The sequence below is a fragment of the Orbicella faveolata genome, unplaced genomic scaffold, assembly GCF_042242905.1.
Source record: "Orbicella faveolata isolate gen_17 unplaced genomic scaffold, um_ofav_v1 contig_13, whole genome shotgun sequence".
In the NCBI taxonomy this organism is placed as follows: Eukaryota; Metazoa; Cnidaria; class Anthozoa; order Scleractinia; family Merulinidae; genus Orbicella; species Orbicella faveolata.
Window position 1 is genome coordinate 11485400 of NW_028301540.1, and position 71918 is coordinate 11557317.

Below are 71918 nucleotides of genomic sequence, written 5' to 3' on the forward strand. Positions count from 1 at the left end.
TGAACTCTTTGTTTTGGCAATAAGTCATTTTGGTTTAACAAGTTTCTCCTGGATAAGTTAACCCTTACTGCCAATGGCTTAGCATAGGAAGTGTCCCTGTTCATATTTTCTTTCCTCTTTAATTCTCTTGCTGCTTGGAACCAGATTCTGTATTTTTTAGTTCTTTCCATATGACATCCTACACAGTTTTCCTCTACAGTCTATACAAGTTTAAGTGAACTTACTGAGATATATATATAAAAAATTAGAGCCCAAAGCACCAGTTTAGGATACCAGTTTAGAAATATCTCTGCACTGCATGCGGACGCCCGAGGAAACTGATCCTGCTCCGATCTCATATTTCACGAACATTTTTACACGAAATTAAGCACCTTTCTGCTAAGAGGTCTCGTCCATGTTGTTCTGAATATCATCTGTTTCATTTAGGTCTCCCGTACAGTGATTTTATATCTTACCATCTATAAAAATATCCACACGTCTGCTCGGCTTGCGTCAGTTGGTTGGCCTCGCAGAAGAAAATGTTATCGTTGACAGTTTTGCGGATAATTTAGCGCGGAAAAATAATTCTTTGGTGCATTATTTACTTTCTAACCCAGCATATGACTTTATAGCTCAAATGTCTTTGTAAGGGAACATTTTCCATCTAATACTTTCTCATATTTCGAGGGTTTCCTGTATTGATCAGTAGGTCCTCCATGCTATCGTCTACAAAATAATGGGTTTAAACCCACTGATCATTTTTATGCATAAGTTTAATGATTCGTTTTCATCACCATTCAAACGTTTTAAACCATATCAAGATCATATTTTTGTGTTCGTGTTGTTAATCGTTGGGTTCTCCAGATATCGCCCAAGAAACAGGCGCAAAGCTTCATTTTTCAATCGCGTTTTCAATTGAGCGATCTCGAAATGTTGCGTGTTTTTGTGCCTTCTCACGACTAATTTTTGAAATTCAAAGTATTTTTGGACATAATACTAACAGGTTATCTTATTCCTATGGGCTGTTGATCGCTTTCTTTCAAATTCTTTGAGCAATCATCAGATGAAAAACTTTTCTGGTATCATTTTTTAGCGGCCATTGAAACTTCACGGACCGGCTCACGAGTGACGTCATAATGGCCAAGATCATCGGGCGCGCAATCGCATGGCCACTGAAGCAAAGTTGACCTCTCCCTCCTGGGCTTTCCCTTCTTTCCCATATGAGTATCGGGCTCCGCTTGGCGCCCCTTCGGGCCGCCGGAGCTCCGCTAAAAACAACTGAAATGTTCAATATGTCTTATTTCTTTGATATATTTTGAAGTGGGGTGACCAATGAAACGAACATCCCTCAAGTATTTTTGAGAATTGCAAAAACTGGGACGTTTCAATAATGTATATTTATGATGTGAAGTTTATATGAAATAATTCATATATGAACTGCGGTTGTAGATGAAAGTGAAGAATGATCATCGCAGTTAATTTCCAATTTAAGCAATTGGAAAGAAGAAGCCTGAAAAAATCAGGGCTTCAACGGGATTCGAACCCGTGACCTCCGCGATACCGGTGCGATGCTCTACCAACTGAGCTATGAAGCCACACATTGGGAGCGAGGTCAATTAATTGAGTTCATATCTTCCCGTGAGGAGTGAAATGATTTGAAGTTTATATGAAATAATTCATATATGAACTGCATATATGAACTTTCATCTACAACCACAGTTCATATATGAATTATTTCATATAAACTTCCCATCATTTCACTCCTCACGGGAAGATATGAACTCAATTAATTGACCTCGCTCCCAATGTGTGGCTTCATAGCTCAGTTGGTAGAGCATCGCACCGGTATCGCGGAGGTCACGGGTTCGAATCCCGTTGAAGCCCTGATTTTTTCAGGCTTCTTCTTTCCAATTGCTTAAATTGGAAAATTAACTGCGATGATCATTCTTCACTTTAATGTATATTTATCTTTTTCAGACATCGATGAATGTGCGAAAAAAAAATGGTGGATGTTCCCACAGGTGTTTAAACACAAAAGGAAGCTTCGCTTGTTCTTGTCCAGACCCCGAGCTGAATTTGGCTCCAGATCTTCGGACATGTGTAGGTAAGATATTGCTCTGTTAGTCAAGTATCTCATCTCATCTCATTGCTCATCTTGCCTCGTAGGACAACTAAGACCATTCAGAAATGCTTTCCACCCATCCCGGTCTTTCGCAGATGCTGTTGCAGCCCCCAATGACTGCCATCCCATCTCCTTCCGCTCTCTCTCTCTGCACTCCTCCTCCAGGTCGTTCGTGGCCTGCCCGGTTTTCTTTTGCCTTCTGGTGCCCAATTCATTGCAGTTCTGGCGATGTTATTGCCGTCTTTCCGCAGGAGATCCATTTCCGAGATGTCCAATCCATTTCCATCTCCGTATCCTTATCTTCACCGACAGTTGCAGCGTATTGGTCCGTCTGTACAACTCCTCATTTGAGAGTTGGTTTGGCCAGAAAACTCTCTGTATTTTTCTCATGCATTTCCTGAGAAACGCATCCAGTGTTTTCATGTCTGCAGCCGTGATTCTCCACATCCCTGCCCCATACAGTAAGATGGCCACTACACTGGTGTTGAAAATGCGCAGCTTAGTTTTAGAGCTGTACTTTGATGATTTCCATGGGGGCTGTAGTGTGGCAAAAGCACTCCTTGTAAGGGCCGGTCTTCGTTTGATGTCTGCCTTCGTGCCGCCTTGCTTATCTAACACTGCGCCGAGGTAGGTGAATGCTTTAATGTCTTCTAACTCATTGCCGCCAACAGTGATCAGGTCGTTCTTTTTGCAGTTCAGGCACATGGTCTTGGTTTTGCTGGGGTTGATGTTAAGACCCACCGCTTTACCTATGTCATGAAGCCGGGATGTCTTCTGCTGGATGTCATTGTGTCTGCTTGCCAAGAGTGTAATATCATCCGCATAGTCCAGGTCTTCTAGGACAGTGGTAAGTGGATTAGTTAAGTTAAAGTATACATGCAAATAAATTACTGAAGGACATCTTCTTTAGTTTCGAAACATCGTAGCTTCCAGTGTCTCAGTGAAATGCCGCAAAATTAACATGTTAATAACCTTGCCCAAGAAACTCCTCCTAGGTTTGAACTGTGAACATGTCACGCTCCGAAACGTGAACTGCGTTGCTAAAGAAACGAACACCCACTACACCCTTGAGACGGCATTAACTGGCTGTGGAACGACAGCCAGGTATAGGAAAGGTGCCGTGGTCTACAGCAACACTGTCTTGGAAATTCCAGTGAAAGATGACGCCATTATAACGAGAGTACGCGAGATTAAGATTACAAGAACTCTGGTGATGCTACTGTTGTTGGAGTCAGACCTGATACCAGGAAATAAGTCTTTGATGATGGAAAGGGAAGCTTTACAGTTGTTCTGGGCATGTGTACAGATGACAAGTACGTATGAATATAGTTATATACACCGAGCAAGATCAGGAGTATGGTCTAGTCTTGCCCAATTGCGCAAGCAGCAAGGCCTGATTTTGGATCAACATGCTCTTTGCATGGGGTTTTAGTACGTGTTCTACCTAAAATCAAAGTAGTACTTTAATTTCTGACACCAAAACAACAGATTGCATTTGAAGTTCAAGAGTATCATAACTAGCTAAGTCTAAATGGACATTTTATGCAGCTAATGAACTAATAGGTACATAAAGAAAAAAGTGCGTGCTAATCCTTTTTTGTTTGTTCATACCAGGTTCATATCAGCCTACACTCAAAGTGACTTCCCCGTTCAGGCAAAACTTAGCCAGGATTTGTTCTTCCAAGCAACCGTCACGTCCTAGGACAAACTCCTTTCACTCTTAGCGGAGAACTGTTACGCCACTCCTTCACAAGATCTTCAACATGCCGACAAATATGGTCTGCACAAGAACGGGTTAGTTGTGAATTTGACGAGACGTCGACAGTTTTATTTTCTGTATTGGTAAATTAATTTAACATTAAAATAGCACAAACAATTACGATCCAATCACAATTGCGTCACAATTGTCTCTCAGGTTTGGAAGATCTTCAAAATGCAAAATCAAACTTTACTGCACGTCTTAACCATAGATGATTTTAAAAAGCGTGCTTGAAACTTCGTGGTTAAAATTTAAATTAACACGAATAATTAACAAAAGCACCCCAGCTTATCGACGAAAGTTGGTCAGAGTTCTTGGATTGTTTTCATATTTCAACTAGTAGATATGGCTGGATTTTTGAAAACTTTTTCAACACTTTACACCAAATCATCTGATATGTACTTTGATTTCACGACTCCTAAAGGCCTTGAAATCACCCCAAACGATGAAAAAAAATAGAGCGAAAACGGCAAGAAAAGGAAGACAAGAAAGCAGAGGGAAAAAAAAGACTGACGTTCCTTTAAATTTTGATATCGTCTACTTTGGAAATCCTTTAACACTGTACATATATATTTTCCAATCAAATCTTGCAGAAATTTATTTCAAAGAGGATGAAAGTTTCGTCCAACAACCATAGAAGACACTGATGTAATATGGTTTGGGAACTTGTAGATGCCCTGTGGATGCAACGATCAGTGTTATTCCTTTGAATCAAGTTGGCATCTCCCGATTCACCACTATAGATTTACATGATTTCTTTTCACCAGTTTAAACCTCAAAATTGTAAAACAATAAAAATGCAAACAAGATATAAATTTCCAACCATATTTATTCGTTGTAATAATGGGCAAAAAGTTAATGGTAATGTTTTGAGAAATAGGTGTTGGGTCATTCGAAATGTAATATTGGAATATTTTAGGTGTTTAAAAAAATGTTCCCTTTTCTTACCGTTGTTGATGTGTACGCAGGTGCTGCGTTTCCTAGGAACTACTTCTTCAGTGAAATATGTGTAAATTACTTGACCGTTGTTAAACTGGAAATGGTGCCATGTAATCTAACTATTTTGAAAATGTAGTGTCTACTTCAATAATTTGTAGCCGATTCTTGGGAGGATGCCTTGGTACATTCATGTTCTGCGAGCACCGTTGCTGCACTGCATGTTTTCGGTTTAGCTGCGTTGTCCAGCAACTCGTTTGTTTACTCGCGGGTGTCGATCGAGAAAATGAAGTAAAAATTGAAATCTGGATTTTGGAAGCGCTCTTTTTGGAATTAGTCGCGTTAGACTCCTTAACTTATTTTCAGTCTCCCGTCCAATTTTTCAGTCAAACCTTGCCCTTTTTACTGACCTTTTCAAGGAGTTTGATAACGATGTTTAAATTAATTTATTCCTAATTCACACTTCTACCCAAATAAAGAAAAGATTCCTAACAATAGCAGCGGCACCTCATTAAAGGATGTTTGTACCAAGAGCACGTCCAGTTAATGAGATGGATAGTTTTAACTGGAAATCCCGCCCACGAAGCTGGGAGTTTGCAAACCTATTTCTTGTAACACTTATGTTGTATGAAATATTTAACAACAACTTTTATCTTTTAACTTAGTGCTATCCTAAACTTTTAATCGGTAAGAACGAAGATTGTAACTTTTATATCGCTCACGTTACCTTATTTAGGTCAGCCACTTAAGAATAGTCGGTTAAAATCAAGGTAGAAAACGTTTTAGTCAACCTCGATAACCTCGAAGGAAAATATGCTAAGTAGCTTGGTGCGCAGTCGCAATAGAACCTTATTTGAACTGCGCATGACATTACGTTAGCCTAATTGACAGATTGACATTGATTTGATGGATGACGTGGTTGTCCCTTTAAGAGGAACGTGACGAGTTAGCTCCTAGTAGTTGTAGTAATTGCCATAACCAGTCAAGAGCAACAAGTAAGAGAACGTTGTGAGTATTGTACCGAAGTCATCAGTAGTGGAAATAAAAAGAGAAGCAACCAAACAAAGAGTGTTGGAGTGATCAGCTAATTTCCCCAAAGGTCGCTTTAACAAAATACTAAGAAAACTGTAGTAATTAACAACTGGATCATTGGATACTGTAATTGGAGGGTTTCATTGGCTTAGCCATCATGGGTTATGAACCATTATAACATGCTCTACAAATATGGTAAGCGTACATGTACGTGTTTATTTTCATTTTAGTTTAGTTTCCTATATTTTGGGGGCGCTTTAATTAAACAATTATTCTACTAGCGCTTGTTAGATATCAGATGAATATATCTGATATCCAACGCGCGCTCGTTTTGTAATCTCTAATTTCAGTCTCCGCGAGACGCGTCACGTACTTCTCGGAAACTTACCAAGATTGACTGAGAGAACAACAGAACAAACAACAGAAACAATGACCCTAAAAGCGTGATACCTATAATGTCCACGCCAATAGATTAGTCCAGTGTTTCAGTAACACAACTTTTAATCATCAACAACCATGATGATTCGAACAAACAACAACATGTAATTCGGAAAACTACTTTAAAAAATCTGAGTCCCGTATGTGACACCGCTGACCTACACGTGTCGACATTACAAGACCAGAGGCCAAGGATATTCGCCAAGTAGCTTGCGAGGAAGCTGTCTTTACGGCTCTTCTTAGCAGGGTGGGGAAAGGAGAACAAGGAGAACTAGCAAGAATGTGTCAAGGATTGACAAAGTTGTCAATCATTTGGCGTTTAGATCATTTGAAAATAAGGTTGGATTCGGCCTAATCAAAGATGAGAAACTGACTAAAAATACCTACCAGTGCAAAGAAAGTAATCAACCAAGTAACATACAGCCGACTTTTCTCCCTTTCTCCAACATTATTGATCACGTGTACAAGTCAGATTAATATTATGAGGACACGAGCCATACTATTGCACTGATCTATTATGTATATGGTATGATGAAAACCCCCTATTTGATTATAGCTTTTGTAAATCAAATTTCGATTTTACATTCAGTTTTTCTTACATTGGACGTAAGATTAGTCGCGCAGAAGATTTCGTCTTTTCAGAAGCTCTGACTTTTCCAATATTTTTCAACGAACCATGCGGTAATCACTGTAAACGTTTCTCCACAGGCTACCGAGTCATATCATCTGAATCATAGTTTTCTGTCTGATCAGCTGAGGCAAATGTCTGAGGTAGTTATTCGATGCGACATAAGTTTAATCCGGTTGACGCATTTTCAATTTATTTGTATTGTTTGTAGTTTAGATCTGGTTTTTGGTGGAGAATAAACTGTTCGTATTTAAATGCTTTAATTATCTACTGAAAAGAAACTGCTTAGCTCTCATGCTTGAAACCTATGTCGAGATATGAACTTAAGCATAAACAACGTGCGGCATGAAAGTCGAGAAATCAATTATAGTTCAGTTATGCATGAAATGAGGGGAACCCCCTCTCCCGATTTCATTTGTTATTTAACTTCCTGTTTCACTTTCTGTTGTGTTTCAACACGACGTAAGGTAACGTGCGAGGAGGTTCTTCTATTCAGAAACTCCAACTGTTCAAATATTTTAAATTTAATCCTTGTAAACTTTTCTCCATAGGCTACCGGCCATCTGAATCAAAGTTTTCCGTCTCATCAGCTGAGGTGAAGGTCTGAGGTAAGTATTCGATACGACATATGTTTAATCTTTGCTGACGAATTTTGAATCCATATGTACTGTCTGTATTTTAGATTTGGTCTCTCGTAAAGAATGAACCATTCACATTTTGTTTAATAGTAAAAAGTGCTGCTGTCGTATACATTTTTTTCCCACACTGCACTTGGTCATATTAATTTAATGTCCAAAAATGTCCAGAAGCAACCACTCAATATTACTGAAGTTCATTGAAGGTCATTCAACTTGCCATATCAACTCAACTTTATATCCGAATATTCAACTGCTTATTACTTTAGTTAAGTTTCAAAAGGCGACTGTCTGTATTTTAAAGGGAAAGGAGGCAAGTTAAGTGATCTTAGTAGAGCTATGTCTTGTATTCGACTTTTAGCGGCGTTTATGTGTATTTTGTTGATGACGTTACTCGCTGGTGACTGAGAATTGCTCATTGTCACGATATATCCTGAAAAGTAATCAAGTGTGAAAAAGAAAGAGCCCGAACGAAAACAGTAAACTGTGATAGACTTTCGTTGTTGTAGGGGTTTCTGTAATATTTGCGAGGAGGCCTGTATGGAAGCTGTTTTTACAGCTCTCCTGAGCAGGGTGGGGTTAGGGACAGCACGGAGAACTAGGCAGGATCTGTCAAGGATTGACATAGCTGATAGTCATTTGGTGTTTAAATACTTGCACCATAAAGTTGTATTCGTAATCAAAGATGAAAAACTGACAAGAAATACCAAGTAATCAAGTAATTAGCATACAGGCGACTTTTCGAATCCTTTCTCTTACACTACTGATCACGTGTACAAGCCAGATTAATATTATGAGGTCACGAGTCAGAGCGCTGATTTTTCATGGAATGAGGGAAAAACAACTATTTAATTATTTGTAATCCAACTTTTGGTTTCGCTTTCAGTCATTTTTCATACACGGTAAGGGTCTAGTCGATTCAGAAACTCAGACTTTTCCAATGTTTCTCAACGACTCGTGTAGTAATTGCTGTAATCTGTTCTCCATAGGTTAGCAAGTCTTCTGAGATCATCTGAATCATAGTTTTCTGTCTGATAAGCTGAGGTGAAGGTCTGAGCTGAGGTACGTTTTCGATACATCATAGATGCGTATAATCTTGGTTGACGCATTTTGAATCCATATGCATTGTCTGTATTTTAGATCTGGTTTTTCGTGGGGAATGAAGTATTCAAATTTTGCTTAATATTTAAAAGTGCTGCTGTTGTATGTGTTTTTTCTCAACTTGACTCAGTCATATGCTAAGATATCCAGAAATTGGCGACATTGATCACTTGATATCACTGAAGTTTATTGAAGGTCATTCAACTTCCCGTATCAAACGTGCTTTCCGGCCTCAACTTTATACGCGAATATGCCGGATTGTTTCGTATTCATTTTTCAAAGAGCGACTGTGTGTTTTTCAAAGGTGAAGAAGGCAAATTAGGTGATTTTATTGGAGCTAGTGGTATCCGACTTCTAGCGGTGTTAATGTGTATTTTGTTGATGACGTTACTCGCTAATGACCGAGAATTGCTCATTATTACGATACATCCTTTGAAGTAATTAAGTGTGATAAAGAAAAAGTCTGAACGAGAACAGTAAAGTGTGCTAGACTTTCGCTTTTGTTGGGGATTCTGTGATATTCGCTAAGTGACCTGCGAGGAAACTGTCTTTACAGCTCTTCTTAGCAGGGTGGGGAAAGGAGAACAAGGAGAACTAACAAGGATGTGTTACGTATTGACAAAAATAGTTGCATAATCTTTGTTGACGCATTTTGAATCCATACGCATTGTCTGTATTTTAGATCTGGTTTCTCGTGGGGAGTAAAGTTTACAAATTTTGTTTAATATTTAAAAATGCTGCTGTTGTATTTGTTTTTTTTTCCAACGTTACTCAATGTTTGATCTTGGTTGACGCATTTTGAATCCATTTGTATTGTTTGTATTTTAGATCTGGTTTTTGGTGGGGAATAAACTCTTCGTATTTAAATGTTTCATTATCCAATGAAAAGAAACTGCTTAGCTCTCATATTTGAAAACTCTGTCGAGATATAAACTTAAGCATAAACAACGTGCTGCACGAAAGTCGAGAAATCAATTATAGTCCAGGTACGCAGAAGTTTTTTTATTCAGAAACTCCAGCTGTTCAAATATTTTCAATTTAACTGCTTTAAGCTTTTCGCCATAGGCTACGGAGCCATCTGAATCATAGCATTCCGTCTGATAAGCTAAGGTAAAGGTCTGAGGTAAGTACTCGATGCGACAAATGTTTTAATCTTTGCTGACGAATTTAGAATCCATGTGTACTGTCTGTATTTTAGATTTGGTCTCTCGTACGAAATGAACAATTCATATTTTGCTTAATAGTGAAAAATGCTGCTGTTGTAATTATTTTTTCCTACACCGTACTCAGTCATAGTAATGTAATGTCCACAAATTGCAAAACAAACCACTTGATATCACTGCAGTTCATTGAAGGTCGATCATTCAACTTCCCATATCAACTCAACTTTATGCCCGAATATTCAACTGTTTATTAGTTTAGTTAAGTTTCAAAGGGTGACTGTCTGTATTTCAAAGTGGAACGAGGCAAGTTAGGTGATATTGGTGGAGCTACGTCGTGTATTCGACTTTTAGCGGTGTTTATGTGTATTTTGTTGATGACGTTACTTGCTGGTGACTGAGACTTGCTCATTGTCACGATATATCCAGAAAAGTAATCAAGTGTGAAAAGAAAGAGCCGGAACGAAAACAGTAAACTGTGCCGATAGACTTTCGTTGTTGTAAGGGTTTCTGTGATATTTGCAAAGGAAGCTGTTTTCACAGCTCTTCTGGGCAGGGTGGGGTAAGGGACAGCACGGAGAACTAGACAGAATCTGTCAAGGATTCACATAGCTAATAGTCATTTTGGTGTTTAAATACTTGCGCCGTAAAGTAGTATTCCTAATCAAACATGAAAAACTAACAAAAAATACCAAGCAATCAAGTAATTAGCACACAGGCGACTTTTCGAATCCTTTCTCTTACACTACTGATCACGTGTAAAAGCCAGATTAATATTATGAGGTCATGAGCCAGAGCGGTGATCTTTAATGGAATGAGGGAAAAACCCCTATTTGATTATTTGTAATTCAACTTTGGGTTTCGCTGTCAGTCATTTTCTATGCGCAGTGAGGGTCTAGTCGATTCCGAAACTCAGACTTTTGCAATGTGTTTCAACGACTCATGTAGTAATTGCTGTAATCTGTTCTCCATAGGCTAGCAAGGCTTCAAGACCATCTGAATCATAGTTTCTGTCTAATAAGCTGAAGTTAAGGTCTGAGCTGAGGTACGTATTTGATACACAATAGATGCGTAATCTTTGTTGACCCATTTTGAATCCATACGCATTGTCTAATTTCAGATCTGGTTTCTCGTGAGGAATAAAGTATACAAATTTCGCTTAATATTTAAAAATGCTGCTGTTGTATGTGTTTCTTCTAAACGTTACTGAATCACATGTGCAAAATATCCAGAAATTGCGACACACATCAATTGATATCACTGAAGTTTATTGAAGGTCATTCAACTTCCCGGCCGTATCAAACGTGCCTTCCGGCGTCAACTTTCTACTCGAATATTCAATTGTTTCGTATTCATTTTTCAAAGGACGACTGTGTGTTTTACAAAGGGGAAGGAGGCAAGTTAGGTAATCTTAGTGGAGCTTTGTCGTATCCGACTTTTACCAGTGTTTCAACACCGCTAAAATAAGTATTAAAATGTTTATTTTGTTGATGACGTTACTCTCTGGTGACCGAGAATTGCTCTTTGTCGCGATATATCCTGAAAAGTAATCAACTTTGAGAAAAAGAAAAACGGCTGAACGAGAACAGTAGACTGTGATAGACTTTCGCTGTGTTGGGGATTCTCTGATATTTGCTATAAATTAGCTTGGGAGGAAGCTGTCTTTACAGCTCTTCTGAGCGGGGTGGGGAAAGGAGAACAAGGAGAACTAACAAGAATGTTTCACGGATTGACAAAGTTGTCAATCATTTGGCGTTTAGATCATTTGAAAATAACGTTGGATTCGGCCTCATTAATGATGAGAACTGACTAAAAATACCTACAAGTGCCAAGAAAGTAATCAACCAAGTAACATACAGCCGACTTTTCTCTCTTTCTTCTACAATATTGATCACGCGTACATGTCGGATTAATATTATGAGGACACAAGCCATACTATTGCACTGATCTATTATGTATGATATGAGGGAGAGCCCCTATTTTATTATAACTTTGTAAATCAAATTTCGATTTCACATTCATTTGTTTTACAATGGACGTAAGGTTAGTTGTGCAGAAGTTTCGTCTTTTCAGGAGCTCTGACTTTTCCAATATTTTTCAATGAACCATGCGGTAATTGCTGTAAACTTTTCTCCACAGGCTACCGAGTCATCTGAATCATAATTTTCTGTCTGATTAGCCGAGGCGAAGGTCTGAGGTAGTTATTCGATACGACATATGTCTAATCTTGGTTGACGCATTTTGAATCCATATGTATTGTTTGGTATTTTAGATGTGGTTTTTGGTGGGGAATAAACTGTTCGTATTTAAATGCTTTAATTATCTAATGAATAGAAGCTGCTTAGCTCTCATACTTGAAACCTCTGTCGAGATATGAACTTTAGCATAAACAACGTGCGGCACGAAAGTCGAGAAATCAATTATAGTCCAGTTATGGATGAAATGAGGGGAACCCCCCTCTCCTAATTTCATTTGTTATTCAACTTCCTGTTTCACTTTCTGTTGTTGTTCAACACACGGTAAGGTAAGGTGCGAAGAAGTTCTTATATTCAGAAACTCCAACTGTTCAAATATTTTAAGTTTAATTGCTGTAAACGTTTCTCCATAGGCTACCGAGCCATCTGAATCATAGTTTTCCGCCTGATCAGTTGAGGTGAAGGTCTGAGGTAAGTATTCCGTGCGAAATGTGTTTAATCTTTGTTAATGAAATTTGAATCCAAATGTACTGTCTTTATTTTAGAGTTGGTCTTTTGTAAGGAATGAACTATTCAAATTTTGCTTCATAGTGAAAAATGCTGCTGTTGTATACGCTTTTTTCCTACACCGTACTCAGTCATATTAATTTAATGTCCAGAAATTTCAAAAGCAATCACTCGATATGACTGTAGTTCATTGAAGCTCATTCAACTTCCCATATCAACTCAACTTTGTATCCGGATATTCAACAGTTGATTAGTTTAGTTAAGTTTCAAAAGGCGGCTGTCTTTATTTCAAAGGGGAAGGAGGAAAGTCAGGTGATCTTAGTAGAGCTATCTCGTGTATTCGACTTTCAGCGGTGTTAATGTGTATTTTGTCGATGACGTTACTCGCTGGTGACTTAAGAATTGCTCATTGTCACGACATATCCTGAAAAGTAATTAAGTGTGAAAAAGAAGAGCTCGAACAAAAACAGTAAACTGAGGTAGACTTTCGCTGTTGTAGGAGTTTTTGTGACATTCGCGAAGTAGCCTGCAAGGAAGCTGTCTTTACAGCTTTTCTGAGCAGGGTGGGGTAAGTGACAGACAGGACAACTAGGCAGGATCTGTTAAGGATTGACAGAGCTGATAGTCATTTGGTGTTTAAATACTTGCGCAATAAAGTTGTATTCGTAATTAAATATGAAAAACTAACCAAAAATATCAAGTAATCAAGTAATTAACAGACAGGCGAGTTTTCGAATCCTTTGCCTTACACCATTGACCGCGTGTACAAGCCAGATTAATATTTTGAGGTCACGAGCCAGAGCGGTGATCTTTCATGGAATGAGGGAAAAACCCCTATTTGATTATTTGTAATTCAAGTTTTGGTTTCGCTTTCAGTCATTTTCCATACACTGGAAGGGCCTAGTCGATTCAGAATCGAAACTCAGACTTTTCCAATGTTCCTCGACGACTCGTGTAGTAATTGCCGTGATCTGTTCTCCATAGGCTAGCAAGTCATCTGAGACCAATCAGCTGAGGTGAAGGTCTGAGCTGAGGTACGTATTTGATCCAAAATAGATGCATAATCTTTGTTGACGTATTTGAATCCATATGCATTGTCTGTATTTTAGATCTGGTTTCTCGTGGGGAATGAAGTATTCAAATTTTGCTTAATATTAAAAAATGTTGTATGTTTTTTTTTTCTCAACGTTACTCAGTCATTTGTATAAGATATCCAGAAATTGGCGACACTCATCACTTGATATCACTGAAGTTTATTGAAGGTCATTTAACTTCCCGTATCAAACGTGGTTTCCGGCCTCAACTTTATACCCGAATATGCGATTGTTTCGTATTCATTTTTCAAAGAGCGACTGTGTGTTTTTCAAAGGGGAAGAAGGCAAGTTAGGTGATCTTAGTTGAGCTATGTCGTGTATTCGGTTTTTAGCGGTGTTTATGTGTATTTTGTTTATGACGTTACTCGCTGGTGATTAAGAATTGCTCATTCTCAAGATATATCCTGAAAAGTAATCAAACGTGAAATAGAAAGAGCCGGAACGAAAACAGTAAACTGTGATATACTTTCGTTGTCTTAGGAGTTTCTGTGATATTTGCGAGGAAGCCTGCAAGGACGCTGTTTTTACAGCTCTTCTGAGCAGGTTTGGGTAGGGGACAGCAAGGAGATCTAGACAGGATCTAGATCTGTCAAGGACTGACATAGCTGATAGTCATTTAGTGCTTAAATACTTGGGGCGTAAAGTAGTATTCGTAATCAAACATGAAAAACTAACAAAAAATACCAAGTAATCCAGTAATCAGCGTACAGGCGACTTTTCGAATCCCTTCTCTTACACTACTGATCACGTGTACAAGCCAGATTAATATTATGAGGTCACGAGCCAGAGCGCTGATCTTTCATAGAATGAGGGAAAAACCCCTTGCTGTTTATTTGTAATTCAACTTTTAGTTTCGCTTTCAATCATTTTCTATGCACGGTAAGGATCTAGTCGATTTAGAAACTCAAACTTTTCCAATGTTTCTCAACGACTCGTGTAGTAATTACTGTAATCTGTTCTCCATAGGCTAGCAAGTCATCTGCGGCCATCTGAAGCATAGTTTTCTGTCTGATCAGCTGAAATGAAGATTTGAGCTGAGGTACGTATTCGATACATAATAGACGCATAATGTTTGTCGACGCATTTTGAATCCATACTCATTGTCTGTATTTTAGATCTGGTTTCTCGTGGGAAATGAAGTATTTAAATTGTGCTTAATATTTGAAAATGCTGTTGTTGTATGTGTTTTTTCTCAACGTTACTCAGTCTTATGCATAAGATATCCAGAAATTGTGACACTGATCACTTGATATCGCTGAAGTTTATTGAAGGTCATTCAACTTCCCGTATCAAACGTGCTTTCCGGCCTCAACTTTATACCCGAATATTCATTTGTTTCGTATTCATTTTTCAAAGGGCGACTTTGTGTTTTTCAAAGTGGAAGGAGGCACGTTAGGTGATCTTAGTGGAGCTATGTCGTATCCGAGTTTTAGCGGTGTTAATGTGTATTTTGTTGATGACGTTACTTGCTGGTGACTGAGAATTGCTCGTTGTCATGATATATCCTGCGAAGTAATCAAGTGTGGAAAAGAAAATGTCTGAACGAGAACAGCAAAGTGTGATAGACTTTCGCTGTTGTAGGGGTTTTTGTGATATTCGCGAGGAAGCTGTTTTTACAGCTCTTCTGGGCAGGGTGGGGAAAGGAGAGCAAGGGAAACTAGACAGGATGTGTCACGAATTGGACGTAGCTGACAGTCATTTGGTGTTAAACGCCGCATTTTAGAGCAGAAATATTCATAAACGTCGCCCTCGAATAAACGCATCATGATGCGGCGTTCAGTCGAAAAATAGACTCAAAAGCAATGCGGTAATATCTCAGTTTTAGAAGGCCTAAAAAATGTATTTTCCTTGATCATTACATTCGAAGCTCACAGGAATATAATCAAAACACGAAGACAATATAGGGTAGTTGAAAGAATAGCTTAATTAAGGCTTGGAGATAACAATGTTTTTCAGTTCGAAGAGAGTATACTTCAATGCTCTTTCACTAAGCTCCATGATCTCTAGAATTCTCGCAATGCACAGTCTCGTTGTCAAAGCGGAGTAGTTTACTGGCTCATGAAGAGGACAGTGACATTGAAATTGAGTGAACTTTATTCACTTAATGTATTGCAATAGTTTTAACATTCAAATTGTCAAAGTGAGAACGATATAGAAAATGACTTTCCAGACAAGCACTTAAACGTGTTTCTGTTTTTTTTTTTAATTGAAATGTTGTTACCATGCTATTGTTTTCAATAAATAAATTGGATTTTAAATACACGCCGCCCTCTTATAAACGCCGCATTAGAATCACGTAGAATTTATTAAACGCCGCGTCATTTAATCGAATAAATACGCTACTTGCGCAATAAGGGTGGATTCGTGATCAAAAATGGAAAACTAACAAAAAATACCAGGTAATCAAGTAATTAACATACAGGCGACTTGTCGAATCCTTTCTCTTACACTATTGATCACGTGTACAAGCCAGATTATCATTATGAGGTCACGAGCCAGATGTGCTGATCTTTCATGGAATGAGGGAAAAACCCCTATTTGATTATTTGTACTTCAACTTTTGGTTTCACATTCAGTCGTTTTACAATGCATGGTAACGTTAGTTTTGCAGAAGTCTCGAAGATTCAGAAACTCAAGCTTTTCCAATGCAGTAATTGCTGTAAACTTTTCTCCATAGGATTCCGAGTCATCTGAATTATAGTTTTCTGTTTAGCCCAGGTGAAGGTCTGAGGTAGGTTTTCTATATGATTATTCATAATCTCTCTTGTACTCAATGTCTGTATTTTAAATTTGGTCGGACTTTTTGAATGTTAATTAGTTAATGCAAAGGAATTGCTTAGCTCTCTGATTGTTAGATAAAACATATAAACAACGGACGACAGTGAAAGTGCAGGATTGCATGCAATCTCCTTCGCCGGCATTAAGAATGGAAAACTTTTAGTCAGCCATGCTCACTGAATTTGTTTTGTCTTTATGGGCTGTGGAATAATTTGATTTTCAATGTATTGTGTCCGGGGGGTGGTGGTGCAAACTTTTTGCCTATTCGAAGAAATACGTTTTGACTTGTTTTTCTCAGTTAATCTCTCCATTTTTCGCCTTATAGTCCGTGCCGATGTGATTGTTATGAATCAAGGTAAAAGTATCTTCTGTTTCGGTTTTGTGTTTGAAAACGACCAGCTTAGTTAAGTAACTCTTACTTGCGACTTTTATGCAAGTCACACAACCGTTACATTCAAAACTTGGCCTTTCTGCCAAAGACTAAATACAATTTTTTGACAGCTCTAATGGAAACTTTCATCGTTCTCTTATAGAACTTTGTTTCACGTGTATTATGGTCATACTTTCGTATGGTCACGAGGCACATCAATGTTTTAAATAAGAAGGGGGACCCCCTATCGCCTGACCTATTTTTACTATTGTACAATTCAGCTCCCTCGAATTGTTTCCTTTGTCCATACTCTTGAGAAGTAAATTAACATCTTTGTAATTGACTGAGCCCGGGATTGGTTGACTTTAAGCAAGTTCAAGGCAGTCATGTTTATAAATAGTGTTTGGTAGTGAGGTTTAAAAAAAGAATAATATGGATAGATTTGATAATGTGAACAAAAAGAATACGACTATTTGTTTTCCTTTGTATTTTAGTCATGGCGGAAAGTGAAATTAAGTCACGTGAAGCAAGAGTAGATTCTGAGGAATATGTTTTAGCAGGTAAGAAGGCAAAACTGGAAATAACTTCACAAGCAATGAAGTATTTATCATCGGTTTCAGTTCGCGGCTGGTGTAAAAGCATCAAATCTTTCAAAGTAAACTAGCTGGTTTTAAAATGGTCGTGGAACTTGAAGCGCAATGTTGTTTTGTAGTGAGCAAGGTCTACAATGCAAGCTGTGGAAATCCAGTGTCATCCCCTGTAATTTATCAGGCTTGGATGCCCTTAATACCTGGAAACGGTGAAAAAGAAAAATTGCTTGAGATGTGATATGGCGAAACAAGACGAAAGACAGATCCGAGACTTTTTTTTATTTTGTACAAACCTATTTTGCTGTTTTGCAACGTTATCTGTTACTAATGTTAATTATGTTGTAAATTATTGCTGGTAGTTATAAAATAGAGCAGTTTTAATTGAGTATCGTTATTAAACCAAAACCAAAGTAATCACTCTAGCCAATCACAAAGGTCACAGATAATCCAGTGAACAAATCAAAACTAAGTAAAAACATGTAACTGAAGTGAAGCGCGGGAAAACGTGTGCGAGCGAAGAAGGATTGGTTTTGGTTTCTCTTCTGATTGGCTGTAAAAGTGGCACTAGTTTTTTCAACCAATCGTGTAGGGTATAGATATACAAAACTAGTTGCTTTTCAACACTCAATTGAAAATCGCTCTATAAAAGAGTTTTTGAATAAAATAGTGAAGTTTCTTTTCCCGATCTATTATCAGACATAGCCCAAGGCCCAGCTCCAGGCCCAGGCCCTCCTAATGAAAAACTTGATTTTGATGATGATACTCTAAGAGGTGAGAGAATAACTGCCAATTAGTTTATTATATAATACACTATTAATTTTACACCATATCGTACCTGTTCGGTTAGTTTTGGTGGGATTTTGAGCCATGGCCAACCAACCAGGCCCCGCGGTCAGCGGTTGGGTCACCGGGGGAAACCCTTGGTTAACAGAAAAGATTGATATTTTTTTGATTAGTTATTGACGAGATCAAACGGGCCCGCCATATCGCCGAAGCTGAAGTGTACCAAAAAAATTCGATTAAGCATTAAAGTGGTACTATGACGAAAATCGCATCCTTCCTATTTAAGCCATTTTAAAACTTAGACAAGTAGTCTGTCCGAGAATAAAAATGCTGTTTACCATTTTCAAATATCTCTTTTCGTTCTAGAGACATTCAAGTTTTTAAGATATGCAAATTGAGTTTGTGATGACGTGATTAACTCAACCATATTTTGATCAAATACGAGGATCAAATATATCTCAACCAAATTGAATCAGAAATGTTTGGTTTCTGGCAGTACGATTCTACTACAGGTGTTCCACAATATGAAGCTAGCATATTTGTTATCATGGCAACACACTGGGTTCCAGACCTCCCCGATATTGAAGGCTTTTCTGGCCACCTGTAGCGTTCTGTATTGGTATTTGCCAATGGTACCGGATCACCACAATCTAGCAAGCATATAAATATGTTAGGTCGAGTTCACGGCCTTGTTTAACGTTTTTAGAACTTAAAATCACTAAAATATTGAAATCAGGTTGGAGGGGACTGGAAAAGAGTGGGTTGCCATGGAAACGGAAATTATTACAGTCGGAGGTGTGTTGCATGTAGACCTAATAGCCTACCAAGTTTCAATGGTTTTTGCTGCAAATTGACCGAGATAGCTCTACTTTTATACTTGATTGAATATTTGGTTGAGTGTATGACGTCATAAGTCCTTTCATTTGCATAGTTAACACATTTTCAAATTTAAATATCACCGGAACCAATGTAGATATCTGCATATGGTAAACTGGGTTTTTAATCTTTCGTGGAATTCTATGATTAACTTAATAATTCAAGGGGTAAAAATTTGATCCTAGTACCACTTAATCTGTATCCTAATTCAACCTAAAAGCTGGCCACATTAAGTCGTTAATCAGTGATTTGATATCTTGTTTTTCGTTATATAAAAAAGAGTAAATCATTAACCGCTTGGTTTGTATGTAAAGCTTCTCCGAGATACAATCAACTGTTCACGTTGACCACTTTTATCTTCCACTACGTAGTAGAGTATCAAGACTGAGGTGGACTAAGGGCTGGTTTACACTAGCGCAATGCCATAAGCATAAGCTGACATACGCAGATGCAGCAAGATCATGATAATTAGCGCCTTTTCCCAAACAAAAGTCGCTAATTATCAACATCTTACTGCGTCTGCGTGTGTCGGCTTATGCTTATTCATATGCGCTTGTGTAAACAAGCCTTAAAGAGTTTTTTGATAAAACACTTACAGAATTATATTTAAAATGGTAACTACTGCAATAAAGTGACAACTCACAGACCGTTTCACAGAAAAGAACTAAAAAAGATTTAAATGTCATTTTATTCAGAGGTTTTTTTAGGGTCAATTTAGGCTGGGATACAAAATGTAGTAATAGATCATGTTAGCGGCGCATAGCTGTGTTCACTTCACGTTCACCTAACTACTTGCGCTTGAGTGTCGCAGAAGGCCTTTCTCACTCTGCAAGAAAATCGACAATCTGAGGGAAACAAATTGAACAATGCTAAGCCGTATAAAAATAAGTTACTAATCAAATCTGTTTTGTTTTTTCAGCGATAGCAGAAGTCTATCGGGAAGAAGGTGACAAAGAATTCACAAGAAAAGAAGTTTGTAACGCGATATACCTCTATACAGAAGGAATTCATGTGAACTGTAAAGATTTCCAGCTGAATGCGAAGCTGTACAGCAACAGGGCAACAGCTTATTACCATCTCGGTAAGATTTTGATCTTGTCATTTTCAAATTTATCCACCAATCAAAAGAAGTTGTTGCTTTCTTTGCGTTCAGCCTTTTAATGATTATAATAGAAACTATCATTTGAACAGACTATATTGGGAAACTAACTTGGGGAAAACTATCAATTCTTATAGTTCACTACCAAATTTTCTTCGATTCTTATTGGTTTAAATTGATCACGTGACGCGATGGTGTTCATCAGCGGAAAGACACTATCAGCCCATAGTGCCCGTTTTGGGAAAGTAAACGGATAGCTAGTACTCGTCCGTGAAAATATTTGTGTAAACAAGCGGGCTTATAGAAGAGAAAATGAACAGTTGAAATTGTATTAAGAGGTTTTGTTGGTTTTTTTTTCAAAGTTTATGTTTGGCTTTCATCCAAAAAAAGTTAAAAATAATTCAATATGATTTTTGAACTGCTGTGCGGAAGAAAATTTAGTGGTGAACAATGAGGACAATAGAGTGTTTATGTCTCGGAACTATCGGTCTGATAGTTACCCCTTGGAAATTTGATGATGTTCTTAAAACTAGCATATTTGCCCTCGAAGCTTCGCTTCTCGGGGAAATATCTTTTTAAGAACATCAAATTTCCGCGGGGCAACTATCAGCCGATAGTTCCTCGACAGAAACACTATTATTTAAATAGAAATAAATACTCAATTGTCTTTCACGTTCACCGGCAAATTTTCTGGTATTTTCTGAATTTCCGCTTTGTTTTTTTCATGCAGAGTTTCTACTTCTTTGGAAAATTAAACTTGTATGTGTAAACTAAATGCAATTCTGCATGCCAAATATCGAACTGCAAAAACGTGACAAAGTCCGGTTATATTAAAAGAGGTGTCTTCCCTTTACAATCTCAAACCTCTTTACGCTCGATTATTGTTTTACTGTATCGTAGTTCATCGCCGTTTTCAGCCTGAAAAACTACTTATTCGTGCTATTTTCATACAGAAATCTGCACAGAAGCGTATAAACTCTTTAACCTCATCTAAAAAAATGATATAAGAAGGTGCATTTCATGAGCCACTTCACTGAACGGGCACTATAGACTGATGTTCACCATGGGTATACCACAGTCTGATAGTGTCCGCTTAAGATCATATTGTGTGGTCAGTTTTGGCCAACGCCACCAGACAGTGCCCCCACCCCTCCCTGGGACTAGAAATGATCAGTTCTAGCGATCAGAATGAGAAAATTCAGCGGTGAGCCAAGAGAGATGCTTAGTGATGATGCTGCATAATGAATGTGTTAATCGTATTTGGGATGTCCCCACTATCGACCTAAGATGACCTTTGACAAAGGTTGCAATTCAGTTTGCTTCAAGCAATGTTAATCCTTATTGGTCTGCTGTTTAGCTTGCCTTGTTTTATTCCCTTCAGATCTATATTACTCTGCTGTACTGGCGAAGAATCGTTCAAGTTTTACTCTTTCTCAGTATTAAACCCGATTAAACGCAACAGTTTTATTCCCTACTGCCCGGTCGTTTGTTGTCATCACCCGATGACTCCCCATAACGTGCCATTGGAGGTTTGAGTTATCGGGAGTCATCCGTATTTCAAGGATCGGAACAGATTCGTTGCGTGCCACTAAATTGAGAGGGGACTAAGCATTGAAAGAAGACACGCACATTGCATATCTCTACAACCTCGTGAGCTCTCATCGCTTTTACGTTTTCGCTACTTCTTCTCTACTAGGCATGAAATGTTTTTTTCAATTCTATTACTCAGGGAATTTTTACGAGGCCCTGAATGATGCAACGGCCGCCGTCAATTTGGAACCAACTTCGATTAAGGCCATAAAAACAGGTAAAATCCTTGACTCAACTGATTTATAACATGAATGTTGCAATAACTGAAGAAATTATCGCGCGCTCGTTGGCTAATTTTCATTGTCAATAAGCGAACAAACGCCTGAATTTATAACTTATGTGATGTTGACGCGACGAGAAAAAGCGGCTGAGCGGAAAATTTGACAATTTATCATTGTAAAAAAGACAAATTGACGCCAGTTTTTCATGCGTCTGTTCTGTCATTGACAATAAGTTTCGTCATTACGTTGTCAAAGTAGCTAGTTTGTGGATCCACTAGGCTATCACCTTGTGGATTCACAGCTATTTTGACAATGTTATGACGAAATTCATGATCACTAACAGGACAGACGCATGAAAAACGGGCTTCAATTTGTTAAGTCGACAGCTATCGTATCGAGCTCTTCAAATGCAAATGACATTAATATCTTTTCAACGATATTCCCTCGCATGAGCCTCCATTGCAAGCTATTTCGAGTCCAATACCAAATTACGAATATGGCATTTTACAAGAATAAATCAGGTTTTGGATGTTTTCACCTGTGCATTGTAGATAGTACTTTTTGACCTGATATTAAATTATCTATTGTAGGTGCAAGTGCTTGTGAGCACCTACAGTGTTGTGGAGACGCCATATCCTGGTGTGAGAAGGGATTGGCAGTATCCTTTATAACATCAATTATTCATGTTTTTTGCCAGCTGTAAAAAGGAACGATCATGTTACCTTTAGGGATTCTAGCGAAAGTTGTTAAGGGATAAATTACAAAAAGTTGTGTTCTCTCTGCCTTATATATATGCCGCTAAAATCCCGCAAAGCATAATGGGGCGTCAAGAAGCCTTATAGCTGTGGTTATGGTAGCTTCAGGCTATTTACAAAAGTCACAATGCTTTCAAAGTAAATTGTAATTGCAAAAACGTAAGGAGGCTTCTATCAAACCCCTTCTCCATCGTACAGTCTTGGGAGTATGAGTTGTTACTTAAAGGGACCACTTGATTGAAATTCTCGTCGAGAGAAACGAGTAGTCATTTCTGACTTAAAGGAAGAATCGTTTTAGGAAAGAATATAGAGTTTGAAATCCACTTTTTATACGCTCAGTTGCTTGGCAAGCCACAAAACAACTTAGAGATTAAATTGTGTAACTGTAACAAAAGTGAAATGTTGCTCTCTTCAATATTATTTATCTACATACTATTTCTGGGAGCCGCCATTTTCCTAAAGGTTAACCAAAATGACTTTAGGTGATTTTTTTTTTCTCACACTGACTTTCACGTGAGGTCAAATCCCTTTGTACTGCAAGGTGCCAAATTCTCATTCAAATTCCCTACAAAACAATAGCCTTTGATTCTTACAGTCACGAAATAAGTCGCTCATTGGATAACTAGGCCGTGTACAGCATTCTTCGCCTGTTAGGTGTGCTAGTTGACATTAATTTCTGCCCGCCCACGTTACTTACCAATTTTTAGTTTATTACATGGCAATAGATACATAGTGTTTCGTAAAGATATATTTGTTGTTTTCTGGCTGGTAGGTCCTTATAGTGAATCAAAGGCCCTATGCCTTGGGCTGTCTCGTGTCACTTGTGTGAAGAAATCCACTGCCAAACCAAACAAGTGTAATGCAAGCGTAACGCTAGACCAACTAGACAGGATACATTTTCACCTCCGTTAATTTTACGAATAAAATTCGACAAGGGCCGATTCGACCCTAGCCTGCGAATGCAGACGTATTTGCGGCTGTCGCTTGTCTCCGCCAAAAAATAACGTCTGCGAACCCGAGCCAGGAAACGATTTATGTGACGTAATGACTTTTGTTTTCTCTTTGGCCAATCGGATTCCACGAGTGCTCCTCGCAGCGAATACCTCGCGCAGTAGTTCTGGGGCTATTTGAACTAAACTGTGATTGGCTTAGAATTCCTACGTCACAGAAATCGTTTCCTGGCTCGGGTTCGCAAACGTTATTTTTCGACGGTGACAACCGACCGCCGGAAATATGTCTGCGTTCGTAGGCTAATTCGACCCTTATTATTAATTAATATTTCTTATTTATACCTGGTTGCTTACTCTGGGAAAGTATGCGTTACACGATAGTTTTAAATCGGCTCATTGCGATCCCTAGATTTTCCATTTCTTCCATTTCAGAAATGTTTACGCGGCTCTGTACTTAAGACAATTTAAGCTTAAATCTGTTGTTTGTTGCTATATTTCATGGATTAAAATGATTGTGATATTAGAGGAATCAAAAACCAGTCAGCGAGAATAAGTTTTAGGTAATTCGCGAATTGCTTTAAAGTTTAGACTGTGTACATCCGAATGTACACAGGCTACTCCCATGCTAAGTCTGAAATGAAAAGTAACTGATATGCAAACGTTACACTTCCGGAAGCATTACGAATACAATTCAATCTGGCCTGAGATATTGATCACAGGCCTAACAATTAATTTTTGTGCGTTAAACCGGTCTGCTTATTCGCAGAAAATGTGCCTTAGCAGTTAGTTTTTCAATCCACTCATTATCATCTTTAGATTATTTTGCGTGACTGAAATCCGTCACTTCAACATTTTCAGCCTGTTTTTTTGTTGTCAAATTTGATTTAAGCGCATGCTAGTTGCGTGAAGCGAGGGCTCCGATACTAACGAAATAAAAAGCTAAAAATGGCCTGTCATAAATAGCTACAAATGTTTGAGTAGTCTCCACGGTCTTCATCCCAGTCCCCCGCGGAAAAATAAATAAATTAAATGTCTTGAATCTGTACAGCGTGGTTGAAACTCATATTTCCAAAATCAATAGCACCAAACGTCGTCAATTCTTCGTCGGTTTTATACCTGTCTTTCGTAGCCAAAATGTATTAATCCCTTAAGTTGCCTGAACATTATCTATCTACCTATCTATCTAACGCCCTTCACAGGAATCTTACTTTAGGAACGCACAGAATGGTTACACACGAATGCCTTTCACAGGACTGCACCGAAGTCACTCCATATCCTCTTCTCCATGTGACGTTGGTCACGTGGACACGAGGATATGGAGGTGAGCGAGGTCTTGAAAATGCTGAAATGTTGTGCAAAGTTTGAAGTCGTCGTACAAAAACCATTTCTGTCAGTCGTGGCGAATCACTTGAAATCAGGCTTTTACACCGTAAATTAAATAGTAGAAAGCGAGGAAATTCATTAAGTGTATACAACAGAAACTCTCTCAAATACACCAACGATCAGAGAGGTAGCCTCGACTAAAATTGACTCGTTTTTAGTGAAAATGGTAGGTCAAGAAAAACACAAGATGACGCGCCATTACAGTACCGAGCCACAAAGAACAAAACAACTGTCACAAACAAAGCACTTGTTTGAATTTACTTACGGTGACCTTCCTTGCCACTTTTAGAGTCAATAGAGATAACCTTGTGTTGATTAATCGTCGATGGAAGTGTAAAAAGGGCAAAGGTTGACGATTACAGTTAGTTCACTCACGAAAATTGATCAACACGACGATATCACCCGATATGAAAACGTTACCGAGTCCGTAGTCAAAGATAGGAAAATTCGGACCGAGGTAGACAGCAGGATTCGTCACCGTGACCTCTTGGAGAAAATAATAGAAATAGAAATGTAAGTAATTAAACGAATTTCTAAGTATATATAACAACAGTCTCCATTGGGTGCAAAAATATGCTCGGATATTTGTCCACGGACATTATCTGTTCAGAGAAGCTAAATATAAAGTCCGTTGACAAATATCCGAGCATATTGTCGCGCCAAATGCGGGCTATTGTGTTTATTATCCTTCAAACTTTTTTCGTAACACGCCCAGTTTTGAAAATTGGGGAACATCACTCGGATATTCCCCAAGGTTGGGAATATTCAGTCCCTTGAACCGTTATATTTTAATTATGTCATGTGCCTTAACCCTAAGCAGATTGACAAAACTAACAAGACATTACTAGATTTACGAGCCAGGTGCGTTGGAGATCGACTTAAATTACAAGAAGCAAAGAGCAATCCCGAAACTCACTCTGTTAAGGGCCAGGTAAGTGATGCTAGAGGAAAATATATTCTCGGCTCTAAAGGGGAGGTTAAATAATGCTGGAGTTGATATATGTTGTTCAAAAAACCTCTTGTATGAAAACGCGCGGTGAAAGAAATACTTTTATTACCCTCTAGAAGCAATGAGTTAGCACGAGCTGTTAACGTATGACAATGACTCGAGCAAAGATAATTTACATTTTGAGAATTGAAATAAGGCAAAATAGAAAACATTATCTTTTTGTTTGTACCCGGTTTCTCTATAAATATACAAGTATTCTATCCCTAATGCTGTTCTCGTATTGACTACGCTACTTAATATCTATTCTATTGAAGAGTGCGAGTACTCTTGCAGCCTGTGGTTAACAAAATGGCGGCTGCTTCTTTACGTTTTCGAAGTGTCTGTGAAAAGAACTTAGATAAAGTTTTTTAACAACCTGTAGATTTACACTCAAACAATTAGATTATTCATTCTCGATTTGTATCCGTGATAGCTGAGTTGGGCTGAGCCCTCGTTGTGTAGCACGTGAGAGAAATCTTGAGCTCATATTCTGATTGTCAAATGGAAACGCAACAAACTTAAGAGAACTTATGCTTATGCTTATGTCAAGTGAAAACGCACTGCTGAAAGCATGAGCATATGCATAAACATCGTCCATCACCTTTTTTTACTGTATCGAGGAGATAGAGAATGAAAACTTAGGCAGTTATCCATTCTGCGATACGTACGTACTCAACTTTACGTCAATTTGCAAGTGAGAAGATGTATGAAGATGTACGAGGATCTTCGGCAACACTCCGCTCCGCATCACATTTTCACCTCTCTTCTCGCTGTTTGAAAATGCGATAAGGCATGGTTTCTACTGGGAGCGACCATTGCTAATTTAACTACTTTAACACCTACAGTCTTGGATAATTTAAATTAAAAATTAAGACAACCCCTCGCCCCCATTTTATTGATAGGAAAAATGGTGCGCTTTGGGTTTAGGGCCTGTTCATCCGTGATTAGGGGGGAGGGGTGGTTTATCTTTTATCCAAGATTGTCAGTTGTTACCTACCGTTTCTTGACTATTTTTATCTTGTAACGAGTACATTTATATATATTATCTTACCCTCTGTTTACTATTTACAACTTTTTCACTCTTTATGTAACTATATTGTTAAACTATACAAAGGCCGGATCCAGCAAAACGCAGACATTTCGACGTCTCTCCTCTATGTTAAGGAAGTAATTGCTAATATTGTAACCAGCCACTCTTATACAGAAGAAGAGTACATTGATTGACAGCACCCTGGAATAATTGTCAGTATAATTATCTTTTTGTAATTCTAACGTTAGACTTCAAAGAAAGCCATCGCAATCCAAGGACAAAATTAATATACTTTGAGTTTTTTTTTAAATTTATTTTATTATGTTTGCACTTTACAATGCTTTTGCTGATAATTTACGCTAAAACAACAACATAAAAGCAACATACACTACTTACAATACAACAGAACTATTAACACGACTTGCAGTACAAGACAGCTTCTTTACCCTAACTACTTTTAACAATTATTTAAAGGAACTTTACATTCGTAACAGCAATACATGTATTTTTTAAATTGCATATCCTTTAATTAATATAACAATTGTTCTAGCAATATATCACCTTTTTCTTTGAAATGACATATCCTTTTATGAATCAAATGCCTTTTAAAAGCATTAGCACGACAGAAAATGCGAAGAAGCATCATAAAAGAATATCAGAAACTTGATTTTCTATTCTTAACTTCTTTTGTAGTAAATTCAATCCAGTCAAGAATCCTCTCGTTTACCTTGTGATAATGTAGATAATAGTTAGCATATAATAAACAGAGATTCAATTTCCCAACATTGTTATTATTCTACCCACGCGCCATACCAAGCAATAATTCGTAGTTTCCCGGGGATATTGAGGTGTTATTTATCTCGTTGAACCAGTTCAACAGCCGATTGTGAAAAGAAGTTGTGGTACTACAGTTTTGAAATGTATGAAGAACTGAGTCAGGCTCACCACAGTAGGAACATCTATTATAGCCTGCTAATCCATAGAGAGTAAGCTCTTTCTTCGTAGCGACAATGCGATGGATAAGCTTAAAGTAAAGTTCTCTCAGTTGATTCTCTTTACAAATAGCCTTCACTCTATTAAAGATTTGGTTCCATGAGAAAGCCGTCGGAGCAAAGTTGCGATCCCATTTCATTGGACCAGTGGCCTGATACTTCCGTTTATCGCGAAAAAGCCAATAATAGTCTTCAGACCTAGGTTTCAAGAGGTCGATAGTTAAGACTGAAGATAATTGAAATAAGGCTGCCGCCAGATAAACTGTTGACATTAGGCTCAGTACGCTCCTTGGCTCCTCAAAAAACAGCCATGGCCGTCAATTACATCATGCAGCGTGAAGACACCCTTTTCAACGCAATCATGGTAAAAAAGATCCTCCCATCAATGAGGACCTCTTTGTTTTCAAAGAGAATCATGTCTTTTTCATCCTCAGAGTTATAAGAACTTTTTAGGTCCAGGAAAGAAAACAATATATCCTTGTAGGAGGATGGTATGTCTGAATCCTTTAGAAATTTCTTATCATAGTTGAAGCGTAAGAGAAAATAAAAGACCCCCACATTTTATAAAATAAACTTTTGGAATTGCTGACCAAATGTTATTTTCTTTGTCATCAGTCTTGAAGAGACGCTAGATCCACACTAAGTGCAGGGACTTAAACATAATGTAAACATTAGTGAACCGCCAATCACCATCGCCATAGTCCTGATCGATATAAAACTTGTCTCTTGATTTTATCTTGTTTGTTTTTCCATAAGAACTGGAAAGGTAGCGATTGGATTAGAGATGCGTATTTGTCTGGAGTGTCATCCATGGAGGCCAAATAAAGAATTTGAGACAATCCTAGGGTGTTTGGAATCAAGCACCGCCCAAGCAGAGAAAGTTTACGCCAACGCCAAGCTGCAAGTTTTTTCTCAAGATCATCCACTTTCTTAGTAAAGCTCTTCCGTTAATTGTCAACACTATCATACGAGGAAAAAATTCCCGAGACTTTCACCAATTCAGTGGTCCAAGCTAGACCAAGAGGTGTTTAACCACCAAAGCTTTGCTTTGGAATGGTATTGATAGTTTCAGCTTTATAAATCCCGAAAATAGCGCTTTGTAAAGTTTTTGGGTAGATATTCATGCTTTCATCATTAACTGACATGCGTTTTTTGTCTGACAGGAAAATACCAACTCTTTACCGAAAAGTACCAAAGATGTGACGGCCAACGCAGGAGAAGAAACCTGTTATATCAACGTTCCAAAACATCTGACGTCTTTCAAAGGAGCCATCGAGTACCATGAACGTCATCTAAAACTTGCCAAAGAAGTGGCAGACAGAGCTGGAAAAGGAAATTCAAATGCTAATCTTGACAACGCTTATCACAGTCTGGGAGATTTCAAAAAAGCCATCGAGTACCATGAACGGCATCTAAAAATTGCCAAAGAAGTGGGAGACAGGGCTGGAGAAGGAAGGTCGTATGGTAATCTTGGCAACGCTTATGACAGTCTGGGAGATTTCAAAAAAGCCATCGAGTACCATGAACGGCGTCTAAAAATTGCCAAAGAAGTGGGAGACAGGGCTGGAGAAGGAATGTCGTATGGTAATCTTGGCAACGCTTATGACAGTCTGGGAGATTTCAAAAAAGCCATCGAGTACCATGAACGGCGTCTAAAAATTGCCAAAGAAGTGGGAGACAGGGCTGGAGAAGGAAGTTCGTATGCTAATCTTGGCAACGCTTATGACAGTCTGGGAGATTTCAAAAAAGCCATCGAGTACCATGAACTAGATCTAAAAATTGCCAAAGAAGTGGGAGACAGGGCTGGAGAAGGAATTTCGTATGGTAATCTTGGCAACGCTTATGACAGTCTGGGAGATTTCAAAAAAGCCATCGAGTACCATGAACGGCATCTAAAAATTGCCAAAGAAGTGGGAGACAGGGCTGGAGAAGGAATGTCGTATGGTAATCTTGGCAACGCTTATCACAGTCTAGGAGATTTCAAAAAAGCCATCGAGTACCATGAACGGCGTCTAAAAATTGTTAAAGAAGTGGGAGACAGGGCTGGAGAAGGAAGGTCGTATGCTAATCTTGGCAACGCTTATGACAGTCTGGGAGATTTGAAAAACGCCATCGAGTACCATGAACTAGATCTAAAAATTGCCAAAGAAGTGGGAGACAGGGCTGGAGAAGGAAGGTCGTATGCTAATCTTGGCAACGCTTATCACAGTCTGGGAGATTTCAAAAAAGCCATCGAGTACCATGAACGGCATCTAAAAATTGCCAAAGAAGTGGGAGACAGGGCTGGAGAAGGAATGTCGTATGGTAATCTTGGCAACGCTTATCACAGTCTAGGAGATTTCAAAAAAGCCATCGAGTACCATGAACGGCGTCTAAAAATTGCCAAAGAAGTGGGAGACAGGGCTGGAGAAGGAAGGTCGTATGGTAATCTTGGCAACGCTTATGACAGTCTGGGAGATTTGAAAAACGCCATCGAGTACCATGAACGGCGTCTAAAAATTGCCAAAGAAGTGGGAGACAGGGCTGGAGAAGGAAGGTCGTATGCTAATCTTGGCAACGCTTATCACAGTCTGGGAGATTTCAAAAAAGCCATCGAGTACCATGAACTAGATCTAAAAATTGCCAAAGAAGTGGGAGACAGGGCTGGAGAAGGAATGTCGTATGGTAATCTTGGCAACGCTTATCACAGTCTAGGAGATTTCAAAAAAGCCATCGAGTACCATGAACGGCGTCTAAAAATTGCCAAAGAAGTGGGAGACAGGGCTGGAGAAGGAAGGTCGTATGGTAATCTTGGCAACGCTTATGACAGTCTGGGAGATTTCAAAAAAGCCATCGAGTACCATGAACGGCATCTAAAAATTGCCAAAGAAGTGGGAGACAGGGCTGGAGAAGGAAGGTCATATGCTAATCTTGGCAACGCTTATCACAGTCTGGGAGATTTCAAAAAAGCCATCGAGTACCATAAACTAGATCTAAAAATTGCCAAAGAAGTGGGAGACAGGGCTGGAGAAGGAATTTCGTATGGTAATCTTGGCAACGCTTATGACAGTCTGGGAGATTTCAAAAAAGCCATCGAGTACCATGAACGGCATCTAAAAATTGCCAAAAAAGTGGGAGACAGGGCTGGAGAAGGAAGGTCGTATGGTAATCTTGGCAACGCTTATGACAGTCTGGGAGATTTCAAAAAAGCCATCGAGTACCATGAACTAGATCTAAAAATTGCCAAAGAAGTGGGAGACAGGGCTGGAGAAGGAATGTCGTATGGTAATCTTGGCAACGCTTATGACAGTCTGGGAGATTTCAAAAAAGCCATCGAGTACCATGAACTAGATCTAAAAATTGCCAAAGAAGTGGGAGACAGGGCTGGAGAAGGAAGTTCGTATGCTAATCTTGGCAACGCTTATTACCGTCTGGGAGATTTCAAAAAAGCCATCGAGTACCATGAACTAGATCTAAAAATTGCCAAAAAAGTGGGAGACAGGGCTGGAGAAGGAATTTCGTATGGTAATCTTGGCAACGCTTATGACAGTCTGGGAGATTTCAAAAAAGCCATCGAGTACCATGAACGGCATCTAAAAATTGCCAAAGAAGTGGGAGACAGGGCTGGAGAAGGAAGGTCGTATGCTAATCTTGGCAACGCTTATCACAGTCTGGGAGATTTCAAAAAAGCCATCGAGTACCATGAACGGCGTCTAAAAATTGTTAAAGAAGTGGGAGACAGGGCTGGAGAAGGAATGTCGTATGGTAATCTTGGCAACGCTTATGACAGTCTGGGAGATTTCAAAAAAGCCATCGAGTACCATGAACGGCGTCTAAAAATTGCCAAAGAAGTGGGAGACAGGACTGGAGAAGCAAGGTCGTATGCTAATCTTGGTAGTTGTCTTGAATCTCTATGCTCTATGAAGATGGCTCTTGATTGTTATCATTCTAGCGTCCGATTGTTTAATGATCTTAGGCAGAATCTGCAAGGCAAAGATGAGTGGACAATTAGTTACCGCAATATCCATAATATGGTTTATACCAGATTATGGCGTCTGATTTTAAAGCAAGGCGACGTAGTTGAGGCTTTGTTCGCTGTTGAGCAAGGACGTGCACAAGCTTTAACAGATCTTATAAATTCAAAGTACGAAACTGAAACACCACATGGTGGGAAAAAAATGACTTGCGACACATTAAGTTGCCTCCTTTCAGATACAGTCTTTTTGGCAGTCCACGAAAGAGAAATAATTTTCTGGATAATTCAAAATGGAAAAGACGTTCAATTAAGAAGAAAAGAACTCAGCAATAATAATTCGGAGGAAAATGCGAGCAGTGTGTTGGAGTCTTTAATTAACAATGCTCGTGAAAAAAATGGTGTCAGTAGTGGCGTGAAATGCGAGGATCGTTCATTGGATAGGAAAAGCAGGGGAGACGTGTCAAAGAAGAGGGATCAAACTATATCCCAACTAACGTACTCAGATACCAATCCTTTAAGAACATTGTATGACGTCATCATTAGCCCCATCAAAGATTTGATTAATGGCAATGAACTGATATTTGTTCCCGAAGGTCCATTGTGTTTGGCTCCTTATGCTGCATTGATGGATTCTAATTCAAAGTACTTGAGCGAGTATTTCAGAATCCGGGTAATTCCGTCATTGAATAGTTTGAAATTGATCAGAGATTGTTCACCAGATTACCACAAGAAGTCTGGGGCGCTGCTTGTGGGTGATCCATGCGTAGAGCAAGTTTGTTATCGTGGGAAAAGGCTAGAACAGCTGCCATTTGCAAAGATGGAAGTACAGATGATTGGGAAAATACTGAACACCTTCCCCGTCACTGGAAAAGAGGCAACAAAAGCTCAAGTGATGAGAAAACTCCCTTCAGTTGCATTGGTGCACATTGCAGCACATGGTAGGATGGAAACAGGAGAAATTGCTTTGGCACCAAACCCTACAAGAGCATCCCAGATCCCTGCTGAAGAAGACTTCGTGCTAAGAATGAGTGATGTGATGAGAGTTCAAATGCGAGCAGGACTGGTTGTGCTAAGTTGTTGCCATAGTGGCTGTGGTGAGATTAAGGCTGAGGGTGTGGTTGGCATTGCACGAGCCTTCCTGGGTGCCGGTGCTCGTTCTGTTGTTGTGTCTCTGTGGGCAATTGACGACTACGCCACTCAGGAGTTCATGAAGAGTTTCTACCTTCACCTAGCAGAAGGAAGAAGTGCCAGTGAATCTCTGAACCACGCCATGAAGTGTCTGAGAGAGTCTGAGAAATTTAGCGAAGTGAAGCACTGGGCTCCATTTGTACTCATCGGTGACGATGTTACCTTGGACTTGGCTAAAGGCGATTAGATGATCTTCAATATAGCTAAAGGTACTTAAGTGTTTTTTAAATGTTGAGATGATACAATTGGAAACTAAGTAATTTTGAAGTTTCAACTCGGTGAAGTTTTATTTGTCTTAAACAAATAACAATACTTTTGCGTTTTTTGAAAATCTCAAATGGCCTAATTAATTGACACAATTCATAAAACGTGTCTTCAAAAGCGCAAACTTGTGCTGCAAAATACTACCATACTTGCGCTGTACCTTTGTGGTCACCATGACATTCTTTTTTGTTCGTGCAAGGAAATGAATTTTGCAATAGCTTCAGGGGAAATAAAGTGATCAAAGGTCATTCTCGATAATATCTAACATTGTTGTTTTGTCTTACCTCTTAGGTTGTTCAGTCCATCTATCAAGAAGGCTGGGGCAACTCTGTCGATTTGTTATTACGAGACTGCTAAATTTTATTACCTTTTTAAATATAAATAGCTGACTAGCCAACACTGAGTTTATAGGGAAATGCTTTTCTCCGGACTCTATATACATCAGAGTCGTATCAATGTGTATCCGTAAAGGTTTTTGCACCCATAATTTTATAAATGAATGCGCCTCATTCGAGTCTACTATTTTATTTTATAGACTTGGACATATTATTAGGGCTGTGTAAGAGAAGCTTAGAAGTAATCACAAATGAATAGTAAATTCATACACTGTCTAACAATAAAAGGAAAAACAACATTTTAGTAATTTCAGAAAATTAAGAAGCAACGTGTTGTCTTTCCGTAACGTGTTAAATATCCAAAATGAAAAGAATGAGTATTTGTTAGAGAACACATAGAGAATTGTTTCGGAATTTAGTGGTTGTATTATGCTTGCATTGTCATTTGAAATGGACGAGTTGCAGCGATAGAAAAAACTGCTTCTTGCTGAGTAAGCAATGTGCCCTGCTGCGCATTTTTTGCACATTGTTTGAATTTCTAGTGATATTATTTTGCGTTTTAATGTCATGCAATGATCGTTAAACTACTGAAGATTAGTAATAGTTCTAGAAAGGCCTTACGACTTTGCACCTCATATAAAGTTAGAAGATTTAAGGTAAATTAAAAGAAAAACGTTTGAACCTTCAGCAATTTTTTTTCCTCTGTTATAACACGAACTTTTCAAACAAATATTTGCCTTCAATTACCACCAGTTACAGGCAGCTCATCAGGACTGCAATTGGTGGTATCCACACATTGCTACAACACACGTTCCTTTAGTGCTGGCTGCACATTCAGCTGCGCATTGGTTATATTCTCCTGTTGTCAAACATCCACGATTAAACTCAAAGTTATCTTCTGTCTGGAAACTACCTACTCCACACACCATGTTTTCCTCCCCGCAATCCTCGGAAACGATGTTTTTATCACAGCTTTTTTGAACATTCTGTGCACTCTCCCCTTCTTCAAAACATTCTAGGCAGTAAAGCTGCGCTTGGTGTCGACCTGCCAATAGAAATAGCAAAGGCCTTAAATGAATACTGGGCTAATGCGCGCTCGTTGCAATGACGCATTGATATATATCATTCATATGTAACAGGAACACATGCTGCCCAATTTGAAAGTAAGTGTATTAAAAAATACGAGAAAAGCCAAACTTGAACGAGGCCTTACGTAAAGGTGAATCATTTTGGTATTATGAGAAGGTTTAAAGAGAGGGGATATTCTTTGTAAATTAATCTTATATGATTGACTTTTGATGCGGTCTACACGAAGAAAGTAAATATATATATATATATATAATTTTAAAAAATAAATAAACAAATGAGCAATAAATTTGATCTACCACCCAACTCAAATACGTTTTCTGATTTGAGGTGCACGCGTGACGCGTCATGGGTCAAAACTCATTACAGTCTGTCTTTTTTATAACAATACGTTTTGTAAGAATCATCGAGGCTGAATTTTGCCAAATTTTAAGAATATTTTAAAACTAAACCCGAAGCTGAGATTTTGAAAAGAATACAATTGACAGAATTTTATGTTGACAATTTGTGAATAGAATTAGAATTATATCATTTAAACTTAACCATGTAGAATTGTTGCTTTCTCTTAATAGCAAACTAGCCAGAACAACAAATACAGCATAACAAATGAATATATAAAAGATCATATATTTGAACCGCGGAGAAAGATATGCAGACATGATTGATCATCGCAGTTAGGCACAGAACTTTAGGAGTTGTGAAAAATACAGCACTAGCCGTATGTTTCATGCTAACAACATTTTTGCAAAAAGTTATGTGTGTGATATCAGGTTTTAATGCCTGCAGGCTGGCTCAAAATTACTTTCACACCATCCAGACACCAAATACATTCGAAAACAGAAATATCATACACTATAATCTAAAAATATTGATAAGAATATTTCAGTCTAAAATCGGCAGAAAAGTAAGCATATTTAGCCCCGGCCAGAGAAAAATGTTCTTATAAAAAAGAGTAATTCCCCAACAACTTAAACTTTCGACTTGCACGTGATCAGGCAGTGCCTCCTAAAACCGCAGCAAATTTGTCTGCCACACGGCGTCAAACAAATGATTGTCTTTGCAGTTCGTTTTATTTTTGAGTTGGAACAAGAGAATATGGTTGGAAAGTATAACAAAACACATAATTACTAGCCCCACCGGAAACAGTGAGTTTCATTGACGGTCCCCGGATAACAGAACTGCTTCCCTTGGGGCCAATCATTAAGTGCTTAAAATAAAATATCAATTAAAGGAAAAAAATAAGTAATTAACAGGCTGGCTCAAAAGCTCTTTAACACCATCCAGAAGTTAACACCAAATACATTCGAAAACAGAAAATCTGGTCTATAATGTAAAAATATTCACAAGAATATTTTCAGCCTAAAAGCGGCAAAAAATGAAACTATTTTGCCTCGGTCGGGGAAAGAATATTCTTAGAAAAAAGAGGTTAAATAAGCAACTTTACTAACCTGTCACATTTTCCCGTCCGGCCCTCCCACTCAGTCAATAAGTACATACTACTAACCTTTCATAGCCTGGACAAGTTCAATCGTAAGGCTGACCAAACAAAAACCATAAAATGCAGAATTTTCATCACGCCGCTGCCTGGCAACAGATGAAGACAGGAACTATTCGACGATACCTCTCATGAACGTGGAGGATTATTTGCAAATGAACTTTGTATGTGGTATGCATGACGGAACGCACGGGGTTTCTACTGTAAGTACCGCAGAGAAATGGTAGGAAATATTCCTAGCATTCCTTATATACTCTCACTAGGGTTCTTCGTCTTGCGGCCAAGAAAGGCGTCATAATCTGTTTCAGTGACATGTCGATGATAATAAATGAAAAATAAACCAGAACGGGCCGATAGAATTTAGAATTTAGGTGCGGGGATCCCAACCAGTTCTTACCTAACTTTTTCAAGATACTACTTTTAGCCCTCCCCCAAATCTACACACGTGTATTTCACCTGTGGAAATCTATCGATTTCGACAGTGCTCAAAGTCGCCGAGACCGGGTTACGCGCAGCGTGATTTTGACTAACTTTGGGTCGATTTCCAGGATTTTGGGCGATATTTCAGAGTCTCAGGGACCCTAAACTAATTTGAGAAGACTTTCGTTTTCAGTGAAATGGACAGAGGGAAAATGTTTTAACGCTTGGTTATGAGCAGTCCGGCCGAAATATAGCCACTTAGTGACTAGAAAGTCGCCCAGACCGGGCTACGCGCAGCGTGATTTTGACCGCCTTTAGGTCGATTTATATTAACTGGGGCGATATTTCCGAGTCCCAGGGACTCTAAACTAATTCGAGAAGACTTTGGTTTTCAGTAAAAGGGACAGAGGAAAAATTTTTGAACGCTTGGTTATGAGCAGTCTGCCCGAAATATAGCCCCTCTTTAGCTCACTTAGTGACTAGAAAGTCGCCCTATGCCCAGAGTGAGTTTGACCAACTTTGTGTCAATTTCCAGGAAATTGGGCGATATTTCCGAGTCCCAGGGACTCTAAACTAATTCGAGAAGACTTTCGTTTTCAGTGAAATGGACAGAGGAAAAATTTTTGAACGCTTGGTTATGAGCAGTCTGCCCGAAATATAGCCACTTAGTGACTAGAACGTCGCCCAGGCCGGGCTACGCGCAGCCTGATTTTGACCAACTTTGGGTCGATTTACTGGAAGTTGGGCGATATTTCCGAGTCCCAAGGGCTCTAAACTAATTCGAGAAGACTTTGGTTTTCAGTGAAAGGGACAGAGGAAAAATTTTTGAATGCTTGGTTATGAGTAGTCTTGCCGAAATATAACCACTTAATGACTAGAAAGTCGCCGAGACCGAGCTACGCGCAGCGCAATTTTGATCAACTATGGGTGGATTTCCAGGAGCCTGGGCAATATTTCCGAGTCCGAGGGACTCTAAACTAAATCGAGAAGACTTTGGTTTTCAGTTAAATGGACAGAGGAAAAATTTTTGAACGCTTGGTTATGTCTAGTCCGGCAGAAATATAGCCCCTCTTTAACTCACTTAGTCACTAAAAAGTCTTCTCGAATTCGTTTAGAGTCCCTGGGACTCGGAAGTATCGCCCAAGTTCCTGGAAATGGACCCAAAGTTGGTAAAAATCACGCTGCGTGTAGCCCAGTCGCGGCGATTTTCTAGTCACTAAGCGGCTGTGTTTCGGCCAGACTGCTCATAACCAAGCGTTCCAAAATTTTCCCTCTGTCCAATTCACTGAAAACCAAAGTCTTCTAGAATTAGCTTAGAGTCTCTGGGACTCGGAAATATCGCCCAAATTCCTAGAAATCGACTTAAAGTTGGTCAAAATCAGGCTGCGCGTAGCCCGCTGTCGGCGACTTTCTAGTCACTAAGTGGCTATATTTCGGCCAGACTGCTCATAACCAAGCGTTCAAAAACTTTTTCCTCTGTCCATTTCACTGAAAACCAAAGTCCTCTTGAATTAGTTTAGAGTCCCTGGGACTCGAAAATATCGGTCAAAATCCTGAAAATCGACTCAAAGTCAGTTAAAATCACGCTGCGCGTAGCCCAGTCTCGGCGAGTTTCTAAACACTAAGTAGCTATATTTTGGCCAGACTGCTCATAACCAAGCGTTCGAACATTTTTCCTCTGTCCATTTCACTGAGAACCAAAGTCTTTTCGAATTAGTTTAGAGACTCTGGGGCTCGGAAATATCGCCAAAGTTCCTGGAAATCGACTTAAAGTTGGTCAAAATCACGCTGCGCGTAGCCCGGTCTCGGCGACTTTCTAGCCACTAAGTGGCTATATTTCGGCCAGACTGCTAATAACCAAGCGTTCAAAAATTTTTTCCTCTTTCCATTTCACTGAAAACCAAAGTATTCTCGAATTGGTTTAGAGACCCTGGGACTCGGAAATATCGCCCAAGTTCCTGGAAATCGACCCAAAGTTGGTCAAAATAACGCTGCGCGTAGCCCGGTCTCGGCGATTTTGAGCACTGTCTAAATCGATATACCTCCACAGGTGAAATACACGTGTGTAGTTTTGGGGGAGGGCTGGAAGTAGCATCTTTAAAAATTTAGGTAAGCATTGGTTGGGATTTCCGCACCTAAAACGCGAGTGTGGCGCATCTCTAAACGCGCAAGAACTTACGAGAGAAAAGAAAGTTGATATGGGCGAGAATATCCAACCCAAACACTATGCAAATCGATAGTTTTCAACAAGTGAAATACACGTATGTAGATTTGGGGAAGGGCTAAAAGTAGCGTCTTTAAAAAGTTAGATAAGCATTGGTTGGGATCCCTGCATCTAAAACGCGAGTGTGGCGCATCTTTAAACGCGCGAGAACTTACGAGAGGAAAGAAAGTTGATATGGGCGAGAATCTCTCACCCAGTAATTGTCTTTACAAGAGTAAAATTAAGTGCTTGTTGCTTTGCTTATAAGATTATACATTCTAGAGTGATGATGACGCGCCTCATTGGCGTTAGCGAATTCAACAATTGTGCAATGTCTAAGAAAAAAGTTTATCGAATCAATGAGCTATTCACTTAAGCAAACAATATGGCAGACGATGCTCCTCCCACGATATTCTCTGCGCTACTAAATTATTTCTTTTTCTGGCCCGCAAGTCCATGTTAATTAAATCTTGAAAAACTAAACTAAACGTTATAATCAGTATTAGACAAAGCAGTCAGGAGAACCATTGAGTCAGCCGAAACTAAAGAAAGCTGGTATTTTCGAGCCAGCCATGAAAGAAGATTTTAAAACACTGATGTAAGTCATCTGAGATAGTAAACAAAGAAAACTTTGAAAAATAATTACGCTTGGGTGCACCTCAATGTGAAATGGCCAGCTAGCAGCTCTGGTAAGGTTGCACCTAGATGGCTTAATAACTTTTGGGAGAACAATAAAACAAACAACAGAAACAATGCCCCTATCCCCCAAAACAATAGAAGCTTCTACAATAATAAAAGAATATCAGCTCACGAGCACTGCTACACTGCTGATGTCAAAAGGACGACTCCTAAATGATACAAGTTTGTTTTCGTTCTTTGATTGTTCATAAGGAACAGTTCACATGTTTATCATTTTTGGTTGATTTTTCTTGCACTTCAACAAGCTTATGGGTGGATGTGTCAGGCCAAAATACCTTCTGAACAAGAGCGCTACTGCCGAGCCAAAAAAAAATCTCGAGAAATAATCTAGCTGTGGTAACAAATGAGTGCTTCCGGCATTTTTTGCCGTTAGTTATCACGGCTATACAACTTCAGGCATTGCGCTTTTTTTCTTTCACCACCTGAGTAAAGGTGAGTTTCCTTCATTCAAGAGTCTCAACTGAAAAGGAAATTTTGATCAAATTTGACTCCTCTACAGACTGTGTAAGTTAAATGATCTAGATGACGCTGTTACGGGAAGATTTCCTGTCTATGAAATGAACGCAACTTGAATTACCTTCAGTATCGTGTTTCCTCTGCTCTTTTGATGTCGGGCCTGTGCGATAAGTTAAATTATCGTTGCAATTCGCCTGAGTACGGCTTTTAAGGACCGTGCTATGTATTGATGCATTGTCATGCTGATGATGAAGATCTTCCAAAGAAAGTGCAACTAACAATAATAAAAGGGTGTAAAGGAGCACTTTCGGTGAGAGGACCAGTCAATAGGTAGCATAAGACGACATTACAATATGCTAACATGGCTCGAGGCTTTCAGGAAAAAATTGCGATTTCTTTCTTTTTTTGTAAATTTCGTTTGTCCCTCAATTTCCAAAAGTGACTTGGATGGAAAGAAACACCATCAGATATAGAAGCTTGTCCTAAAAGCCTCGGAATGATATTAGGAAATTGATTCGACCACCGAACGTGGCTTATTGAAATAAAGGTTAAAAAAAAAAAAAACACTTAAACTACATGCGTCTTTTCCTGAACACAAAATTGTTGAAATTAAAAATAAATTAAACGAAAAGAAAAAAATGTACGTAATTGTGACCAAATTCTTATACCCGGATACTAAAGTCACATCAGCTAATTTCCAACGAGCATCCCCATCCACTCCATATGGGATTTCCCTCCCCCCCCCCCCCCCGGGAGCTGATGTTTTTTTCTTTGTAAATGTTTTATTTAAATTATTCTAATTTTATTTTATTTTGTTTATGGATAATGCGCTTAAAGTGTTGGCTAAAAACAAAGGACGATCAGCATTCTTGTTTAATATTTTTATTGAAAGTCGAATTTTTAGTGGTCAAATTGGAGCGGTTAAATATTTTATTTACCCTCGCAGTGTTATAAGTGATAGTGGGGCCGAGCAAACACTGAAACAAACAATTCAAATTGAACATAACAAGGTTAAGAATCCCAACTGGCCGGAGGCAAACCAGTTGGCTATTTACAAGCTTGGCTGAGGATTTGAACTCGAGGCTGCCGAGAAACAAATCCAGGCAGTGGTCAGAGCGGGACTCGAACACGCTGAGTCCGACACGCTGACCACTCGGCCACGCTGCCTCCCACGATACGGTTTAAATTATATTTAGGTAGTTCAATATACAATATTCGAAGTCATAATTTGAATTCGAGTACTGGTTTTGTGCACTCTTTTAGCGACATCTCTTTTTACTTCAGAACAATTTTTTTCTTAATTATTTAACTTAAAGCGGATAATTTGTAGACAAAAATTATTAAATAAAAAATATAGGTCATTACTTATTTCGCTGTCGAGCTTAGCTTGAGGGAAATCTCTCACGTTGTGTGTTTGCAAGCGCTCATATGCACGTGTTGATGACGCAAAAATCGTGCGCAGCAGGGTTGCAGAATGCAATACTGAGGAAAAGATTATGTTTTTTTCCCCGCTTACTGAAAACTTTACAAAAATTTTATCAAGAAACCCTTACTCGGTTTTCCTTAGCTACAGTACACCTGCATACTAAGTCCATTAATACCTTTTTTGAAATTATTATTTCCATTTTTACAGAAGTTTCAAATAGGCCACATTCGTATTCTCGGTATTGGACCGGACATTTGCATTTGAAGAGACTTCCCACATTAGCCTCGGTTGCGAGCGCGCTCCAGTCCAATACCGAGAATACTAATATGGTTACTTTCAATGGTTACCCACCTCGTCAATTTCGCTTTTCCGACTTCTGCTTTGAGTCCCCGTTCTCAGTGCAATAGCGCAGCGCGCGAGTGACGTCATAACTCAGACAAACTCAGACAAACAAAACGGAATGGTGGAAAATTTGACGCTTTTTCAAGCGCGCAAGCAAGTGTTCCTAAAACAATTTTGAAAACGAAAATTTGGCCTGTACTTTCCTACTATTTCTCTCAGCAAACGCTTAGTGTTGTCTGACTCTCGCGGGGTTTCAATAATTTGCATTCTCAGCACATTTTCAACCTCACAGCAAGACCAAGATACTGTCTCAGACAATCTGGAACAACAAATTCATTACGATTGACAAAAAAATGGTCTATCTGCCTCATTGGCACCGAGCAGGTATAAAGCAAATTTCAGACCTTTTTGACCTTTCCTTTCCTTGCGCAATAAATACACGCTAAATTGCAACTTTTTACAATATTATAGTCTTTTATCTGCGATCCCTCAAAGTTGGAAGAAGCTCCTTCACGATAATTCTGGCGACTCTACTACACCCCGCCACCAATCGGTACTATAACGTGCAAGATGTTATACGGCAAACTGCTAACCTTAGAAAATCCTCCTCATCCCACTTCAGAAAATAAAACTCTTATCATACGTCATCGCAAAAGAATATCTAAATAAAATTTCTCCTCTGCCGTTCACAGCCACAAAAGAAGTTAAATTGGCAATGTTCCAGCACAAAATCGTACACAACATTTTAGCCACGAACAGTATATTATACAAAATGAACAAGGTTGCCTCCCCATCCTGCCCTTTCTGTCCCTCTGATAGTCAAAACACCGCAGGCGTCTTCCTTTTGGTATAAGTTCCAAAGGTGGTATTCTACCGTAAGTAACGCGAGTTTACTTCTCTCCGAGCCAGAGGTGTTATTTGGAATACCTCGTCCCTGTGTTCACCGTTTGACCCTCAACCACCTCAGAATGCTAGGCAAATACTTTCTTTATATCAACGCTCTAAATAATACTATGTTCGTTTTCAGCGACTTCATCTCATTAGTGCAGGATAAAATCGAGATACAAAAATATATTGCTGCCACGTTGAATGGTGAAAGGGAATTTGAACAGAAGTGGAAATTCCTTCTCACCATTTAAGGCGTTTCCCTTAGTAATTTGTTGCGAGGTGTTTTTTTTTTTAGTTTGTTTGTTGGTTTTTTTTCTATAATTAAGTAATTACATTGTATTGTAACTCCTTAAGTAGCGTCATGTGTAAGTCATAATAAGTAATTATTGCGTATTGTAAGTAAGTAAGGTAATGCCAAGTATTGTAACTAGGTTTTTTTTATGTATTGTAAGTGACGTTTGAAAGTCAGTAAAAGCATTAGATATAATAATAATAGTTATAATAATATTAATAATAATAATGATAATAAACAAACATTAACAAACATTACGTGAGGATGATAATAATAATAATAATGTAGTGTATTGTAAGTAGGTTAAGTATTGTATTGTGTCGTGTTGTAAGTAGAGTAAGGCAATGTAAGTAATTATGTCCTCTCTTTCAGCTTTTTTAAATTAATTATTGTATTAAACTCTCTCATTACAATAATTTTACACAAGGTATTGTTAACTATAAATTAGATTTACTTTCCATTGTTACAATTTCCCTGGAAGAGTCGAAAAAGCTGTGTTTCGCTCGATCTTGGTCAGTATTTCAAATTTCCATTTACTCTCTATCTCGTCATCAATGGCTGCTGTGAAAAAAAAAGCCAGTGTAAATGAAGGTAATGTTTACAAACCTCCTACGATTAGCTTAGTATTAGTCTTAGTATCATTCTTGTCAAAACCCAGTTATTTTCTTCACGCAGTTTCAGTTAATAATTCATTAATCGAACTGACAGCCTCAGTTCTGATCATTTTAATTAAATAAAAATGATTTTTAGAAAACACGATTTACCTTATTTATCGAATACCCTTCTACAACGAGAATTGTAACAAGACTCAGATCACACGCTTTCTGCAACCCCATCTTCTCAGTATAAATTTGAAACAGGTAAGTTGGTGAAAGCTGACTGGTTTTATTCTGTATTGTTGATGGCCACCGTGCCCTTAAGAGGTTCACAGTTTATGAGTCGCTTATGGTATGGAAGCTGGCAAAATTAGGCCTTATTCACTGTAGACGCCATGATTGTTGACATGTTATAATGCTACTGAATCAGATTAAACATGCGGTCTGCCAGGGGAAAACTTTACAAAGAAGACAGTTCTCAGAAAATCAGCTCGTCCTGATACTGAAGCAAATTATGTGTGTTAGTTAATTTACCATTACGGTTAGTTTGAAATGGTTAAGCGAAACCTTGTAGAGTTAGCTAACGTGAAGCCATTTCATTTCTTGAGATGCACAAAATTGTACCGCCATACCTAACAACATTTGCCGATTTTAACTTATTCCCCGCCCCTCACAAATCATGTGCTTTGCATTATAATGACAGCTACTATGAACAATTTCGTTTTATGCGTGTCTGTTTTATCATTCAATGTTCTTTTTCTTTGCCTTATTAGAAGTCATCTCAACAATTCATTGTCTGTAGTTTCAGTTACCTGCTGTAACTAGGGGCATACGATAAAACCAGACTTCCTGCAAACACAGTTATTGCTGAGTTTTGCCCCAACCTTCAGGATTCTTTTATTGAACCAGCAGACAATCTCTGCTAAGAAAAAGAAAACATCAAGTCATAATTGGTCTCTTGGATGTGTGTTTTTTTTTCAGTTTTACCGCATTCAGGGCAAGAGAGAAAGCTTAAGAAAGCCTCTCTTCATTTTTTGTAAAAGCATTAAGGTTACGAACTCCAAATTTGACGAATTTTGCTAAAATTTGTCTAGGAACAGTTTGGTATGACACGTCTTTGGTCAAGGATCTTGACATTACCATGGCAACCACATTTTGACAACATGTTCCGTAAATTTTGACTTTTGCTCTCTTTAAAAAAAAAAACTTCCTTATTGTTACTTTTCCTATTTATTTGTAGCTTTCTTTACTTTCTTCGACTACCTTGAGCCATTTTTAGCGGTTTTATAACGTTTCATGAAAATCATAAAATGGAAGAAGCTGGTCACTTCTACGTGATTTGACATCTCTTTCCATGTGGAACTGGAGGGAAATAATTTTGGACGTGCTATAAATCCCCAAGTTTTATTGTTAAAGCTTAACGCTCTGACAGTTACAGTTTGAGGGCCTCAAAAGCCTCTCTGCAGTCCTAGCAGACCAAAAAACGCTCTGTCTGTTGAATTGTCACGGTCACCTTGTATACGACTGGTGCGACTAAACTTTGAATTGACCAATCAGGATTCAGCAGGCGGAAAAACTGTATTGTCCCGACTTCAATGTATATTTTACAGAAAAGGTATTAAAGTCGGGCAACTTTTGTCACTGAAGACGGCATTGAGTATTCACGAAAAGGGTTTATAATTCCAAACACCATATCAGATTAGAAAAAGTGGAAAACATGAAACATTTTGTGTCACAAATTGAATAATATGGCACCAAATATGGGCTGCCCGCGTCCGTCAAATTGCTTATAGTTCGTGGAATGTCGCCAGGTAATCTAATTAAACCCAGAATTATCGAGTTAAGTATAAGAAGAGGCCAAAGCAACTTTAGCATTGTCTTTATTCTTGTCAGCTGCGAAGAGAAAGACTCGTGTCGTGTCGGTAGGAAAGCTCGATTTTGACGGCCGCCCGTACTGCGGTCGCAGTCACCCTATGCAAGGCAATACGTTCAGAAATGTTTCAGAAAATTAATTTACGTAATGCAGTTAGTTTTGCTCAATAACTCTTTTTTATATATACATACCTCCTGCATCTTCGTTGTCCTGCTCTTCTAGGGCGTCCCAATATTCCTCGGTCACTACCGGCACAAGAAAATTCATCACGTGTCACCAAATTTATGTTTGTACGTTATTACCCTGATTATAGTTTCTAAAATATCCAAACGGGAAGAAGGAGCCTGTCCCCAAGGACTCATCTTTGAGCACAAGCCAGCAACCAATTTTTAATTTCACTTCAGTGGAATTCAGTTGAAAGCAATTTTGATCGAGGTGTCATCATCTTAAAACAACAAAAACACCACCAACAACAACCTTTCTTTCCGCTGCAGTCCTCTTTCACGTAGGGGCCAAACCACCCCCCAAATGTTTCGTCAGTTCTTGGGTATTTCACATTATTTCACATTACTTAAAAAGTATTGACTCCTACACCAAACTTAGCGGATGATCAGGTGACCTATTGCCAATTATATTTACGTGAAAAATGTCAGTAAATGTCAAAGTTGTGACGTCACAGTGATGACGTCATGTTTTTTGCCACTTTTGAAGTTTGAAATATGCATATTTTTTACAATGTGTTCGAAAGAGCACATCAAGGGGAGTTGAAACCTTACAAAATTTTGTTTATATCATAAAAATTGAATGAAATATGGCATTTTTAAATATGAAAAATAACTCTGCAAAATATAGGGTCCCCCCCTTGAGAAAAATCCCCAAATTGGAGCCGTAATTTTGTTCCAGCAAATGCAGCTATGTTTCACATGTGATGTGCCAGATGACTAAAGCAAAAATAAAGAAGAAAATCGCGATAAAAAATTATCCCTCTAGCGCTATTGCGTTAAAATTAGTTTTGTTACGTCATAACCTGTGACGTCACCCGTTTTTTTACTTTTAATACCAACTTAGCAAAGCCGAAAATCAAATTTCTAAAACCATACGATTTTTGACAACATCAAGCTTTCTATTTTTCTAGATTATTAGCCTTCTTAGAATAAAACTGAAAAAAATAAATCAGAGAGACTGACTTAAGAAGGACAGTATGGTTAAGCAAATTCCGGGGGGGGACAACAAAAGAATATTTAATTTACCATATCTCAAAAAATAATCATCATAGCAAACAACGGTTTTCAGCATTTTGCTCCTCAAGTCAAGGCCTTTCCAATGACATAATCTTTATATCAGATTTTACAAAAAAATTATAGCACGTTTTGGTGACGTCATCAATTATGACGTCATTATCTGACATTTTGTCACAACTTCCAAATTAAAATAAACTGGAGAACAAAGAACGCTCATCTGCCAAACTTGGTTTAGAAATATATAAACCAAGCAAATATAGCCTTCATGAAACATTAGGGGGGTGGTTTGGCCCCTACGTGTTTTGATAGGGATGTTTAATGATGACGACTCCTAGAAGTTGGCTGTTTGGAAATTATTGAGCAATTGCTTTGCCATATGACATATCTACATCATACGGAACTGACAGGGAATTCATGAGACCACAATTTTATATCAGCAATCTCTGGTCAATAAATATATTCATATAGTTGTGTTTCTCTAGTTTACGTCACCTCGCAGAGTTATAAAAATAAATGAGAAAAAAAATTCCAAGAGTACAAAACATGAGTCGGTATTCAGGCTGACCTCTAATTTGAGACGGAAACTAACGAATGTGGACATGAAAGACATATTATATAGTTTAAATTGTAGTGTGCTTTTATAAATCTCTACTAATATTGCGCGCTTTTGAGCGGTTTTGACAAACCGAGTGCATGAAGAAGGTAAATGCTCTGTATTAGCTCAAAGGTGGGCTTTAAGTTTAATTCGAACTTTGTACAAAATAGACCAGATTAATTGCCCTTTGAATTCAAAAGGAGGCCCTTGGATTTTTTAACTCTCTTTTATTAATGTTGTGTTTTCCATTTCTTTGTTATGTGTTTCTTGTTGTTTCTTATTAGCTTGTTATTAACTTGTTTAATCAACTGCATGTTTCTCGGAAGCTTACAGATTAACGTTGCAAAATGTGTAAGTAAAACGTGGGGTCACTGCATTCTATTTTAAAATTAGTGAGATTAACTTAAAAGTGAAAGGTCATGATTTCCTTTGATATCGCAGGGGAATCATTTTGTCATTACATCAATTAGGATTTCTGTTTTGATAACCGTCTGACAAGGAGAACACGAGATGCATCACCAAAAACTATCTATAAGAGCTGCTTTCAGAGAAATTACTTTTACGATAACGAACAGCGGGCAAGCTAAATTGACTTATACAGCATTCCATTTTAAGAGCAAAGAAAACAGTGAAGATGACCAGCGTCGACTGCATAAACTACACTGTTTTGTACAGATAGTACGCTGTTCATTGAGATACTCACGGTAAAACGAATGTAACCCATATCTGAGGTATGTTTTGTTTGCATAATTTGTACTAATCATTTAAAATCCGTTATTCAGTCTTTTTTTAATCCTTTAATTATTACCTGTCCAATCGAGTTAGTCTTATTAGGTAGTTGTTATTAAAGCAAGCTTTCAAAACAATCTCCGGCCTAGGTAACGAGAAGGATTGAATCCCGTGCTTTGTAGTAATGGAGATAATGTTCATAAATCAAAATTCAGATTACGACTGTCGGCATTCTTTTATATTTAGGTATTAAGTTCATAATCAGGAAAGTGCTGAAAAATTTTCAACGTTACAAAAAAGAACATAGCGAGATCTAATAAAGACAGGCAAGTCAGGAAAGCGGTATCCGAGATGGGGTGGTGGGGGGAAGGGGGAGGGAATGGTCCTTGCTTCGAACAAGCCTTCAAACTATTGTACGTTTCTACGCGTTGCAACTATAACATGATTACGACAGAGCTTTGTAGTTCAAAAATTAGGTATTTCTTGGCTTAAATTGTGTCCTCCTCGGTATCACCCCATCCAGGCTTGCTGTGAGCTGTGAGTATCCTCTAACTCCTCCCTCCCCGCCCGGATAACTCGCATGTACATGTAGACTAGTACATTATTAACAAGCTGTCAAATAACAACTGGGCTTCTACTACAGTCGAGGAATGGACTTCATGTTGAGACCTACAAATCTCTTCAAACACCAGACGAAAACGTGCTGCGTGACATTATGTGGACAACTTACCAATTTGCTCGAGAGATTGATCAAATAATTGATCCTTGCCATAACAAATGAGAGTTGAACAAACCAAAAACGACACTGTGATCTTTAAAAGTATGGCCATCTTCTCGTAAAGGACAGTAAATGAAACAACGTTGTCAATCACGATGAGTTTGAAAAAAGGAATTTTTGAAAACTACAATCGTTCGTGCTTGAAAACCTTCTGGAATGAGCGCGAGGAATTCTGTTTCCACAGTTAGGTCATGGACTAACGCCAAGACGTTTTTGAGGTTAAGTATGGGTACAAACGGTTTATTTATATCCCTCATTCATTTAATCTTGAGGTTAGTAGGCCACACGCATGTTGAGAGATCTCTTTTATCCGTTTTGAATCCTTTATTGGACATAGCATGTCAGTTTGTGTGTCTCATGACGGAGTTGGATGAGATGCCAATGAATTCTACTCATTCATTCACTGAATCAATCGAATCAATCAATCATTCATTGACAATTAATCAATCACTCAAGAAACATACGAATAAAATAAATAAATAAATATGAGCCGATTAACATGCCCATGAGATGAAAAAAAAAAAAATTGAGGTAATCATTGATCTGATGTTGCAGCATGATTTACGGTTAGCATTACCGTCTAATCCGTCACGAAAATGGAGCTTTTCGTAAACGCTCCCCATACCGGCGGAGGAATTCCAAAACGACGGCTTTTCGTTTCCGTGTGGACGGAAAACATTTTGAGAAGGAAGGTTTTCGACAACGATGGGGTTACGATAATCGTGTGATTTCCCTGCCTGAGGTTTCCTCAAACACGAATCCATAATGACTGGTAATTGTTGCGTTTTTAAATTCCTCCGGTGTATTGCGGACGGAAAGCATTTGATGCGTTCTCAGAGTGAACCCTCCGTTCTCATTCAAATTCCTCCGGCGTAGTGTGGACGGAAATTGTAATGCGCCGTGGCTTTCCACAAAGGTGTACAGTCTTTAACATGGTAAAATTATCTTTTGACTATTTGTACACAGTTACCAGTGGCGGATCCAGACCTTGAGCTAAAGGGGGGGGGGGGGGGGTTGTTATGCTTCTCCTGCCGGCTTTTATTCCTTCTGTTCACCCAAAATAAGGGGCCCCGGGCCCCTTCCCTAGATCCGCCACTGATTACTATTCGTACACAATTAGAAGTGTAATTGTTCTTTGGTTGTATCTTTCTCCGGTTAGTGAAGAGATTTATCATCCAGCTAAATTGGCTTCTGTGTTAATGGCACAACAAACAAACTCTACAACGTAACTGACTGTATAATATGGCGTATTATTTATGCTTGTCTCCTGCCGGAATTACTTGTTTTATTTTGACTGAAATTGGATAGCAAACATATTGTGTTGTTTTAATCAACTTTCATAGGAAATATTTGAATCATAATTGAGACACCACGTGAGTAAACAGCCGGAAATAATATGTACTTATCGACTCAGTTGGAGGGCCGGACGGGAAATATTTGGCTCGAGGTCAGGATGTATGTATCGAGAGCCAGATATATTTTCTTCTGGCCAGACATATCTCAGTCGATAAGAATTTCATCATGTGAAAACTTAGTGTCGAAAACTTTGCAAATTAGGTTTGAACCAGATAGGACGCGGTTACATACAGCAGACGGCCGCGCGCGGGATGGATAACTACAAGTAAGATTCTATAGTAAAAAAAACGTATCGTTTATTTCCTTGCGTTGGAACAAGGATTCATCGAAAAACACGACTTATATACTCATTTCTATTTTCCTTTAAATTCAAGTCCACAATAACAATTAACGTTAACAGTACATGTTCAAGTGGCACTTCTGTACCAGAGTCCTCCTCGACAGATCGCTTAGTTCGCGGACTCCCTGTTCGCTCTTTGCGCGTGCGCTCTGCGTGTGACTTAAGGTCATTTCACTGAAATAGAACCTGCACTGAGAATTTTGTGAAACGTTGCCTATTGATCGTTTATATTATAGGAACTTAAATTTGGAAATAAAAATGAGGGGTCCCCATGTTCGTTTAGGAGCAACAGCACCTTGTTTATACCCATACAAATCCGTATAATAGCAACGTGATTGTAGTCACGATTGCTTGCTAAATTCACGTTTCCGACGATTGGTTTTTGTTCTACACTGAGAATTGGTCCATATTTATTTCACACAGGGAAATTTTTTACTCAATTCAAAACAACAGAAAAAAATGATAGGTCACCATACTCGTTTGGGAGAAAATGACGATTTACCTCTATGGCGAGGTCCAGTTGTAAAGAAAAAGCCGCCATTTTTTAATGCGCGCGCGCTAATCACGCGTAAAATTATGCGCAGTAGGAATGCGCAATGCAATACTGGGGAATAACCTTAAAGGAGCTCAGTCACGGTATAAAGCTCTTACTAATCGAGTTCGAGGTCCGCACTGTAAGTTACGGACCGAGTTTTTTTCCCCATCGATTTATATGGCCCAAGCGCGATGCGCGCATGCCATAAATCGAAGGGGAAAAAACGCGGATCCGTAAATTACAGTATGGACCGAGAAGAAGAGGTTAGTGAGATATTTATTATATCTCTACTGTGTGCCTGACGCGCGTTCGTGAACGATTTCTATTCACATGGAACGGCTTCAAATTTCTGACGGACGTCAAAAGCAAAACGAGCCAATTTGAAATCGATTTTAAGTCGTTAGCACGCTTTAATACACAATTTAGAGTAAAAGAAACTTTTGAACTTTTACTTGCTATAAAAGTTAAGAAAACTTGGCGATAAATCTCGGAACATCTTGGCAACAAAAACAACTTTATATTTTAGCGGCCGTACAGGAGAATACGGCCCGCTAAATTTACCAATCGCAACGCGCGTACTAACTGAGAGATATAATAATTTGAGTTATTTTAACCACGTAGAAAATTAGCTGAAAATTGAAGCAAACCTGAAAAAAGTAGTTTGCTAAGATAGAAAAACACCAAGGATACATTAATAATGCATAAAGGAACAAGTATGCTTAATGATGGAGATAATATACACGGATTACGATCAACGGACTTGAAACATTTAGGCTACACATTTCAAGATGCGCAAGTCGTGACGTAGCTCCTTTAGAGGTGAGCCTGTTGGTAGGCTACTATCAACTGAACCCCTGCAGCAGGCTTTACCATCCTATGACCCTCAGTGCCTGTTAAGAAGACGTGAGATAAGACGCGATACCTGAACTGGACTTCATTTTTTTCATTTTATTTATTTATTCCATTCTAAAATTACAAAGATAAATATAAAGTAGACAAGCCTGGAACAGCTTACCGCTATCAATGCGGAAAATAGCGTCGCTTAATTCTTTTAGGAACTCTCTTTGGAAAAAAATTTTGAAGAACAGCAGCTTTTAAATCATTTTATTCTGTGATTTAGTTATACTTATTGTATTTTTAATTGATTTTATCTCTTATCTATTGTATTTTTATTCGTTATATTATCTCATAATTATGCCATAGTTTTAACATCCGTATTGTACATAATTTTTGGAGGGCCACTGGTTTGTTAGTATTTTTATACTATTTTAGTGCTACCCTCTTTAAATAAAGTCTTTACTTACTTACTTACTTACAAGTAAGAGGAGAAATGGAAAAGGGCAAAAATATAGCAAGCTAATTAGATGCCCTTGTTTAATTGATAATAATAATGAGGGTAAAAAAGTTAACCTAACATAGGAGAGGAAGAGGTATGAATTAATTAATACTGAGCAAAATAATACCGGAAGAGTGCTTTTTTAAAACGTTTTCTAGTCGCTAAGTTACGTATAGATAAGGAAGGTCATTCCAATAGTAACATCCAATAACAGTGGGGCAAAATTTCCTTATATTTATTCTGGAGAAACCGGGATTTAAGTGTTGTAGGGATGCACTTCGAGTAACGTAGTTATGTTGCTCAGATACCAGAGATAAGGTGTAATTAGACGGTTTTTCATCAATTAAGTGGTCATATAATAGCTGGCAGGTATATAGTTTAACAATGTCAGGAAGCTTAATAAGACCAAGGTTTACATAATGGGGAGTAATATGATCACGAAGTAACACATTGTTGATTATTCTGATAGCTTTGTTTTGTAGTCTCACCAATAGTGACAATGGAGCCTCGTAATTATTACCCCACAGTACGCAACCATAAGTTAAATAGGGATATATAAGTGCATAATAAATACTTGTTAGCGATTCGGATGTCACATATTCATGTGTCAAAACACCCGCCCATTAGTGAATACTCTGTAAATGCGCCCCCAAAGCCGCCTATACCGCTTTTTTCAACTTTAGGAAATCGTTTATCGATTTTAACAACGGGTCTTGTGCCCAAGAGTAGCATCTTTAAAAAGTTAGGCAAGCCGTGGTTGGGATCCCTGCTCCTAAAACCCAAGTGCGGTGCATCTCTAAATGCGTGAGAACTAACAAGAGAAAAGAAAGTTGATGAGGCGAGAAAATCTCACCTAAGCACTGTCCAAATCGATAGACTTCCACAAGTGAAATACACGTGTGTAGATTTAGGGGAGGGCTAAAAGTAGCATCTTTAAAAAGTTAGGTAACCATTGGTTGGAATACCTGCACCTGAAACGTAAGTTTGGCGCATCTCTAAACGCTCGAGAACTAACGAGAGAAAAGAAAGTTGTTATGGGCGAGAATCTCTCACCCAAGCATCGTCCAAATCGATAGACCTTCCACACGTGAAATACACATGTGTAGATTTGGGGCAGGGCTAAAGGTAGCATCTTTTAAAAGTTAGGTAAGCATTGGTTGGGATTCCGCACCTAATACGCGAGTGTGGCGCATCTCTAAACGGGCGAGAACTTACGAGAGAAAAGAAAGTTGATATGGGCGGGAATGTCCAACCCAAACAATGCGCAAATCGATAGTTTTCCACAAGTGAAATACACACGTGTAGATTTGGGCGAGGGCTAAAAGTAGCATCTAGTTAAGCATTGGTTGGGATCCCTGCACCTAGAACTTGAAATTGGCGCATCTCTAAATGCCTGAGAACTTACGAGAGAAAAGAAAGTTGATATGGGCGAGAATCTCTCATCCAAGCACTGTACAAATCGATAGACTTCCACAAGTGAAATACACGTGCGTAGATTTGGGGAAGGGCTAAAAGTAGCATCTTTAAAAAGTTAGTTAAGTATTGGTTGGGACTCCCGCACCTAAAACGCGAGTGTGGCGCATCTCTTAACGGTTGAAAACTTACGAGTGAAAAGAAAGTTGATATGGGCGAGAATTTCCAACCCAAACACTGTGAAAATCAATAGTTTTCCACAAGTGAAATACACGTGTGTCGATTTGGGGGAGGGCTAAAAGTAGCATCTTCAAAAGGTTAGGTAAGCATTGGTTGGGATTCCCGCACCTAAAACGCGAGTGCCGCGCACCTCTAAATGCGCGAGAACTAACAAAAGAGAACAAAGTTGATAGCAGCGAGAAAATCTCACTTAAGCACTGTTCAAATCAATAGACTTCCACAAGTGAAATACACGTGTGTAGATTTGGGGGAGGGCTAAAAGTAGGATCTTTGAAAAGTTAAGTAAGCAATGGTTGGGATTCACACACGTAAAACGCGAGTGTGGCGCATCTCTAAACACGCGAGAATTTACGAGAGAAACGAAAGTTGATATGGGCGAGAATGTCCAACCCAAACACTGTGCAAATTGATAGTTTTCCACAAGTGAAATACGCATCCGTAGATTTGGGGGAGGACTAAAAGTAGCATCTTTAAAAAGTTAGGTAAGCATTGGTTGGGATTCCCGCACCTAAAACGCGAGTGTGGCGCATCTCTAAACGCGCAAGAACTTACGAGAGAAAAGAAAGTTGATATGGGCGAGAATTTCCAACCCAAACACTGTGCAAATCGATAGTTTTCCACAAGTGAATTACACGTGTGTAGATTTGGGGGAGGGCTTAAAGTAGCATCTTTAAAAAGTTAGGTAAGCATTGGTTGGGTTCCCTGCGCGTAAAACGCGAGTGTGGCGCATCTCTAAACGCGCGAGGACTTACGAGAGAAAAGAAAGTTGATATGGACGAGAATCTATCACCCAAGCAATGTCGAAATCGATGGACTTCTACAAGTTAAATACACGAGTGCAGATTTGGGGGAGGGCTAAAAGTAGCATCTTTAAAAAGTTAGGTAAGCATTGGTTGGAATCTCCGCGCCTAAAACGTGAGCGTAGTGCATACCTAAACGCGCAAGAACTGATGAGAGAAGAGAAAGTTCATAGGGGCGAGAATTTCTTACCCAAGCACTGTCCAAATCGATAGACTTCCACAACTGAAAACACTTGTATAGATTCGGGGGAGGGCTTAAAGTAGCATCTTCAAAAAGATAGGTAAGCATTGGTTGGGTTCCCTGCACCTAAAACGTGAGTGTGGTGCACCTCTAAACCTCGAAGAACTTAAGAGAGAAAAGAAAGTTTATTTGCGCGAGAATGTCCAACCCAAACACTATGCAAATCGATAGTTTTCCACAAGTGAAATACAGGTGTGTAGATTTGGGGGACAGCTAAAAGTAGCATCTTTAAAAAGTTAGGTAAGGATTAGTTGGGACCCTGCACCTAAAACGCGAGTGTGGCGCTTCTCTAAACGCGCGGGAACTTACGAGAGAAAAGAAACTTGACATGGGCGAAAATCTCTCACCCTATGTGGGAACACAAATGACTTCTACTGTAAGTATCTCTTCCCGGTTTTTTTTTTGTTTTTGTTTTTGTTTTGTTTTTTTTTAACTGCTCTGGTCGACTTTTTAATTTCAATATGATTAAACGTTCTTTTTCTGCGTTCCTGTTAAAAATGCTGCAAAGTTGTCAATTTTAGTAATATCAATTTGAAAGAAATGTCCTGTTAGTACGTTCTTGTTAGTTCATGAAAATCTTGCGGGGTTTGTTTTACCAGGGCGCTTCATGACTCCTCCTGGAATAAGCTATACCTTCCCTATTTGAATCGTCATCAGGTTATCCTACGTTATTCAGGTTATTGATTGGAAAAATAATTATACTTTTGAACCTTAGTTCCTCTATTTTCAGGGGATGGGGGGTGGGCTCACTTCTTTCGGAGGTCGTTAATTGCGGGCATTTACGATTCGTTGTGTGTACGAGCCATTGGCCAAGCGGTTGGCCAAGCCATTCAGTTAGTAGCCATGCATGGTCACCTAAAGCACTGACAATCTATCTTAGCTCCATGTACTAAGTTTCCCCTCGCGCTTTTTTTTTTTTTTTTTTTTTTTTTTTTTTGCCCTCGGCTGTGTAATTGTGCGATATTTTCTGCACAATAACTTCAATTGCCGAGCATGATAATACTGCATGTGGCTCCCACTGCCAACGATATGCTCACACAAGTATTCCAGATCATCTGGGGTTTTATTCCTTAAGATCTGTTTTAGATTGATTAATCAAACGCTCCCTTACGCCCGGACAAGCATCTCGACGTAAGCTCAGAGTTTATTGTGGTGGCTTTCATTGGGTAAACAAGACATTTACGTCTGCTCGCCGAGCTCAACATCCATTCGTAGGCACTTTGGTATCTTTAAGTTCAGTTCGTAGATCTGAACTTGGTTTAGGAGGAGAAGCAGAGGAAGGTTCATGTTGTGTAATTCGTTCATTGCGGGATTACTTGATTTATCGGCATTCCCCGGTTTTGTCCGCTCACGTTTTTTTTGCTGCCCAAATCTTTCTTCGCGTGTGTTTAGACGTGATCCGATATATAATGACTTTGTTTTGTTCCAGATTATTGGCGTCGGTGGAGTCCGCCATCGTTTGAAAGCACTGGGAATGACTCGAACGCACTATTTACTTTTAAAGCACTATTAATATCGTGACTTCATTTTAAAGCTTGTCTCATATTCCATGGGCCCTTTCTGGTTTATTTTTTAATTTAATATCATCGGCATGTAACTGAAACAGATTATGACGCCTTCCCTGGTCGCAAGACGAAGAACCCTAGCGATAGTATGTAAGGAATGTTAGGAAATTTTCCTATCATTTCTCTGCGGTACTTACAGTAGAAGCCCCGTGCGTCCCGTCGTGATTGGGACAGTTTGAAATTGTGGCTTTTATCATTTTCGTCCCCAGAGCCACCTGTCCATCTTAACCGGCGTGGCTTGGGCACGAGAGAGAAGGAGGCTCTGTAGACAGATGATTTTATTGCCAAATTCTTGGACTAAGATTTTCGCAAATTTAAGGTTGATTTCGTTCTTGAAAGTATCTACTGGTTGATTTCAAACTTAAACACCTAGATTATAGCACCCGGTTAAAGATCTTTTGGAAATTTTAAGCTGAAGAAAGGCCAAAATGTCAAATAAGGCTATGTTTTATAAAGTTTCAAAGTCTGATTAACATTGTAAGTTCGCGTGAAAAGCTATCTTTCTCTTTTTCGTGATACGTGAGATCAGTTTACTTTATTTTTGTAAATCTAGATTTGGATCGCTCCTGTAGTACCCTCTGGAAATGTCCGCACCTTGCGAAAACAGCAATGAGACAACGTTGCTTAATTCGAAAATAAAGAGGTCATAACCTTCATCTGGAGTCTGCAGCTGGTCTATGTTGCTCTTTATGATATCCCCAAACTTGATTAAGAAATTACAAAACACAACAATCCTTTCTGAATCTCCGTTTTAATTGTCCCTCGTAGCATAACGTTCTGTGTAAGTCTAATTTATAAGTCAGAAATCGATGCAGAAACAATTTCGACAGTCGGGCTTCTATTACAAGCAAAGTGTATTACTGTCTGATTACCCCCATTCGTTTCACCTTCCATCTAACTGTAAACTAAATCGTTCCTTGTTCTTCTTCTATGATTGCTCTTACTTGGCATGTTCATCTTAAACAAAGAAAAAATCACCAATAGTCACTAAAAATGTATGCAGCAAAGTATGTTTACTTCCCAAACCATCGAGCACCATACCTACCCTTATTCAATACAACGTATACCTAGTTAACTTTGAGTGGCTAGCAAGTGTTTTGGCCCTCATCTCCCCTTCCCCCCTCCCCCCCCCCCCTCATGTTTTTGGTAAACCATGAGGACTGCTGGGAAACCTTCCTATATATGTAATTATGTTCAGTTTGAATTATTTGTTTTAATTGTTTGCTCGACCCCACTAGCACTTGTGCTATAAACATTGCCGAGGGTAAATAAAGGTTTTTTTTTTTCTAATTAAGGAGGAATTACGAAAAAAGAAACTTAAAGCACATGACCAATTTTTCAAGATGTGACATCAGAAAGTTGGCTCCTTAACCATTTCATGCAAAAAAATAAATTAGTTTCCGATAAAAAAGTGAAAAAATTTTTTATCTTTACCACCCTGATCTTATTGTTTCTTTTAAAACACGCTATCCTGTTTGCTTAAGGCCACGTTTTACTGGCAAGTTCGCGAATTATGTCAGTTACCTACCACAAATTTTGTTTTTAACTTCCATCAGCTGCGTTATTAGCAGATCAAAACTTTTAACGATGATAACATCTCCATTTTTACCAGCTATGTCATGCAGGGTGTCTACGCGGATGCCAATGCCAATGCCCACGGCAATGGAATGCCAACCGGCAACCTGACCATTCGTGAAATAAAAAAATAAAGATAGATCATTCCTGGCCAAACCAACTCGCAAGAAGACGCAAGTTAAAAACTCGGGTCTACTTGCGAGTCCGTTTGCTAGGCCTTGCGTGCGCTTGCGTCGACTTGCGATGGCTTGCGCTCTGTTTGGTCGATATCATATTTGCACGCAAGTCGACGCAAGTTTTTTTACCGTTTGACCACCCAATCCAAGTCGCCGCAAGTTGATTGATGTGCATTCTTTGTTATAGCAACCTAGTAGCCAATTAAATATGCTTGATGTTTACATTTTGGCCGCTTAAGGCTAAGCCCGTCGCCTTGAAGTGTTTTTTTTTTTTTTTTTGCGACTTGCGTGTACTTGCGAGGAAGCTTGCTAGTCGTTTAGCCACGGAAAGCAAGTCTCTACGCAAGTTCACCTTGCGGTACTTGCGATTTTTGCGAGTCTGCTTGGTCGGAGCTTTACAGCAAAACATGTACCAGTGAGCTTACAAATATTCTGAAACGTGCACTAAGCAACTTCTTCAGTTAAGTGATGTTAACTCAAAGAACGTTTTCAAAAAGTGACTCGCGTGACTGACAAGATATCGTGCGCGAGAGATTGTTATATCGGCCGCGATGCTGCAAACGCGAGCGGCGAAGTCGCAGAAAAATTTTGAACTTACCTTCCCCATCCTCTTCGTGGCTTTATTTCCCCAACGTGACAAAGCATTTCCTTCCTCTCAGGAGAAAAGTATAATTTTACCCCAGATTTCTCCAACTAACCGTTTTTTCAAACCAGTTTTTTCATCCTTTGATGTCCGGAAAATCAGATCCACTGGACTTCTCAATTACTTCAGTTACTACTTCTCTGTAACTTTAGGAGTTTTAGCAATGACGGCGGCGACGGCGGGGACGACGCTTTGTAAAAAATGAATTATTATTTTACCTTCGAATATCGCAACTGTGTAAATCAGGTCAGTACGCCTATCGGTCTAAAAACTTGCTCAGGCTAAACATGCACCAACAGCGTTCAATTCCAAAAGAAGATACGAAAAATTAGCCATTGCGGTTCGCGTTCTCCAAAATACGTGGAATTTAGTCATTTCACGTTGCTGTTTTACAGAGGATCTAGGACGGCAAAGAAATGTACCAAGATTCAAAACGCACGTGCACAGCTATTGTTCTGCCAATTGTTTGGTGACACTCTCGTCACCGTCGCCGTAGTGGTTTGCTAAAACTCCCTTTTATTTGTTTAGTACATTATACCTTAGGATCCTGATAAAACCGTGCAGCGAACACTCCAAAATCTTCTGGTTGCCTGGTCGGTTTACCATCCGTCAGCATAATCATGATGTTTGGGTTAGCTGGTCTGTCTCCTCCCCTGGGTGAAAACAAATTATCTCTTGCTGCTTTCATAGCTAGGTCAGTCCGCGTTTGAAGATTCAAATCCAATGGGATTCTTCTGATTCTTTCCTTGAGTGCGTCTGCGCTGTATAGTCTTCTATCGGCGAACGTGAATTGGGTGAAGGCTTTTCGATTGAATGTCACCAAACCAAAATGATCTCCGTCAGGACTCGGGTTAAAGTGATCAACCAGTTCGACAAGGAACGTCATCACTTTCTTCAAGTTGTATTTCTTGACGCTCTGCGATGTGTCGACTACAACGCCTATATCTAAGCCAATCGAGCAAGGTGGACCTAAAATACGGGGTAAAGAGTCTACGCTACAATTCAAATTACTTCAAAGAACTCAGGGGTTGTTTGCCATTTACCCCAAATTCCGGAAATTTCGGTCACAATGTAAATGATAAGACTGACCGAAAATTTTCCGAAATAAGCGCAAAGTCTTGAAAGGTAGTCCAGAACTTCCCTCCGAAATATCCTAGGTCAAATCCGTCCTAGGCTCTCTCGGTAAATTGGGTTTTTCTGAGTAAGTGGTAACTGGACAATCCGAACGGGACTTAACATCAGCTATTTTTGCTTATCATTTTTACCACCGTTGGCGCAGCGGTTCCATCGTTTAAATGGTAAACAACTAGGATGTTTGAAGAACGTCGCAAAAGAAGTGAAAAATTTTTTTAGGCCTGGTTCGCACTAGCGTCATAACGACAAAATCGCTTTCGCTTATGTAGGTATTGTGAACATTAATATTCATGCTGTTATGTCGTTATTGTGGGAGGCGCGGTGGCCTCATGGTTAGTGCGCTCGTCTCCGGATCGAGCGGTCCGGGTTCGAGCCCTGGCCGGGGACATTGTGTTGTGTTCTTGGGCAAGACACTTTACTCTCACAGTGACTCTCTCCACCCAGGCACCGGCTAACTTAATGCTGGGGGTAACCCTGCGATGGACTAGCATCCCATCCAGGGGGGAGTAGAAATTCTCCTAGTCGCTTCATGCTACAGAAATCGGGATAAGCTCCGGCCTGATGGGCCACTTGGCTCGCATGAAGACTTTACCTACCTACCTATATCGCTATTATGTCATTAGGTCAGGATGTTCACACTCCGAGCATAACGACATTTAGTATAATTTCCAAAGGTGAATATAAGCTATTTTCACCCCGCTAGTGCTTGGTTACTAAGCTCGCCATCTTAGCTATCTCGGCAAGTAAACATGGTGGACAGTGGCTGAGTGAAGTTTTCATTTATTCGAAAGACATCACTCTAAGTCCAAGATATTTGAAAGGATGGAGAATTTTCAAAATGACTGCTGTCGCCCTTGGACCAAAAATCTTTTCAAGAACTCGCATTAAGGCTTTTAGGAATCGTAAACGCAGTGGTTGCGTCGATCGCCAGCAGGTCAGATCGATTGACCGAAATTTATTTTTCTTCAAACTAAAGCTACACATTTTTAGGTGATGATGACAACTGTGAATGAAGTCAACAACGATGAAACAAAGGTACCGGATGAATTTATTTTTCGTAGTGTTTCGCTAGTTTGTTTTCCTGCCGAACTCGATGAGTAAACTGATTGACAATCGACGTACACGTAAGCTTATTATTAAAACTACGCTGCATACGTGTATGCACACGAACAATTACGTCTTTGTTTTTATGTTTTAGACTGTTATTTTGTAGTCCTTGATATTCCCCCCCTAAAACAATTATTCGCCTCAGGCTCAGTGAACATTGGTGAGTATTCACCAATATTCACTTCGCCTTTGGCGAATAATTGTCCTTCTTATTTCGTCATGTTTATGTCGTTATGTCACCGCTAGTGTGAACTAAGCTTTATCGCAAACCCCAATGTCCGGCTTCGGAGACAATCGTGCTGCTGGAGAAATTGCCTTCCTCCTTAAAGTGCCCATGAAGTAAAAAATAATTGCTGCTTATTTGAAAGGCTTTTCAAAGTAAAGAAGAAAGGCGTTTTCCTTTCTGCAATAACTTTTTCATTTTAGAGATATTCACGTTTTTGCATTATGCCAATGAGGAAAGTAATGACTTATTTCATAAAAAGTTCTACTTAAACAGTAAAATACTGAATCAAGAATATCTCCAGAAATATTGGAGAAGTGTTGTTCAAACTTGGCACCAGAAATGTACATCACAAAAGAAACAGGATAACGCCCACTATGTTGTTGCCATGGCAACACTCTTGGCTCCAGTCTTTGTCTGTGAAAAACCAAATATCCCCATTTGCAACCTTTTAAAGTGGGACAGAGGGTCTTTCTCGGAACACACATGGTTCCCATATTGTCTTAACTCTCTCAATTAGATTGTTGCGAGTGGATGATCCTTGTTTAAGATAAAATCTGGGATTTTAGTCTTAATTAAAACAGGACCAGCAGCATAACTGTTGTCATGGCAGTGGCACGGCGGGTGCCATTTGGTTTTTTTTGTGATGTACAGTTCTGGTGCCAAGTTTAGAGAACTCTGCTTCAATATTTCTAGAGATGTTCTTGATTGAGTGTTGTACTGTTTTAATGGAACCACCTATGATGTCATCACTTTTCTCATTTGCATAATACAAAAACGCATACATTTCTAAAACGAAAAAAGATATTGCAGAAAGGAAAACGCCATTCTTCTTTACTTTGAAAAGCCTTTCAAATAAGCAGCAATTATTTTTTACTTCATGGGCACTTTAAGGAGGAAGGCAATTTCTCCAGCAGTACGATTTTTCCGAAGGCACTTTAAAACCTTACCTTCTTCGTGGAAGCAAAATACAGTGTAGATCCCGAAAGTACAAAGAAGTTTAATTGTGTCGAATTATAGAAAAGTCGCGGCAAGGAACTGGGTTATTTGGACAAAGTCTAATTTTAATATCGCTTTTACCCTCCAAGCTTACATAAGTAATCATCATAAGTTTTCTCGTTTTCTGTAACTGAAGAAAAAAAAAACTTACGACAAGGATTTGGATTGCATTCTTGTGTTTGATTAGCTGATCCCAGTCCAGTACAGTTCTTTCCACTGAACTGCGGTGCAGGGTTGCTGCACGTTCTTGATCGTGTTTGTGAACCTCCTCCACACGTTGCACTGCAGTTAGACCACATCGTCCACTCAGTGTAGTTGCCGTCAATTGCTGTCAAGATACAAAGCAAGCGTGTCAGTGCAGAATCGTCCCTTATTATATGGTTAGTTCCGTGAGCGAGCAAGATGAACCAAATCCAAATTCACAGCGATTTCAAAATCTGTTTAGAAGGAAGCCAAAAAGTGTAAAATTTCGCATTCTCGCGAAGCGAAATCTAAGCTTCCGGTACGATGACCGCTTTTCACGCATTACTGCCTTCACATTGAACATTTCCAAAAACTGGCCTGATAACCTTCAGTTAGTCACCTAGGCCGAAGTTTAAGCAATTTGTGGCACGATTTCTTTGAAGTTTACTGACATTTACTCTTAAACATTCAGTCACACTTAAACAACCAGGCAGTGTTTTGTTTATAATCGACGAGAAAAAACTCACGACAAGGATCTAGGTTGCAATCTTGAGTTTGACGAGCGGGTCCAAGTTCAGTGCAGTCCTTTCCACCGTCTTGTGGCACGGGATTGGTGCAAGTTCTTGATCGTGACCGGAAGCCTCCTCCGCAAGTTGCGTTGCAAATAGACCACCTGGTCCATTCAGTGTAGTTGCCATCAATTGCTGTCAAAGTACAAAATGAGTATGTTAGGCCAGATTCGTCTCTTTAGTGCCCATGTTTGCACGGCTAACGAATCAAAAAGGAAGAAGTCAAATTATGGCATCTCTTTAAGCCTTCAGTTAAACTCAAATAATCAGAACAGAGTTTTGTTATTTTTATCAATCGGTGAGATAAAAAACTCACGGCAAGGATCTAGGTTGCATTCTTGAGTTTGATCAGCAGGTCCCAGTTCAGTGCAGTTCTTTCCACCGTCTTGTGGAGCTGGGTTGGTGCAAGTTCTTGTTCGTGTCTGGGAGCCTCCTCCACAAGTTGCACTGCATGTAGACCACCTGGTCCACTCAGTGTAGTTGCCGTCTATGGCTAAGAGTTGAAAAACACTTTTGCGACAAGTGATTCAAAAAGGGCAGTGATATTCATGGAATGACATTTGACAGAATGTTGATTTATTTAATAGAGAATACGAAGTTAAATTTTTATTGTTATATCGGCCATTATCTGTAAGTTAGCTTGTATATTCTGACTCTAAACCACGGTCTAGCTTGAATCGACATGCAAATAATTCTCATCTTAAATTAAAGAAAACTACAATTTAATTTCAAACTTTCTTCTTCCCCTGTGAATCTGACCAACTGACCTATTTACGTCTGAAAAGAGCAAAATGTTGGCCGATAAACGAACTTTTGCATTTTTACTCGGGCTTCCGAAGGAAAGCGCGAGTCATAAAATGCAAGCGTTTTGGTCGCCAAGGTCTCAGGCGTTCCATGCGTAGACTGTGGAAATTGGGGAAGAGAAGGCGACATTGCTCTTACTTTGTGACAGAACGCGATGTTTTGCTAAGAAAGTTTTGGCAAGAATCGTGCTTTATACGTTCATCACACATACAAAGATGTCGATCGTTTTCGGAAAGGGACGGTGCACGAATTATATCGCTTAAAAGCCAGCCAGGTAAGCAAAGTTCACGTTCGAAACGTTTGAATGCTCGTGAGATAATAACTGAGCCGATCGCGGTATGAGCTCAAACTACGAAAACACTGACTAAAAATAGGCAGTCAATGACTGCAAGTGGCTACTGCTGTTATTATTTAGAACATTGCTGTAAAGCAAATCATATTGCAATAAAACGAGCTAAATACAAAAACGTTGTTGGACTCGTAGCTTATTAAAACACGGGACTTGTTTCTTACACCGCACAAAATATGTCGATCTCCAAATTTGTAACGATAAGACTTTCGGTAACTCGAATTAAAAATCTTACCTCCAAGTTAGTTGGCTTTTTGGTAGGGTGCAGGAAAAAAATAACATCGTGTGATTTTGGATGCAAATTGTTCGGGAAAATTAAAACTTCGATTGTGCGGGGAATTGTGCAGGGTATTGACGAACCAATGTTCTTGCCAAGTCCTAAGGAAAATCTGCATTGACGATAATTTAGCCAAATTTATTTCACTGGTAGTTCAAATATATTTAGCAGTCTTAGCAATCGCCAATTCTTTTGGGAAACTGTGTTTGACTGCTAATGAAAATAATGTTGCGTGGCACGAACTAGATGAGTATGAAAGCAAAATAAAAACCAAAACGGAACGCCGCATCTTCCCTATAAATGAGTTCCTGTTAAAAAAAAAAGACTCCTGCCTTGATTCAATAAAAATATGTAGCTTGAACATTTCTTCATAAACTGCGTTAAGGGTCGCAAATTCTCTGAAGTTATCCGCAAAAAGCACGAGTTGAAAGTTTATGTAAATTATGTGCAATGTAAGTCATCAGACTGTTTTTTCGCGAGTTTGTCATGATTCGTTTTGGCTCTCTCGAAAGAGATTATTCGCTCTCTAAAGAAGATATGACACTTGAAAAGGGTTTAAGATCGCAACTCGGCAAAGACGTTCAGCTGCGCAATTTACTCGGATCACCACGACCAGTAAACGAACTGCGTACAATTTCTGCTGATCGCCATAGGAAGTAAAAAGACCTGAAAAGTTCTTTGCAAACAAGTTCTCCATAAATGCGTGGACAGCTGTGCTTGATTCTTGAACCAAGATGGTTTAAACTCACCAACTGGCGATTGGATTAGGAGGATACTCAACCAAGGAACCTGAATAGTAAAATGTCTAACCGGAACTCTTGTGCTAAAATATCCTGATTCTTTTTTGAAATATCCTGATTCTATTTTGTGTGTTTGTGTTCAATACGCGTACTCGTAAAGTACGATTTGATATTCCGAGACAAAGTCCGAGTAAACGCTCTTAGAGCGTCTAGTTGGTTAAGCTATATCACTCACAATAAAATTTAGGTTTACAGTCAGTTAAAATATACAAAGAACAGGAAATAATTTTTAACGAACATAAGTGTCACAATTAAGGCATATGGTAGAATTCAATTGCTTCATTTCAGTTTTTTTTTTCTTACTTTACGTGATAATTCGTTTTGTGTTACCAAAAGTTACAGACAAAGCTTACGACATGGTGTCAGACTGCATTCTTTATTCTCACTGTCGACCATTTTCTCCCCACTAATTCCTTTTTGTCCAGGTGGAGCATTGGGGCAAGTCCTTGTACGCTTCTGAGCGCCGACTCCACATGTTACACTGCAGTCAGACCATCCAGACCACTCAGTGCAGTTACCGCCATCTGCAGGATTTTAATGAAAGCACCTAAATTAATAATTCAATTAGTTTTTAAAATTCCTTTTTACTTAATTCTGGTTCTCCTGCGCTTCCAGTTTTCTTTCTTCTCTTAGTAGACTCTCTTGGTTTGAGCCCCAAGGACGAGAACAGAGCACGCAGCGTAGGAGTGGGCACAACAGAGCCGCGGGACGCTTTTCCATGATGAAATGATCTTAACGTGACGAAAAATTTCTCCTCTTTGATGTATGATTGATGTGTTGCTGTATTGTTTTTGTTGTTCTTCTTGTTGTTGCCGTTGTCTAAGTGTGTTTCTCGTTATTTATTTCTTGCGAATCTCGTTAAAATACCTTAGTTTTAATTCCAAGGTGTGAAACTGCGAAAAAATCTGCTTTGAAATTAAATACTTGTGTTTGCGTTTTTACTCTCCTTTCTTAGAACTAACGGGTATATCGCCGAGTTAGACGACGAAAGTGTGCCGTACTATGTAATTATACTACTCGATACTTTTCTGATTTAGCGTTAAACCTTTTAAAGGCTTTTCTCGACAAAACATATAGCTTTGATTTTAAGGCCTGAAACTTATAGCGCAAAAATTTGTGCTAAATTGTAGTCTAAACGTGCAGGGTTTTATTTTGATTATTATTATTATTACTATTACTATTACTATTACTATTACTATTACTATTACTATTACTATTACTATTACTATTACTATTACTATTACTATTACTATTACTATTACTATTACTATTACTATTACTATTACTATTACTATTACTATTACTATTACTATTATTATTGTTATTGTTATTATTATTATTATTATTATTATTTTATTACCACCTACCACATGGCTGTGTGTTACACTTTTGTGACTCAGAAGATGATCCAAAACATTTTTGGCCTCCGCCTTGCGGGGGAGGATTGGTGCAGGTTCTGTTACGGTATCTTGCTCCTCCCCCACAGGTGACGCTGCACGGCCCAAAGGGACACCACTCACTCCAATGGCCGTCAATCACTGGAGTCAACAAGTAATTTATCTTTAACTATAACAACTCACCAATTAACCATGTAAAAGAGACCATAGAATAAGGAACAGACATTGGCGAAAGCGAAACTAATCCTGAGAATACTGTCAACAAAAGGTGTTCGTGATCATTAGGTCAAAAATATGATGTTTTGAAGCCACCTTTTACGTGGTGTCTGAGGGGATAACATTCATCCATGCTGCCGTCTCTGACAATTATTTCAGGTGGGAAAAGCTGATCAAGTATAAACTGTGCTTGAAGACAAAAGAATACATCAATGCTTTGTATAAGTTGCAAGTGTTTCAGCTGCCAAACGCAGGGGCAGTTAACCGTTGACCGTTAACCATTGATATAGTCTTAGATGTTTTATACCCAATGTTTGTACAACTATAACATAATATGCATGCACGGCTTTCTTCTTTAACCAGCATAGGTACATGGCTACGTTTAGGTAAAACTACTTTAAAGAGAAAAAAGCACCACTTCAGTACCACAAGGGCATTTGTTGCACATCTGCGTCTCTACGTTTGGTCCAAGGCGGTTGCAGTTTTTCCCGCCGCAACACGGCAGGGGATTGGTGCAAGTTCGTGTACGGCTCTGAAATCCACAACCACAGGTTGCACTACACGTTGTGAAATTTGACCACTGGGAATAGCCACCGTCGACAGCTAAGAAATTAAAGCATGCATATTCATCAGTGTTCTATTCCTTTGCTAATGGACTATGAATCGATACATATTTGCGTGGAAAAAAACGTACTTAAGGTTGCGTATGTATTACAGGTATCTCTCAAAATGAAGGCTTCACAGTATTGCTGTTTCTATGACTAAGAGATTGCCACCAAAACCAAATTAGGTCATTGCAGTTTGAAGACATTATTCATCATCGCAAATTATACACACAACTTAAGCAGTTGCGATTTTTTATTTTTTTTATTTTATTTTATTTTATTTTATTTTATTTTTTTTCGGGCGTTAATCTCACACCTGCTTAACTTGTGTGTATAACTGCAATGATCAATCATGTCTTCTTATCTTCCTCCGCAGCAGGTCAAGTCTATGATCTTTTTCATATATTCACATGTACATTGGATAACAAATTAACACATTGAAAATAACAAATTGAACATACGACATGGAAATAAATCGCATGCTTCTGTTCCCACGGCTGGTCCCAGACCACTACAATTCCTTCCTCCGTTCTTAGGTTCAGGATTATTACAGGATCGCTTGCGAATCTTCACACCAACTCCACAGGTGGCATTGCATTCGGAAAATGGACTCCACTCAGAGTAAGCACCATCAATAGCGTCAGCTGAAGAAAAAACTGACTTTTTCAAATCATGAGAAATGAGAAACTTAACCATAAGCGGAAAGAGGGGTTGGGTGGGTTGAAGGGGTATTTGGAAGCCTGTGAAGCTGTAATGTGTCATGTCCTCTTAATTTGGCATAGCACTGACGGCATTTTGATATACAGGTAAAGCCGCATTTCACCTTTTTTTACAGAATTATAGGGTGTTTTTGTTGTTGTTGTCTTGAACGAACTTGTTGCATCTCATTATCATTTTGTATTAATGTTTTATCAAAATGACGTCAAGATCCAAGGTGGTAGACTTAATAACGCCATGTGACGTCATATCACGCCATGACCAACAGGAAACACTTCATATTGTAGAGCCCTCTGATCAATCTCTTGTAGGATATACACATCTATTAGAAGCAAAATGATTTGATGCCTTATGACAACAAAAACTTATTTTAGCACAGTGTGAGTATTGGGTCTTCCGAGGTCTAGTTTTCTCTTCAGGAAAACAAAAATATGCTATGGTCTCAGAATGTATTGCAATGCGTCAAACCCAAAGCCTGAGAACATCTCTGATGGTTTGTGGCATGGAACAAAGTTCAGTTTAAAACACAAGCATCGCTATAACTTAGTACAAGACTGAAATCTTACCTTGAGAGTTTCCACCGACTGCAAAAGGAACATACATGTCAGTAAATAAAAGCTGATGCCGAAAATATATGAGTAATTATTTCTCACAATGGATTTGATAATAATTTCTTACCCACAAGTAGAAAAAGTATAAATTCTCCGAGGTAGTACTGAACATCCATCGCTACTGTAAAAATTAAAATAAGTTTCAAATCTCAAACTACTTCATTCTAAATGGCTTGCTTTGGAATAGCTCCGGTAAATTATGATCAAAAAAAGAGCATATGTACCCGTAGTGAACAATAATTCCCTGGGACGGTATATAGTATATGGGTTAAGGAGTAAAATAAACCGTCTTACATGAAGTCACGTTCGGGTCACTTCTAAAATGCAATTTAAAATAGTTTGAGCGTATGTTTTTGGGCGTGATGGCTTGTGATGACCGTAAAAACGAAAACGAATTCCCTGGTAGTCAAGGAATAAGATAATAGTGACCCCGGCTGTCAGGGAATAACTGAATGATTTTTTAAACGAATTACGAAAATAAAGTCCAGACTCTGAAGAGAATAATATATCAAAAGCTCTGCTAAGGACTTAAAAAAATTGAACATACGCTTTGGAAAATTAAATTTGGATAATAAAGTTAATTTGTACAAGAATAATGAAATGATTGGTGTAGGAATAATAGTACAACGAATCTTTGCTCCTCCAATGCATTCTTTTCTCCTTGTCTATACCAAGTCTTCAATCAAACCTCATTCTAATATCACTTTTTGTCACAACAAAGTTAAATTTCATCATAATCCTCCCTGTTTCCAACGTCTTTATAAGGAAGCTGTATTACACCAGGAGGTCCGAAGGCCAAACTGTGACTACCTTACATTTTCTCACAACCTCGCACAATTATCCACTGGTAGTCTTTCATTCATTCATATCCACTGATAGCCTTTCAGTTATAAAGAACAGGAACTTACCTCACTGCTCCAGAACTCAAGATTTGAATTTACTCGAGTCTATGGCCAGCGCCTTGCTGTGGAGGCGTTCAATACTGAAAAAGCCAATATGCTAAAACATATAAGCAAATTTCTGATGAAGCATCAATCGGTAGCTTGGACAATGAAATTTTATCCCCATTCTGAAAGTGATATTCCTTAGATACAAAGAGGTCTTACAAAAGAACGTTAGCAGCAGATTTACCTCAGTAAAACTCACTTAGCACGCAAAGGTAGTTTATTTATAACCCATGCCAAATGAGTTTGAAAACCTATTCAGAATTATTAGTAATTTTACTTTTCTTTAAAGGAATATGGAACTTTTGGAGTTTCTTCAACTGTTCTTTAACTGAGCCGCATTTTGCAAACAATCCAGATGACGTTACTTGGCACTGAAGGACAGACAGGTCCAATTCACTATTTTGTGCTCTCTGTAATTCAAAACCTTTGTTATTTTCTACTGATTATGAGCACAACATTCTTCTATAGATACTTCTGTTCACTAGCCTGATTGTGGCTATCCTTTTTATTATTACTATGTTTCAGCTCAAAATTAACATTAAATGCACTGAATGGAAAAAAATCAGGCCATGCTCATATAACTATAAATTAGTAATACAACCCCAAAGCTGTAAATTGCAGAGTGCAATGTACAGCTCTGACAGGTAGTAGTCACCAGGTCCCCACCCTTGCTAATTCCCAGTTTGTATTGACTTTGGTAGTTTCCCCTTGTAGAATATTAACGGACAGAGTCCTTATGTACTCTCTTTCCAGGGTTCAAAATATCTTACAATTACCATTTGCCAAGACAGCGTTACCGTAGTGTTTGCGTTGATTTGGTTCCATCTTACAAGACGTGATTCTATCTTTTCGTCCAGGGTAGAGTGTGCCATGTCGATGGTTGAGGTTAATATGTCGAGAAGAGGAGAATATAGTAGAGGGTCAATATATTGATTCGAAACCACACAAGGCGAAGCCGTAGAATGTCTGACATTGTCGCAAATGAACGAGTTTCGCTAGCAACCACAGGCGTTCAGATGAGATCCACACGGAGGATCAAACACGTGGACATGGTCTTGCCTGAACAAAACGATACAGTGGTGTACACAACAAGCAAAACAGACAACACACTTCAGCGCGAGCAGCTAACGTATTTGAATCATGTGGTGATGAAATTGCTGAAGTCCGGGGATTTTTAGCAAATAAACGAGCTGTTAAAAAGTGATCAATTTAGTTAGAATAACATCCTGGAACTTCTAATGTAGTATTTATTAGATATCAGGAAAGCTAAAATAGAACATCAACGACCGGATGTCGTCACGAAAAATCCATTTAGAGTGTCCTGAAGGGGTAAAATGAGAACTGGGATTGGCCTGTTTATGACCTAGTAAAATGGGATCTAAGTCACTGGGACTGGGATTCGATAACTGAGAATGGGGGAAAATGTCAATAACGGGAATGGGATAAATCTTTCGTAACCATGACCAGTCGAGACATTGCTGGGGTCAAGAAACGTCGGAAAATGGTTCAAGCATCTTGTTCGTGTAAATTATTAAAAATACCGAATATATGAGCCAAAGGTTTTGTTATTCCTAACGCGAATTGCTGTACTAATTGTAATTAGTAGAATTCTACTAGTATACTAATGCAAATGCTGTAATCTGATTGGCTGAGCCATTGAACACTATCAGCCATTAGTGTGCAGTGGCTGGAGGTCGTCTAAGAAATGACGACGTTTTTTCCTTCTTCCGAAGTTTTGGAAGAAACTTCCGATGCGAATGGATAATTAAATTCCCGAGAAGTCTAAACGAAGGATATTTACGGTTTCTTGACTTTTAAAAAAGTTGAAATTGTTGAAAAAACTGATGCGCGCGAGCACACGACTTTAAATGACAATTTTAAATGACAAGTCAATCCGAGTGATCTTTT

At 38.9% G+C, this 71918-nt stretch overlaps 2 protein-coding genes, 1 long non-coding RNA gene and 1 pseudogene across 14 annotated transcripts; 2 read left to right on the top strand and 2 right to left on the bottom strand.

The window, feature by feature from the left end:
* Nucleotides 1-1727: 1727 nt before the first annotated feature.
* Nucleotides 1728-4367, top strand: LOC149115003 (ZP domain-containing protein-like; annotated as a pseudogene).
* Nucleotides 4368-7342: 2975 nt separating this feature from the next.
* Nucleotides 7343-34420, top strand: LOC110062666 (uncharacterized). Of its 10 annotated transcripts, none has more exons than XM_089284652.1 (18): nucleotides 7343-7361; nucleotides 7446-7502; nucleotides 8519-8591; nucleotides 10765-10835; nucleotides 11930-11987; nucleotides 12399-12456; nucleotides 13369-13526; nucleotides 14553-14625; nucleotides 16264-16317; nucleotides 16690-16719; nucleotides 17229-17294; nucleotides 18021-18095; nucleotides 19903-20064; nucleotides 21812-21889; nucleotides 22484-22551; nucleotides 25802-25912; nucleotides 29155-33343; nucleotides 33690-34420. In XM_089284652.1, the coding sequence occupies exons 10-17, from the start codon at nucleotides 16710-16712 to the stop codon at nucleotides 33319-33321; spliced, it is 4737 nt and encodes a 1578-aa protein (XP_089140778.1). In that variant the 5' UTR covers nucleotides 7343-7361; nucleotides 7446-7502; nucleotides 8519-8591; nucleotides 10765-10835; nucleotides 11930-11987; nucleotides 12399-12456; nucleotides 13369-13526; nucleotides 14553-14625; nucleotides 16264-16317; nucleotides 16690-16709; the 3' UTR covers nucleotides 33322-33343; nucleotides 33690-34420. The 10 variants fall into 10 exon arrangements, with proteins under 10 accessions (XP_089140778.1, XP_089140777.1, XP_089140786.1 ...); XM_089284651.1 differs by having other exon boundaries at nucleotides 13477-13526; XM_089284660.1 differs by lacking the exon at nucleotides 16690-16719 and having other exon boundaries at nucleotides 13477-13526.
* A 6538-nt stretch (nucleotides 34421-40958) lies between these two features.
* On the bottom strand, nucleotides 40959-49364 carry LOC149115004 (uncharacterized). 3 transcript variants are annotated; one of them, XR_016205970.1, is made up of 4 exons: nucleotides 48805-49364; nucleotides 45701-45754; nucleotides 44449-44558; nucleotides 40959-43598 (listed from the first exon to the last, which is right to left on the bottom strand). It is a non-coding gene; the product is annotated as an uncharacterized LOC149115004 (long non-coding RNA). The 3 variants fall into 3 exon arrangements; XR_016205971.1 differs by having other exon boundaries at nucleotides 40959-43601; nucleotides 44449-44555; nucleotides 48805-49362; XR_016205969.1 differs by having other exon boundaries at nucleotides 40959-43601; nucleotides 48805-49361.
* A 7972-nt stretch (nucleotides 49365-57336) lies between these two features.
* On the bottom strand, nucleotides 57337-68497 carry LOC110062685 (coadhesin-like). Its single transcript, XM_089285627.1, has 10 exons — nucleotides 68197-68497; nucleotides 67557-67733; nucleotides 66885-67055; nucleotides 65871-66041; nucleotides 63604-63780; nucleotides 63246-63422; nucleotides 62687-62863; nucleotides 59611-60041; nucleotides 58207-58360; nucleotides 57337-57635 (listed from the first exon to the last, which is right to left on the bottom strand). The coding sequence occupies exons 1-10, from the start codon at nucleotides 68495-68497 to the stop codon at nucleotides 57619-57621; spliced, it is 1953 nt and encodes a 650-aa protein (XP_089141753.1). The 3' UTR covers nucleotides 57337-57618.
* Nucleotides 68498-71918: the final 3421 nt, after the last annotated feature.

Coding starts and splice junctions, on each gene's coding strand:
- LOC110062666 (XM_089284652.1), top strand. Junction 18,096..19,902: donor TGATGATGATACTCTAAGAG/GTGAGAGAATAA, acceptor TTGTTTTTTCAG/CGATAGCAGAAGTCTATCGG. Junction 20,065..21,811: donor AACAGCTTATTACCATCTCG/GTAAGATTTTGA, acceptor TCTATTACTCAG/GGAATTTTTACGAGGCCCTG.
- LOC110062685 (XM_089285627.1), bottom strand. CDS start 68,497: ATGACACATTACAGCTTCACAGGCTTCCAAATACCCCTTCAACCCACC. Junction 67,734..68,196: donor ATGCGATTTATTTCCATGTC/GTATGTTCAATT, acceptor TTAATTTCTTAG/CTGTCGACGGTGGCTATTCC. Junction 58,361..59,610: donor GGTTTTATCAGGATCCTAAG/GTATAATGTACT, acceptor ACGAATGGTCAG/GTTGCCGGTTGGCATTCCAT.